General features: G+C 55.0%; 3 protein-coding genes across 4 annotated transcripts; 2 read left to right on the forward strand and 1 right to left on the reverse strand.

The window, feature by feature from the left end:
• The first annotated feature begins 5708 nt into the window (after window positions 1-5708).
• On the forward strand, window positions 5709-22365 carry MAEL (maelstrom spermatogenic transposon silencer). Its single transcript, NM_001291856.1, is given in 12 exon segments — window positions 5709-5840; window positions 6775-6858; window positions 9458-9566; window positions 10095-10250; window positions 10568-10609; window positions 14552-14679; window positions 15902-15956; window positions 16081-16222; window positions 18373-18435; window positions 19828-19960; window positions 20752-20818; window positions 21933-22365. Coding segments are annotated over 12 exon segments (1374 nt in total). The 3' UTR covers window positions 22196-22365.
• A 2979-nt stretch (window positions 22366-25344) lies between these two features.
• On the reverse strand, window positions 25345-39949 carry GPA33 (glycoprotein A33). 2 transcript variants are annotated; one of them, XM_029081374.2, is made up of 7 exons: window positions 39892-39949; window positions 32332-32486; window positions 31168-31381; window positions 30277-30432; window positions 27387-27506; window positions 26976-27096; window positions 25345-25658 (listed from the first exon to the last, which is right to left on the reverse strand). In XM_029081374.2, the coding sequence occupies exons 1-7, from the start codon at window positions 39926-39928 to the stop codon at window positions 25565-25567; spliced, it is 897 nt and encodes a 298-aa protein (XP_028937207.1). In that variant the 5' UTR covers window positions 39929-39949; the 3' UTR covers window positions 25345-25564. The 2 variants fall into 2 exon arrangements, with proteins under 2 accessions (XP_028937207.1, XP_028937206.1); XM_029081373.1 differs by lacking the exon at window positions 39892-39949 and adding an exon at window positions 38819-39344.
• Window positions 39950-40459: 510 nt separating this feature from the next.
• STYXL2 (serine/threonine/tyrosine interacting like 2) lies at window positions 40460-50739 on the forward strand. The gene is made up of 6 exons (XM_029081372.2): window positions 40460-40853; window positions 41638-41768; window positions 43470-43564; window positions 44419-44650; window positions 46016-46233; window positions 47819-50739. The coding sequence occupies exons 1-6, from the start codon at window positions 40665-40667 to the stop codon at window positions 50422-50424; spliced, it is 3471 nt and encodes a 1156-aa protein (XP_028937205.1). The 5' UTR covers window positions 40460-40664; the 3' UTR covers window positions 50425-50739.
• Window positions 50740-69434: the final 18695 nt, after the last annotated feature.

Consider the following 69434-nt stretch of genomic DNA (forward strand, 5'->3'; position numbering starts at 1 on the left):
TTATTTCTTTGTATTGATGTCTGCCTCCCCTCTAGACTGTGATCTCGTTGTGGGCAGGGAATGTCACCGTTTAGTGTTGTACTTTCCCAAGTGCTCTGCACATAGTAAGCGCTCAATAAATACAATCGAACGCATGAATACTGGGGCACGGTACATTTGCCTTTCACTCGACAAGTGTGCTAGGTGGTTTGATCTTCTAGACTGTAAACCTGGGGTGGGCAGGGATTGTCTCTTTTTTTTGCTACACTGTACTTTCCAAGCACTTAGAGCAGTGCTCTGCACACAGTAAGCGCTCAATAAATACGATTGAATGAAGGAACGAATGATCTGGGAGTACAGAAAAGGACAATCAGTGATGGTTATTAAGCACTCACTATGTGCAGAGCACTGTACTAAGCACTTGGGAGAGTATTATTATTATTACGGTATTTGTAGTATGGTATTATGAGAGAAGCAACATGCTGTAGTGGATAGAGCCCGGGCCTGGGAGTCAGAAGATCATGGGTTCTAATCCCAGCTCCTCCACTTGTCTGCTGTGTGGCCTTAGGCAGGTCACTTCACTTCTCTGGGCCTCAGTTGCCTCATCTGTAAAACGGGGATTGAGGCGTGGGACAACCTGATTACTTTGTATCTACCCCAGCATTGGCACATAGTAAGCGCTTAACAAATACCATAATAACAACAATAATAATAGAATGATAATAGTATCAGTTGAGTGCTTCCTTTGTGCCAGGCACTGTACTAAGCACTGGGGTGGATACAAGCAAATCTGGTGGAACATAGTCCCTGTCCCGTGTGGGACTTTCAGTCTCGATCCCCATTTGACAGAGGAGGTAATTGAGACCCAGAGAAGTGAAGTGACTTGCACGAGGCCACACAGCAGACAAGTGGCGGAGTCGGGATTAGAACCCATAACCTTCCGACTCCCAGGCCCGTGCTCTGTCCATTACGCCATGCCGCTTCTCCTAGAAGTTAGAGATAGGGTAAGGCCACAGAGGTGCGGGACTAGAGTTGTTAATTCAGGCCTTCCTTGAGCCCCAGGGGGGCCTGTGCACTGATCAATCAACTCATTCATTCATTCAATAGTATTTATTGAGCGCTTACTATGTGCAGAGCACTGTACTAGGCGCTTGGGTTGTACAAATCGGTAACCGATAGAGACAGTCCCTGCCCTCTGACGGGCTTACAGTCTAATCGGGGAAGGTGGACAGACGAGAACAATAGCAATAAATAGAATCAAGGGGATGAAACTCCTTAGTAATCATTTATAGACTATAAGAGATCGCTTTATTCATTCAATAATATTTATTGAGCGCTTACTATGTGCAGAGCACTGTACTAAGCGCTTGGAATGGACAAGTCGGCAACAGGTAGAGACCATCCCTGCCCGAAAAGGGACTCACAGTCTAATCCGGGGAGACAGACAACAGAGCAAAACAGAACGAAACAAAAACAAGACATCATTATTAGCCAGTGCCTGGCACAGACTAAGCGCTTAGCCAATGCCATAATAACAATAATTATTAGTATAATAATTATTATTAATCATAATAAATGTAGTAGTGTGTTCTCCCTGCTGCCACCTAGTGGCAAGACAATAGGAACTCGGATGAGTCTCGATGCTGCCACCTAGAGACCAGGATAAAAATAACAAGGATAAACAGGGAATGGGGTTTTTTCCTCTTCAATCAATCAGTAAAACAGTGGTATTTACTGAGCGCTCACTATGTGCAGGGCACTGTACTAGGCGCTTGGGAGAGTACTCTACAAGTGAAGTAGCAGACATGTTCCCGGATGTAGGGAACTTACATTCTAGAGGACACAAGCTAACGACGTTGGCCCCGGGCGGAATTCCCAGTGTCTTCCCAGCTCTGTCCCAACATCCATCACTTCGGCCACCAATGGATTCTGTGAGGAAACAGGCCTCGTAGGCATTTTTAAAAATGGTATTTGTTAAGTGCTTGCTGTGCCCTACTGAGAGCTCACCTCCTCCAGGAGGCCTTCCCAGACTGAGCCCCCTTTTCCTCTGCTCCTCCTTTGCTTCCCATCATCCCGACTTCCTCCCTCTCTCTACCCTCCTTCCCCGCCCCACAGAACTTGTGTATATATATGTACACGTTTATTACTCTTATTAATAATGTGTATATATGTATAATTCTATTTATTTACATTGATGCTATTGATGCCTGTCCACTTGCTTTGTTCTGTTGTCTGTCTCCCCCCTTCTAGACCGCGAGCCCGTTGGGGAGGGATCGTCCCTATCCGTTGCCGAACGCTTAGTACAGTGCTCTGCACACAGTAAGCGCTCAATAAATATGATTGAATAAGTGAATACGTGCCAGGCACTGTTCTAAATTCTGGGGTAAGTACAAGGCAAATCAGGTTGGACACAGTCCGTGTCCCGCTTGAGGCTCACTGTCTTACTCCCTATTTTGCAGATGAGGGGCCCGAAGCCCAGAGAAGCGAAGTGACTTGCCCACGGTCACCCAGCGGACGAGTGGAGGAGCCGGGATTAGAACCCAGGTCCTTTGACCGCCAGGCCCGTGATCTTTCCACTAGGCCATGCTGGGTGGCCGACTGCCGCACCCTTGTCCATCTAATCACTCGTTTCCCTCTGTGCCCAGCGGGAACGTGATTGGCAGAGAGGAGAGAATGTGAGTGGTGTTCTAATAAATCTCTAGTGCTATAATCAGCAATTCCTGCACACGGCTTCTCAACTCTTAAATCTCAAGACCAAGGTCAGCGTTGCCTAGCGCAGAGTACCTAGTCCCCAGAGTCAGGAGATCCCGATTCTAATCTCGGATCTGCCCCGACCTGCTGTGTGCCCTTGGGCGAATCACTTAAGCTCTCTGTGCCTCGGTTCTGGGTATGCAACATAGTACCGTATAGGGTGTCGGATGGATTTTAGGCTGCCTGTACGGAGAGCTGAGGTGAGCGAACTGCACCCGGGTGGTAATCCCATCCAGGGGACATTGTTGGGAGGCCTGGGGCAAATTGGAAAATGAGCTAGACCAAGTAGGGACAGTGAGGACAGTGAGGGAAAGAAGGTTAAGGTAAATTCTTTAGGGTAAAAACCCATTCGAAGGGTGACCCGCAGCCTAAAAACTAGTACAGTGCTCTGCACATTGTAAAAGCTTAATAAATGCGATTGATTGACCACATGAACGAATGACTGGGAGCAGCTTCTGAATGAGGCCCCTCTCCTCCAAGAGGCTTCCCTAGTGGTCCTCATTTCTTCTTCTCCCACTCCCTTCTGCATCCCCCGGGTCCTCAAATTTGCACCCGTTACTCACCCCTCCCTCAGCCCCACAGCACTTTGGTCCATTTATTAATTTTTATGAATGTCTGTCTCCCTTTCTAGATTGTAAGCTCATTGTGGGCAGGGAATATGTCTGTTTACTGTTGCATTGTACACTCCCAAGCGCTTAGTACCCTGTTCTGCACCCAGTAAGTGCTCAATAAATACGATTGACTGACATTGATATATCCATCATTTGTTTGTTTATATTTATTTATATTAATGTCAGTCTTCTAGACTGTAAACTCATTTTGGCAGGGAATGCTGTGGGCAAGGAGCGTTTAGTACAGTGCTCTACATCCAGTAAGTGCTCAATAAATATGATTGACTGACATAGCCGCCATTTATTTATTTATTTATATCAATGTCTGTCTCCCCCTCTAGACTGTAAGCTCATTTTGGCAGGGAATGTTGTGAGCAAGGAGTGTTTAGTACAGTGCTCTGCACCCAATAAGTGCTCAATAAATATGATTGACTGACATATGTGTTACTTATTTATTTATATTAATGTCTTTCTCCCTCTCTAGACTGTAAACTCATTTTGGCAGGGAAAGTTGTGGGCAGGGAGTGTTAATACAGTGCTCTGTACACGGTAAGAGCTCAATAATTACCACTGATCGATTGAATAATATATATGAGAGGCTGTCTCTACCACTTGTCTGCTCTGTGACCTTGGGCAAGTCACTTCACTTCTCTGGGCCTCAGTGACCTCATCTGTCAAATGGGGATTGAGACTGCGAGCCCCACAGTTGATCAGCCCCACAGCCAGATTACCTTGTATCTACCCAGCACTTAGAACAGTGCTTGGCACATAGTAAGTGCTTAACGAATACCATAATAGAATAATAATAATAGTCATATCATTATTATCAGACAGGGACTGTGTCTGGCCTAATTTGCCTGTATCCACCTCAGCGCTTAATCCAGTGCCTGGCACATAGTAATCACTTAACAAATACTACATTAACAATAATAATAATAGAATAATAAAAATAGTGGTATTATTATATGGGACAGGGACTGTGTCCGGCCCAATTTGCCCGTATCCACCCCAGCGCTTAGTCTGGTGCTTGGCACATAGTAAGTGCTTAACAAACACCATACTAATAATAATAGTGGTATTATTATTATGGGACAGGGACGGTGTCTGGCCTAGTTTGCCTGTATCCACCTCAGTGCTTAGGCCAGTGCCTGACTCATAGTAAGCGCTTAAGAAATAGCACAATAATAACAACAATAATAATAATAACGGTGGTGTTATCATTATGGGACAGGGACTGTGTCTGGCCTAAGTTGCCTTTATCCATCTCGGCGCTTAGGCCAGTGCCTGACACAAAGTAAGCGCTTAAGAAATAGCACAATAACAACAAAAATAATAATAATAACGGTGGTGTTATCATTATGGGACAGGGACTGTGTCCGGCCCAATTTGCCCGTATCCACCTCAGCGCTTAGGCCAGTGCCTGACATATAGTAAGCGCTTAAGAAGTAGCATAAAAACAATATTAATAACGGGGGTGTCATCATTATGGGACAGGGACTGTGTCTGGCCCAATTTGCCCGTATCCACCCCAGCGCTTTGGCCAGTGCCTGACGCATAGTAAGCATTTAAGAAATAGTATAATAACGGTAATAATAATAATAACGGTGGTGTCAGTGGAATGAGCCTGGGCTTCGGAGTCAGAGGTTATGGGTTCGACTCCCGGCTCTGCCACTTGTCAGCTGTGTGACTTTGGGCAAGTCACTTAACTTCTCTGTGCCTCAGTTCCCTCATCTGTAAAATGGGGATTAACTGTGAGCCTCACGTGGGACAACCTGATTACCCTGTATCACCCCCAGCGCTTAGAACAGTGCTCTGCACAGAGTAAGCGCTTAACAAATACCAACATCATTATTATTAAGTTGCCCAGGGAAGCAACGTGGCTCAGTGGAAAGCGCCCGGGCGTGGGAGTCAGAGGTCATGGGTTCGAATCCCGGCTCTGCCACTTGTCGGCTGTGGGACTGAGGGCGCGTCACTTCGCTTCTCTGGGCCTCAGTGACCTCATCTGTCAAATGGGGATGAAGACGGAGCCCCGTGTGGGACCACCTGATGACCCTGGATCTGCCCCAGCGTTTAGAACAGTGTTTGGTACACGGTAGGCGTTTAATAAACAGGTTGATCGTGAGGATGAAGAGGGAGTGTAGACATGAGGCGGAGGCGCCCCAAGATGGCGTCAGGGCCGGGCCCGGCCTCGGCGCACGTGTCCCCGCCCCGTGCGGGCCGCCCCTCGGCGCCCGCCGATTGGCCGAGCGCCGCCGGCCGGCGCGAGGGCGGGCGGGAATCCCGCCGTTGCTAGGCGACGGGCAGGCGGCGGGCCACGTGCGGCGGGGTCGGCGGGGCCCGAGGCGTCCCGTGGCCGTGGCCGTCGCCATGCCCAACCGCCGGCCCACCCGCAACGCCTACTACTTCTTCGTGCTGGAGAAGATGCCCGAGCTGCGGCGGCAGGGCCTGGCCGTGTCCCGCGTGGTGGACGCCATCCCGCTCTGCTCGGCCGACTGGGGGGTGAGGGCAGGGCGGGGCGGGCGCCCTGGCCCCCGGGACCGCTCCCGCCCCCGCCCCCGCCCCCGCCCCCGCCCGCCGGCCCTCAGCCCCCCTCCATCTCTCAGCCCCTGCCGTCCTTGGCCCTCTTCCTTCCCTGAGCCCCTGCCATCTCTCAGCCCCTTCCTTCCCGGAGCCCCTGCCATCCCCGTCCCTCTGCCATCCCCGTCCCTCTTCCATCCTTATTCCCCTTTCCTCCCTGTCTCTCTTCCATCCCCGTCCCTCTTCCATCCTTATCCCCCTTTCCTCCCCGTCCCCCTTTCATCCCCGTCCCTCTTCCATCCTTATCCCCCTTTCCTCCCCGTCCCCCTTTCATCCCCGTCCCTCTTCCATCCTTATCCCCCTTTCCTCCCCGTCCCCCTTTCATCCCCTCCCTCTGCCATCCTTATCCTCCTTCCATCCCTGTCCCTCTTCCATCCCTGAGTCCCCTTGAATCCCTGAGTCCCCTCCATCCCAGCACCTTCCATCCTAACCCCCTCCATCTGGCCCCTTCCATCTCAACCCCCTCCATCCGGCCCCCCTCCATCCAGCCCCCTTCCATCCCAACTCCCTCCCAACTCCCTCCATCCCACCCCTCTCCATCTCACCTCCCTCCATCCCACCTCCCTCCATAACCCCATCCTCCTAGTACTTTCCCCTTCCTCATCACCAGCGCCCCGTCCCCTCCAATCTCGAGTTCCTCCATGCCCCCACCCCGGTCCCTGTGTCCTCTATCCCGGCCTCTGGCTTTTAGGGGAGGAAAAGGAGCATCTGGGAATCGAGGCTCGTGTCTTTCCAATTTGGCCCATTTAAACATTTTTCTGTCTTCACCTTGTGTTTGGGGTTGGGTGTTTTTTTTTGTTATTTTCACCTCTCCCTTTTCTCTTCACCCCGGCCCTTGTCCTCCCCTCTCCCGAAGTTGCTAACGGAGGAGGAAAGGGAGAAATACGTGGAGATGGCTCGCGAGTGGAAGGCCAATCTGGGGAAGTCCCCTGAGAAGCAGGTAATAATAACAGTCATGTGTTTTAAGTGGTTACTCTATGCCAAGCACTGGGGTAGACACAGTACAATCAGATCAGACCACAGTTCCCGATATCCTTGGGGCCCAAAATCTAACAGGAAGGGAGGACAACTGTTTAGACGAGGAAGCCGGGGCCCAGAGATGTTGTGACACAAGCAAGATCACACAGCAGGCGAGTGGGAGTGCCGAGATTAGAATCCAGGTCCTTCCACTCCCGGACCGACGGGGTGGCTAACTGTTTTTGAACCCTAATGATCGATCCCTTCGGTGATTTCAGTGGAGTTGGAATTTTGGGCCTGGACTGCTGAAGTGTCCTCGGTTCTCCTCAGTGTTGAAAGTAAACAGAAGCCATCTGGAATTCAGCTTTGGTGTTATAAAAATAAAATAGTCCCAAGGCAGGTTTTCTGGGATGGTCTTGGCCTTACCCGCATTGGGGCCCTGCTGTCTCTGGTGACTAGTAGCCACAGCTTCGCCCCGGGGGCCCACTCCTCTGTGCCCAGTAACTTCAGTTGCTTGCTGGCCACCACATCATCGCCCCCCCAAAAATCTGCTTGCTGGCCACTGGGCAATGACTGCCAGCCTTCCCGGTAGGATTTTTTGTCTCCTTTTATCCCTGGTTCTCCCAAAATGGGGTTACATTCTTGCTAAGCCCCACGGTAAGGGCAGCTTGCGTTAAAGTAAGAACCGCTTGAGTGCAGGCGACCGTTTCATCCGGCTTCGCGTTTTCTGCCAATTGTGTGTGTTTTTGCAAGAACATTTCCTAATTCCCCGACAGCATTCTGTCCAAAATGCCTCTCGATAACACCCATTATGGAAGAGCCGAGTCTAGTTAGGTATGAATCTTGCAAAAGTAGCAGATAAGAGGGATGTCACACCCAGAAGATTTTGGAGACATTTGTGTGAGTGTGTGTGTGAGAGAGAGAATATATATGAATATATATATATGTACAGGAGATGCAGGAACCTATAGAAGAAAAATAAAACTTGTGCTCCTTCGGCTTGAATTTCATTACGCCACATTTCCTCCCACTTGTCCCTCCCCTCCAAGTAAGAAGATTCCATTCTTAGATCTTAAGGAACTGCTAAACCCAGTGCACACATCCTGCAGTACTTGGAGGGGGGGGGGGGGTGGCTACATTCTAGTCTTCTTCAGGATACTTCTTGGAAATGTTAAACTAGTTTTTTAAAAAAATGAGTCTCCAGGAGATTTTTCATTTTGCAAAGGCTTCTGGTTTAGTAAGGCAGGTGCGTTTGTGTGGCACATTATGGAAACCCTACCAAAACACCCTGATTGGAATTGATTAAAAACCGATGTGGGACAGTTGAAGGTGCAGAGGAGAGTTTGTGTTCTTCAGACCCTGTGTCTCATAGATTTATTTGTCTTTGGGGATGCCAGGATCCCACCTCTTCCATCAAGCCTTCCCTGACTAATTCCCAACCTTCCAGCTCGTACAAACCCACCCGCAATCTCCGACCCTTGTGCCTTTAGACCCCCTCCTGAGCATTTTTATGAATATGCTTAATCTGTTGTTCGCTTAGGTATTTTCTTTGCTTACTTTGGTCATCAGCCAGTCATTCAATCAAAGGTATTTATTGAGCGCATGCTGTGTGAAGAGCGCCGTACGAAGTGCTTGTGAGAGTACAGTACCCCAGAATTGGTAGACAGGTTTTACGTCCGTCTCCCCCACTGGGATGTAAGGTTGGTGTGGGTAGGGAACATGTCACTTTCTCTGTTCTGTGCAGCCGATGGGTATTCGGTAAGTGCGTGACCGCTACTGAAGCACAGTGGTTCTAAAGGCAGATGTAGAGTTGGGATTAAGAATGAGGAATAGAAATAGTCCAAGTTCTTTAAAAATTGTTTTTTTGCCAGGTTGGTTAAGTGAACTACACATCCTTTCATGAAAAATGTGTTTGCAGATTAGACTCTGACTTATATTCTGGGTCCTAAGTATCGTTCTGTGGTTGTCAACTCCCCACTGTGGTTGTCCAAGCAAAGTGGTAAATGTGGAGGCCATAACGGTGAACACTGGCTTGGCGTGCAGCAATCAGTCATATTTATTGAGCACTTACTGGGTGCAGAGCACTCTACTAAGCGCCTGGGAGAGTACAACACAATTCACTCATTCTTTCAATCATAATTATTGAGCACTTACTGTGTGCAAAGCACTCTACTAAGCGTACAGTATAAGAACAGACACATTCCCGCCCACAACGAGCTCACAGTCTTCAGGGGGAGACAGACATTAATAGAAATAAATTGACGATATCGATATATAAATATTAAAAAAATACATAACGGACACATTCCCTACCCACCACAAGTTCACAGCAGCAATCGAGAACGGGGAGGGATTCTTGAGCAAAAAGAGGCAAAAGTAAATCAATAGGCTAAATAAAGAAGGGAACTTTGAGACGTTCCAATCTTTTCTGCCCTCAGAATTCACTGGATTCCTTTTGAGCTGGGCATTAGGCACATTCCGTGTTACCGGGAGAGAGGATAAGGCAGCGGCTTATTGTAATCTCTGACAAGATTTGGTGATTAACTGTCTTTCTCTCTTTTTTTGTTTTCTCCCGGCCCTAGAAATGTGCTACAGCCTCCTCGGAGATACCTGGGCCAGCCTATCTGCCCACGTCTGCTCAGCAGAATTTGCTTCCCGATATGGACAGTCTGTCTCTGAAGACTGATGAGGGTAGAGTCACCCAAAAAGCAATTGCGTTGTTGAGTTTGAATGCTCCCGGGAACCATAGTGTGTTAAATAAAACGCTACCTGACATGTATTAAAGTGCTTGGATCAAAGGATATGAAGGAATGCAAAGATGATCTAAGTGGCAAATAGTACTTCCCAAACTCTGCAAGTTGAGAAGTGGAGGAATTAAAAGTTCGGTGACTTGCTCTGGGGGCATGAACCTCATCGGTGGTACTTACTGTGTGCAGAGCACTGTGCTTAACACTTGGGAGAGGACAGCGTAACAGTAAACACCATTGAGGGGTGGATAATCCGGTAGGGGAGACCAGAGCCCTAAGCTGACAAAGTAGTTAAACCTGAGAGAATGGAAGCTCGCCTTGAGCAGATGGCCAAAAACTCACCACGGAAATGTGGATTGTTCATAACTTTTAATTTTTTAAGTCAAAGACCCAAAAGAGGGATTCGAGGGATGGTACAGACTTAGGGAATGATCCGATTCCAGTCCTTTGACTTGCCTATTTATTCTTTCAGATGTGCTTGAAAGAACATTTTATTTCTTGAATATATTTAGCCACGGTGAGCTGCCTCCTCACTGTACAGAGCGCTTCCTCCCGTGTGAGATTGGCTGCATTAAGTATTCCCTACAGGAGGGAATTATGGAGCAGTTCCATAGCTTTATAGACCCCGGTAAGCCATCAGGAAGGGAAAGGTTTTGGAGGGGAGGGGAGGGAAGGGAAAAAGGAGAGGGAGGGCAGGGGTGTGTCGGGCTGGCTTCCAGGCATGCGCCTCAGTTCCCACACCTGTAAAATGGGGGTTAAGACTGTGAACCCCACGTGGGACATGGATCGTGTCCGACCTGATCATCTTGTATCTACCCCAGCGCATAGTACAGTGCCTGGCACAGAGTAAGCGCTTAACAGATACCATAAAAAAGCAGTGGGTTTGGGAGTGGGAGACGGAGTGCTTCTGGCATAGTAATCCTGCCCGTGTTTGGTTTATTCTAGGAGAGGTTCCCCGAGGCTTCCGATTCCATTGCCAGGCGGCAAGTGAGTATGAAAGACCGGGTGGGTCTTAAAGCCCAGGTGATGCTGCTGGTCATTAAAGCTGCCCCTTAGTAGACCCAGGTTCAACAGACTGAGCAGCGGGACCTATGCGTCAGCGAAGACGGACGTTTCAGCACGTTTCAGCCCGCAAAAACTCCCAAGAATTTACTAGGGTTTCCTCACATAAGAAGCCACACGGTGTCTGGTTTCAGTATAGCCCGTGACGTCTTCCCGGACTCCCAAAGCAACATCTCCCCTTGCCTTCCCACCACCACTCCATGCACAAGTCTCCCAACAAGCCTAACCAGTGGAGGCCTCATCATGTGGGCAAATGAGCATCCTAAAGGAGCCAAGGGGGTTCCAGCTTATCGAAACGCAGGGTAGGGAGGTGGGAGAGCCTTCCGTGGATTGGAAGTCTGGTGGAAAAAGCAGGCCTGGAGCTTCATAAACAAACGAGAAGTTAGAGCCCCACTCTTCCTGGGAAAAACATGCTTGGGGGATAGAAAGCAGGGGGTTAAAACTCGGCAAGAGGGGAGAGGGAGGTTAGAGTGGCTTATAATTTGGTCGGGGCCAAAGTGATTTTCTTAGCAGTGATGATTCACTAAGACTGGCGAAACTCGCCGTTACAGTCTTTTGCAGTTCATCGTTTCTTGTAGAGTCTTTTTAATGATAAAATCCTGTTTTCAGTCCCAAGTGAAAAAGTAAAACCTTGTTACAACAAAATTAGTTAATTCCCAATGGTGTCTTAATTTAAAGTAAGTGCTCTCCTCTGGCTGGTGGGCTTCGCTCTGCTGGATTTGGGGGTTAGATGACGTTCAGATGCTGCTCTGGTAGGGGGGGGACTGTCCCTAAGCCAGGCCCCCTTCCCATTGGGGGTGCAGAATAATCACAATTATGGTACCTGTTAAGTGCTTTCTATGTGCCAAGCACTGGTCTAAGCGCTGGGTAGATACCAGGTAACCGGTTTGGACACAGTCCCTGTCCCATGGGGGCTCACAGTCTTAATCCCCATTTTACAGATGAGGTAATTTAGGCACAGAGAAGTGAAGTGACTTGACCGTGGTCCCACAGCAGGTGTTTGACAGAGTTGAGATTAGAACCCAGGCCTCTGACTCCCAGGCCCGTGCTCTTTCCACCAGGCCAGGCTGCTTCGGTCACTGCTGGCCCGTGGCAGAGAGATAGCCACCAAGCGTCTGCGGTGACCACGGGGTCTTTGCTACTGAAAATTCGCTCACCCAAAGACTTTGTGTTCACCAGTCAGTTGGTCAGTCTGAGTCAGTCCTCAGCCAACTAAAGAATTTGGCTGTGAACGCTGTGAGCTCAGTTGTGTTCTATAAGACCCTTTGATGCAATAAATTAGGCCTTGATTTTGCAGCCGTATCTTACTTTTAAGGAGCCCTGACAATTGCTCATTTGACCCACCTTTCCCCATCCGACAAGGTGGCGGCCTGGTGGTCCGGATGGGGCTGGTGAAGTCCAAAGGCCGCCTGGGGGGATCCATTCTGGGTCAAGGGGATCTTCAGCCAGGGGAGTCACCGAGGATCAGGGTAGGTACCGGGGCCGCGGAACAGGTGGCCGGCCGCCTGAAACGGGAGGGTTTACCCGGCCCACGGTGGATCGGAATGGCTGTGGCCCAGAGCGGGTCGCCCCGGGGCAGGATCTCGTACCCCGAAACTGCCCCAGGGTGACCCGGCAGCCTGCGCCTTCCAGCAGTGCAGCGATATACCGTGCCCTGTGTCCTGTCCGTCTCTGCTCACCCCTTTGAGTGGATACGTAAATCGCCCCACAGCACTAAGGTCCATTTCCGTAATTTATTGTAATGTCTGTCTCCCCCTAGACCGTATGCTCACTGTGGGCGGGGAATGTGTCTGTTATATTGTGTTGTCCTCTCCCAATCGCTTGGTACAGGGCTCTGCACAAAGTGAGCGTTCCAAGACGATTGAGTGTCCCAAGTGCTCAGTAAATACGATCGATCCACAAGTTGGTGCTCAATAAATACGATCGATCCAGTCAGCAAAAGACAGAGGAAAGGGAGATCAGAGAAGTAATAAAAGAGACGGGGAAGGGAGTCGTGAATTAATCCATTAATCACTTGATCGATTTGGGGAGGGGTTTGGTCAGATCAGCTCCTGCCCCTCGGAGTGAAATGACTGAAAACATGTCTAAATTGGTGTAATAGGCTAGAATGATTACTATCCATTCTCTCTGACCTCTATTATTTAGTTCCTTTTTATTGTGAAATTAACCCTATGTCTTCTTATGGAGGGGGAAAAACGACTTCAATTCTTTGAATTAGGATTTACGGAAACTGCTTCACTGTCTTAAAAATTAAAAGACAATTAAGACTTTCTTATTTTAAAAGATTGGAAATCTCTAGAATATGCCACGGAGGGCACATGCTATTAAAAACTGTCAATTTGTGTTGTCACACTGGGGAAACGTACCACCCAAGTAGGTGAAGGGAATGAACTCGAATATCGTCTGTCTTCATGGCAACCGAAATCCTGTCCAATCCAGGATCCCCCCCCCCCCCCCCCCGGTTTGATTAGCAGAGGAAGTTTCAGATATTTCTAGCACGTTGGGCAAATTAGCATTTGGATGAGCGATAAAAGACTTGTACTTGAGTAGTTAGTTGAATTACTTTACTTCTGGGAGGGCCTGCCAAGCGCTGCGAGGATGCCATCTGACCTACCTCCGCGTTTTGGAACGCGTGTGCTTCCTAGAAATACCCATGAGGTACGTCACTCCCGCGCGCTCTCGCAGCGCGGGACCCGCAACCAGATCTTTTTGTGGCGCTGTCAGCTAAGGAACGGAAAAGCCTACGGCTTTTCCGTAGGCTTGGGGTCCTGCTGGATTTACAGCTGAAATGAAAAGCCCAGGAGGAGGTTTTGCTAGCCGTTATAAAACTCCTCTTTCTCGCAGGCCGCCTCACAAGGACAAAATTCGCACAATTCAGTCCATCGATCGGTGGTTTTTATTGAGCCCTAACTGGACAGAGCACTGTACTAAATCCTTGGCAGAGTCCAATACATCAGAGTTGGTAGACTCATTGGTAAAAAAATGAATCGTGTAGCTGGGACGTTAACTCATTTTTATTCAGTCGCATTTATTGAGCGCTTACTGTGTGCAGAGCACTGTACTAAGCACTTGGGAGAGTACAAGTGGAAAGAGCACGGGCTTGAGAGTCAGAGGACGTGGCTTCTAATCCCCCCTGCGCCACTTGCTTGCTGTGTGACCTGGGGCAAGTCACTTAACTTCTCTGGGCCTCAGTTACCTCATCTGTAAAATGGGGGAAAAATGTGAACCCCACGTGGGACAACCCGATTACCCTATATCTACCCCGGTGCGTAGAACAGTGATTAACACGCAGTAAGTGCTTAATAAATACTGTAATTATTATTATTACAATATAAACAACAAACAGGCATATTCCCTGCCCACAATGAGCTTACAGCCTAGAGAGGGAGAAGATTCTAAAAGAGTCTTCGAGTCAAACGGTACTTAGCCTCACGGCCATTTTGTTTACCACTAATGGGGGTTATAACTATGTATTTTCAGTGGTCATCTGTGAGAAAAAGGTAGCCTTCCTTTTATGAAAGTGCTCTGGAATTTCCCAAGTGCATATGTTAATGGAGACCCTAACTGGTTGTTTGAGGAGAAGGCTGTTAAACATTTTTCAGAATTAGAGGTGGTGCAGAGGGAGTGAAACCTATGATTTGAAAAAGTCAGTTTGGGGCATTCTGGAAAGAGGTGGAGAGTTTTGGTGGAGAATTCATCTGTGAATTCAATCAATGGCATTTTTTTTTTCCTGACCATGTAAATATCTCTGAAAAACGACAGAGCCCGCTCGTGCGGTAGCCGAACCTAAAACAAAACACCGAATCGCAATGTTTGCTCTTTCGGCATGATTGAGATTCTTTCCCATTGTCTCTTTCTTCCCACAAGGTGATACTACTCATAAGATTCCCATTTCTAACTTTCATCTGTCCGGAGGTGACTTCAGAACCGTGATACGCAACTTTTATCAGTTCATTCACCCAAATCAAGGCGACTGGCCACTTATCTATTGCAAGGTAAACTTAAGCAGTTACAAAACGGCCCTCTTGAAGACGAACGAGAAACACCACACCCATAAAAATCGATCAGTGGTATTTATTGATGTGTGCAGAGCACTGTACTTAGAACTTGGGAGAGGACAGTATAACAGAGTTGGTAGGCATGTTCCCTGCCCGTAAGAAGCTTACAGTCTAGAGGGGGAGACTCGGTGTCAAAGGCAGCTGAGGGGTCGAGGCGGATCAGGATGGAGTAGAGGTCACTGGATGGATTTGTCAAGAAAAGGAGATAATTGGTGACCTTGGGCGGTTTCGGTGGAGTGAAGGGGACGGAGGCCAGATTGGAGGGGGTCAAGGAGAGAATCGGAGGAGAGGAAGTGGAGGCAGCGGGTGAAGCCAACACCTCACTTAAGTTTGGAGAGAAATAGGAGAGAGATGAGGCTAAACTAGAGAGAGCCATAGGCTCTAGGAAGCTCACGTTGTTTCTTTCCTTGCAATTATTTCATTCCTAACGTTAATGGAGGTAGGTGTAAAGTCTCTTTCCAAATCCATCTGGTCTCTAGAGGGAGACTGAGGCACAGGGAGATAACTACATCAAGCACTTAGTACAGTGCTTTGCCCATTGTGAGCGCTCAATAGATATCATTGTTCGATTACATCATCTCCTTGTTGGTCTCTTTCTTCCCGCCCAGCAGGCCAGACATTTGCCTACTGGCCTTCGCTTTCTCTGGCTTTGCACCAAGGCCCAGGGTGGCATTTGTTTGGCATGGCCTGGATTGTGTTCTATTTTTTTTATGGTATATGTTAAGAGCTTACTGTGGGCCAGGCACTGTACTAAGCGGTGGGGTCCCTGCCCCAAATGAGGCTCACAGACTTAATCCCCATTTTTACAGCAGAGGGAACTGAAGCCCAGAAAAGTGAAGTGACTTGCCCACGGTCACACAGCGGACAAGTGGGAGAGCTGGGATTAGAACCCAGTTCTTCCTGACCCCGGGCCTGTGCTCTACAGACCTTCATCTGTGTAGAATTTGGAGACCTGAAAAAGGAGGCCTGTCCGCCGAAATGGAGCGCTCTCCCAACAACCCTCATTTTTAATTTCTACCGGCCATTCCCTCTGCAAATCCCGGAAGGCTAGCTCCGAGATCTCGAGGATCTTGAGATCTTGAGCAGCAGGACCGTCAGAGAAAGAGTGCAGCCAATGCCCGGGAGCGAAATTAACCTTTCTCTCTTCCCCCTCCTACAGTCTGACGATTGGTTTAGAGTCAACTGGTGTCTGAAGCGCATGGGAGAGGAAGCAGGTGAGAAATCCTAACAATCCCGTCGGTCTGCCGGTTGCTCTCGCTCCCTCCCCAGCTCCTGCCAGGTGATGATGGGTTTTTGGAGCCCGCCCCACCGGTGCTGCTTGCTCTTTTCCCACTGTAGAATCCACACCCCCGCTGGAGCTTCTTCTCGTTGAGGATTTGGTACTGATGATATATCAGAAAAAGCTTCAGAAGGAAGCCTCCAAGACCTGGGTGCAGAATCTTCTGGAGGTGTCCCTGTGGGATTATTCCAGCAACACGAGGTACTGTCTGGCTTTCCTGCCCCTTCTTGCCTGCTGGGGGAAAGAGGGTGGGTGTCTCTGCTCTTCCTGTGACTCTTCCTCCTCTCCGTTCCTGTAATTAGTCCCCGGAGGAAGTGACGGCATTTCTCGAGCCGACTGAAACTTTCTGCCGGGCTCAAAGGGGAAAATTGTGATATCACAGCCGCAACAGGAAGAGAGGAAAGAACCGCCAACGCGGTGAAATTCCATTTTTTCCGGGAGGAGGGGCTTTAGGACAGTACCTTCTCAGTGGTTTAGGTGTTACTCCCGTTTTGCTTCTCAAGCTACATGTTAAATGGTGTGACAGTATAGGGAATTTAAGCACGTTAGGTATAATAATAATAACGATGGTATTTATTAAAGGCTTGCTATGTTCAGAGCGCTGGGGTAGATACAAGTGAATCAGGTCAGACGCAGTCCCTGTCCCACAGGAGATTCATGGTCTAAATAGGAAGAAGAACAAATAGGGAATTCCCATTTTTCCTTTGAAGAAACTGTGGCACAGACAAGTGAAGTGAATTGCCCAAGGTCAATTGCCCAGCAGGTGAGTGGCCGAGTCAGGATTAGAACCCAGGTCCTCTGACTCCCAGGCCCGAAATCTTTTTGTTAGGCCGTGCTGTACCTAGGAAAAACATGGGTCATAAGCTTTGAATGCCCTGGGATCTGCCCAGTACTGCCATATTTCCACGGGTCAGTGGAGTTGTGTAAAATGGCTTCGGACCCTTATGTTTTTAAAAGTACCAAACAAATTTAGGTCACAAGAGGAAACAGGAACAAATGTTCCCTGGAATTAGTGTATACATTACTATCTTCGGAGGGCAGTTAGACAATAGAAAGTATTATACAAGTTTTTGGTTTCAAGTTAAGATAAGAAATAGGCTACACCTCTGGAGAGTTGCCAAAATCCTCTACATTTGGCTTTGATTTTTAAAATATTTGAAGTTGAGTTTCTGCAGTGATGTGATATATTAGCCTGGTTCTGAAATGGGCAGATGTGCAGATTGGATCAACTCCGAGGTCCGAACTTGGCCTTCCTTATTGCCTATTAGGGTCAGTCAATCAGTGGCATTTGTTGAGCACTTACTGTGTGCAGAGCACTGAGCACTTGGGAGAGGACAACATAACAGAGTTGGTAGGCTCGTTGCCTGCCTATAAGAGCCTGAAGTCTAGAGATTTGGGTCATCATTCCTCGTCGAACAGATGCGCCGCACTAAACTCGTTCAGGTCAACTCGCTTATCTTTCGTTGAATTTTGAATCCACCCAGACAAATTGGGACACTTGAAGAAAGTAGTTCAGTCAATTGGTGCCTTAGTCAAGATTTTCTCCCAAAGGTGTGCTACCGAGCTGTGTTTTAACACTTGATGTTGTTTGTATTTTCATTAACCATCTACCTCTTTTCCTTTGGAAATAACCTTTTTCTACCAATAAAATGAAGGGTTTTTATTTTAGTTTTATGTTGTAGGATAAATCCCACCTAAACCCGGGGTCATACGGTCTTCTCTCATAGCAGCACAAAGATGCAGTCAAACAGAAGATAAGCCAATGAGTGTGTCAAAGCTTAATTTATCCAGTCAAAACAAATATTTTGGCACCAAACATCTTGCTTGTGGTAGCCCAGTCGTAAAGCTATCCGAGCTCCCCCAGAATCTCTCCTTTCTCCTCTGCCCTTATCCCTTCTTTCCATCTAAACTCTTGGGCCCACTCTTCTTCCCTTTCCAACTGCCATCTTCAACTGCTCACACCTTTCCCCCTCAAATTACAGACCACAGCTCTCCTTATTGTCAAAACCCTTCTGAAATCACACTTCCTCCAGGAGGGCGTCCCTGATTAATTTTGAACCTCACTGGCTTTTATCCCTCCGCTGCCTGTTCGGCACTTCTATGCCGCCTGTAGCATTTTTGAACATAAACACCCTGTTTCTTAAGCACTAACTCACATATTTAATCACTTTTTCCTCCTTTCTCCTATCTGAAATTCCCCCACCCGGCAGTTCGTAAGACAGGGGGAATGTTAGCTAATTCTTTTGTACTCTCCCAACCTCTTAGGGTAGTGCTCTGTAGACAGACGCTCGATAAATACTATTGTCTCCAGTTTCAGAGATGTTCTAAAGTACAAGGTATTTCATTTACAGGTGTAAGTGGCATGAAGAAAACGATATCCTATTCTGTGCTCTAGCAGTTTGCAAGAAGACTGCGTAAGTTTGAAGGGAAGAGGAAATACATCTGTATGGGGAGCACAAGAGTTTTCTACGTTGTCCACTGGATTCATAGGGTTTTTTTTTTCCCCCCGATCCTTTTTTTTTAATGGTATTTGTTAAGCAGTTACTATGTGTCAGGCATTGTACTAAGCACTGGGATAGATACAAGCCAATCAAGTCAGCTCACAGTCTTAATCCCCGTTTTAAAGATGAGGTAACTGAGGCCCAGTGAAGTGACGTGCCCGCGGTCCCACAGCGGATAAGTGGCAGAGGCGGGATTAGGACCCACAACCTTGTGACTCCCAGGCTTGGTCTCTTTCCACTAGGCCATGCTGTTTTCTGATTTCATTTTTTTAGACCTATTGTTTATTTTGGCAATTCCCTGTTTTTGCTCTGTTTTTTTTCAATACTCATGCTGTGGGTTTACATTTTACAGAAACATTGTTCTGGGTGGGATTCAAATCCTTCCAGGCACTTTTTTTAATTTATGGAGGCTCCTAGTATCTAAATGTTTTCTTAAGCCTCGTTGGCTTTTTCTTTCTGGGCAAAAATGGAGCAAAGGCAGTTTATGATTGGTTGCCTTTTTTTCTGCAATATATTCTTCTAATTTTGGTAAATCACAAGGATAATTATGGTATTTGCTATGCACTTACTACGTGTCAAGCACTGTCCTAAATGCTGGGGTACGTACAGATTAATCCTGTCAGCCCCTTGTCTCACAGGGACTCACGGTCTACATACGAGGAAGGACAGGTATTGAATCCCCGTTTTAAAATTGAGAAAACGGAGCCACAGAGAAGTGAAGTAACTTGCCCAAGGTCCCACAACAGCCAAGTGGCAGAGCCGGGATTAGAACCCAGGCCCGAAGTATTTTCACTAGGTCATGCTGAACCTAGAAAGGACATTATATCTGCCTCAGCCTAATAGTGTATATTTTATCTTTTCACTATCTAGCAAACCAGTCTGGCCACCTGAACTCCACTGTCTCGAAGTGGCGTGGGCCTTAGTTCCCTCATATGACAAATGGGGATTGAGACTGTGAGCCCCACGTGGGACAGGAACTGTGGCCAACCCTATTTCTTGTGACTGCCCCAGTGCTCGGTACGGTGCTTGTCACATAGTAAGTGATTAACAAATACCACAATTGTCATTCATTCATTCATATTATTAAGCGCTTACTGTGTGCAGAGCACTGTCTTAAGCGCTTGGGAGAGTAAAATATAACAGTAAACAGGCACATTCCCTGTCCGCCATGAGCTTACAGTCTAGAGGGGAGACAGACATTGATAGAAATGATAGAGTAAATAAATTGCAGATGTGGACAGAATTACAGGTATGAGGGAAGACCCGGTGGAAGTAATCTTGTGTCGGGTCTCTGGCCGTCCCCAGGTACTGCATCAGCAACTCTCTGGCCACGCTGTTCGGCATCACCCTGACCCAAGCCCACGTGCCGCTCCAAGATTACGAGCCGAGCGGGCACCTCAATCCCAAGACGGTGGTGGTGGATGCCGGACGTTTCCAGGTGAGCCCTCGGGGGTGGGTGCTGCGGGCCGGCGGGTGCGGGAGTCTCGCGTTCCGCCAGCTGCCCCGGAGGAGGGTCCCCGGCGGCCGGGCGGCCCGTGTCCTCCGGGATCTCTCGCCGCCGAGCGCAGCCGAGGCGGCCGGGAGCCAGCGATCCATCACTTATCCATTCGGCCGTATTTATTGATCATCTGTCTTGTGGAGAGCAGTGTACTAAGCACTTGGGAGAGGACAGTCGAACAGTATAACGGACACAGTCTCGATCTTTCCATCCGTCCATCAGTGGGATCTATCTGCTGCGGGCAGAGCACTGTAGGAAGCACTCGGGAGGGGACAGCGCCACAGAATTAGCAAGCCCGTCCTCTGCCCGTCATGAGCCGACAATCTAGAGGATCCACGGGAGGGAGGGAGTGACCCGAGTGGTCTGGACGCGTGGGGGTCACTCCGGAATCTCTCAACGAAAGCCCCCGCCGGCCTCCGCGCGGAGGACTGGCCTCTTCTCCCCTTTCGGTCTGAATTTGGGCACCCGAAGGGGAGGACGAACAGGTAGATTGGTTTCCCCTGGCCTCAGGCCTCCTGCCGGCTGCCACGTGTCGCTGGCTGGGCAGGCAGCCAGCCAAGGAGAAGATGGACCTCTAAGGAGGGACCCGAGGCGGGAATGTGTGGCATAGGGAGAGACGGGTCCTACCGGTAAGAAGAAGTGAGAGCCACCCCAAGGCGTCTCCTGAAGACGAGAGCTCTCCACCCCGAAACGGCAAGGCGATGCTGAATTTGTACCCCGTCTCTTTATAGAAACAGAGAGCCAAGAGTCCCGGTTTTCACAACTCTGCTCAAGAGCAGGCTGGGTCCACCTCCACTGGTAAGTCACACCCACATGTGGGAGTGAGGCCGTGGCGTCACCCGTGATAGCCCTCAGCCGGCCTCCTTCCTGAAGGGCAGTTCCTCAGCACCATTGCCCGTCTGGCTCCTGTTGGCCTGTACGGTCCCTCTGGGTGTCCGCTACCTTCCTTTTTCATCCCAGAGCCCTGGCCCGCTGTCAGTCGATCTAACTGTGGTACTTATCGAGTGCTTACTATGTGCCGAAAGCTACAGTGGCCCTGGGGAGACCGGAAGACCGGGGTTCTGATCCTGACTCCGCCAGGTACCTGCTCTGTGACCTTGGACGAGTCACTTCCCTTCTCTGGGCCTGGGATTCAGTCCCCGTCCTCCCTCCCGGTTGGACTGTGAGCCCCATGTGGGACCTGTTGCTCTGGTCTGTGAAGGTAGGGGTAGATCTAATCCCTGCCCTCGAGGAGCTGACAGTTTACCCTGTTCAAAGTACTGTATCGAGCACTTGGCAGAAGACGGTGTGATCGAGGTGATGGAGACGATCCCTGCCCTCAAAAAGCTTCCAGTCTAGTTCTAGACATTCTGTGTCAAGACTGTGCCCCCTAAGCATCTTGTATAGCGACTGCACCGGCCTCCCCTCTCTGGCCGTCCCTGGGAGGGGGGGAGACTCCGGCCAATTAGTCCAGCCAATTAGCAACTAATCAATCGCAGCACCCACTGTCTGCAGAGCATCCTACTAAGCACATGGGAGAGTCCGGTGTAACACATTCCCTGCTCACCAGCCCAGGCGCCGTGGGGCTTTCTGGATTCAAATCTGGATTCCACCGGGAGCCGGGGGATGGGTCTCGGTCTCCTGACCTCTCCCAGTCATCCCGTCACCTTTCCCTCTTCGCTTTATGTAGAATTCCTCAAAATAGGGGTGACTTATTAGGAGTTCAACCCAGTGGAAAGCTAAATGAGTGGGGCATGACGGGCGCTCTGAAGTGGTGCCTCTCCCCCCCGGCCCCCAGCGCTTTCCAAACGAGACATGCGGGGCTTTCGTCCCCGTCCCCTCGGCTCCGGATCCGCCCGAGGTCACCGACCGGTCGGTCCGCCGGCGCTCCCACCCTGGGGCAGATTGTGACCGTCTCTGCCGTTGGTGTCAGCCTTCCCAGGGGACGCTCCGTCGACGAAACCGAAGACCAAGCTGGGCAGAGGGAGAGGACGGGGCATCACCCGCCTGATGGAAAGCAGGCCCGGCTTCTCTCTGTCCAGCTTCTCCAAGCCCTCTGGCGACCAGGCCTCCTCGCTCTCCAGGGAGGCAGACCGAGGCAAGCAGCCCCCGACGCCACCGTCAGCTGCTCGTAAAACCGAGCAGACCGGCCTCGGGACCCCCGGCCTCCCCGCCGCCACCGGGGAGACCGTTTAATTGAGGAGGAAATCCCGTTTCAAAGACGAAGATGTTATTGGGTAGTTCCCGAAAGAACTTGAAAGGGGTATTTGGGTGTGGGTGGCGGTTGGTTTTTTTTCAAGGAGTCGCTTTTTCATCCTGGCTGTGGGACGGGGGTCGGGAGAGGAATAAAGAAATCGGAGAAGGCCCCCGAGAAAAGGAGATGTGGTCTTTTCAAGGGACTGCAAGATGAGGGCTCTGTAAGGTGACTTCCTAGAGCACTGAAATAGCCCATTTCTGTTGCATGGGCTGGTCTGGGGTCAGTGAGGGTCTGCCACTCTCCCCCTTCCCTCCCCCCCACCTGCCCCAAAGCCTGGGCGTCCTTTCGACGCTGCCGGTGGCTAATCAGTCAATCACTCGTATTTACTGAGCTCTTACCCTGTGCAGAGCACTATTCTAACCGCTTGGGAGAGTGCGGTATTAACGGAGTTGATAAACACATTCCCTGCCCACAAGGAGCCGACAGTCTCGATGGGGAGAAAGACATTAATATAAATCGATATATTACAGATACGTAGGTAAGTGCCGTGGGGCTGAGGGAGGGGTGAATAGAGGGCGCAAGGGTGACGTAGAAGGGAATGGGAGAAGGGGAAATGAGGGCTTTGTCGGGGAAGCCTTCTTGGAGGGGGTTCTTAATGAGGCTCTGAAGGTGGGGAGAGATGGTCCGTCGGATATGAAGAGGGAGGGCGTCCCAGGCCAGAGGCAGGACGTGGGCAAAGGGGTTGGTGGCGAGATAGAGATGGAGGGATATGATGAGAAGGTTAACATCAGGGTTGTGGGCAAGTACCACTACCAGACTGCAAGGTGGTACCGAAGACTAGCTGGTTTGGGCGGTTGAACGTTAATGGAAGAGAACACCTTGCTCATTTTTTTCCCTCCCCCCCCAAAAAAGTTTTACAAAATGACTGCAAAAATCGTCCTAAGTTCCGACTACCCGATGAATTACAGGTCTTAGTCTTATGATCCGCAAGCTGCTTCGGGGACATTTTCTGATTTTCACAGATTTCAATCAGAAATCCAGTATAATGCTAAAGGTCACCAATTGAATTTGCCATCAATATTTAGGTTGTAAGCTCGTCTTCAGGCTGTGTGCACAACGCCAGCCTAAGCTCTTGCGAGGGTACAATACAAAAATACGCAGACACGTTCCCTGCCCGTAACGAGCTTATAGTCTGGGGGCGGGGGACCTACATTAATAGAAATCAATAAATGACAGATATGGACATAAATGCTGTGGGGCTGGGAGGGGAGAAGAATAAGGGGAACAAGTCAGGGTGACAGATGAGAGCGGGAGAAGTGACAGAGCCGGGATGGGAACCCAAGCGCTGTGACGCCAAGGTCTGTGCTCTTTCCACTAGGCCGCACTGCTTGTTTTCCCCGTTGGCCCCGGGGCATCCTTCCTCTCCCGGGCCACGTCGCTTCTCGCGGCACCGGGCGCTGCCGTGGCCGGTCCTTGGCGGCCAACCTCCCTGCCCCTCGGGCATCCCGCCTGCTTAGCCGCGGGGGAAATCGGTTCTGCCGCTGAGATCGGTCTAGAGACTCGGGCGAACCTCCTCCCCGCCGCCCCATCCCGCTTGACGTCCCCCGGGGCCCTCGGGGTGACTCGGATCAGGGTCACCCGTGCAGGAAGGGGCGGCGGGCCCGTTTGGACCCGCCGCGGTCAGCTGGCTGCGCGCCCGGGGCCCAGCGGGAGCGTCCCGCTGGGCGGCCGAAAGGGCTCGAGGCACCTGCAGGAAGTTTGGCGACGTTGTGGTTTGGGCCCCAAACACAATGGAGAGCAGGCGGAGGAAAAGCGCCAACTTTCCCGGAGCGAAGGAAGGCCTGCGCTCGGCTGATAACCCGAAAGGATTGTCCCTAAGAAGGTGAAAATCCCGCAGGGGGAAAGGGAGGAGAAGGATACGTTCAAACAGCGTGTGTCTTTGTTCCTTCTCGTCGGCTTCCCGACGTTTTGCCACCCAGGCCTGCAGGTCGACCCTAGCCTGAGCCGCAGCGGCGCGGTGATGGGGGGCACCGGTCCGGGTTTAAGACACGGGAGAGGAGTAGGCGGTGCCAGAGGGCCCGGGACGGCTGAGGTAGAGGCTCCCTAAAAAACAAGCCACCTCCGGTGCCAGAGCGAGATGAGACGGACGTTCTTTGCCCACCTCGCCGGACCCTCTCCCATCCACACGAGCAGCCGAGGCCGGAGCCGTTTCTAGAAGGATGTGAGAGAGAACCGCCCAGGGGCACGGCGTTTGGGGGACAAACAAGAAATCCGAAGGGCATCTCTGGACTCGTTGGCCGCGTGCGGTAGAAAGGGAAAAAAGCGCCAGGGATCCGTCCGGGTGTCTGGACTCTGCAACAGACTTCCGGGAGGGGAGGTCGAGGGTGGGAGGGCCGCGGACGTCCCCTCTCACCCCACGTGCCTAGGGGACGTGAGGCTCGAGCTGGCTGAGAGTAGAGGATACCTGGGTTCTGATCCCAGCCGCCGCTCATCTGCTGTATGACCCTGGGCGAGTCATTTTGTTTTTCTGAGTCTCAGTTCCCTCAGCTATAAAATCAATCGATGGTATTGACTGAGCACTCACCGTGGTATTTATTGAGCACTGCCTCCTTTTTAGGCACATCGGATTAGCTTCTACCTAGCCTGGTGTTCAGCACAGTGCTCGGCACACGGCGAGCACCTAAGGAATAGCGTTAGTATCACGATTCCCCCGTGCGGGAGAATACGTAGGCCTGCGTCCGCACGACGTAGCGGATAGAACACGGGCCCGGGAGTCAGGTCCCGGGCTCTAATCCCGGCTCCGCCACTTGTCTGCTGTGTGTCCTCGGGCAGGTCACTTAACTTCTCTGGGCCTCAGCGACCTCATCTGGAAAATGGGGATCGAGACCGGGAGCCCCGCGTGGGACCGGGACTGTATCCAACCTGATTTGCTCGTCTCCACCCCAGCGCTTAGAACAGTGCCCGGCACGTAGTCAAGGGCTTAACAAATACCATAATCATCATTATTATCGGCCAAAGACCTACCCTGTTGGTGAGCGAGCCGGTCTCCGGGATCCAAGCCGAGACCGCCCGGCCCAACCACCGCACGGCCCCGGTGCGAAAGGACGCCGTGGCCGCGAAGCCAGGTCGACTCGAAGAGGGAACGAGACAGTGGGTAGAAACCTTTAATGCCTCCCGGCAGACATTAATGCCTCGAGGAAGCAGAGAACCGGGCGGGTTTTACAAAAATACCTCTCGTTAAAAAAAAACCACGCCCTTCGTCCTTGGCTCCCGGCCGCCGCGGGCCGCCAGCCCACCTCACCTCAACTCGTATCCCCCCGCGGCTGCCCTTCCGAAGCCGGGGAGCGGGGGGTGGGGATGGCGTGTGGTCAGTTCCACCTCTGGTCGTCGTCGTCTCTGGACCCTTCATCCCTCCGCATTTGCTCGAACCGCTGCGGGGGCTCCCGGTAGCCATCTCGACTTCTGGAAGTGAGCGAGGGATGGAAGGGGGGGAGGTCACCCTGGCTTCCCGCTCTCCCCCTCCCTCCACTCTTGCCGCCTCTGCCATTGCCCTCCATCCGTTCATTCATTCGATCCTATTTATTGAGTGCTTACGGTGTGCAGGGCACTGTACTGTAGGCTTGGGAAAGTACGATAGGACAATAAACAGACACATTCCCCGCCCACAACTGGCGGAGGGGCCCGGACCGAAGCTAGGCTCCTCCCGGCTCTCACAGAGCGGACCCGGGGACGTGGCACCTCTGCTTCTCAACAGACCCCCTTGTTAATAATAATAATAATGAATAATAATAATAGTGATGGTATTCGTTAAGCGCTTACTATGTGCCATGCACTGTTCTAAGCACTGGGGTAGATACAAGGGAATCGGGTTGCCCCACGTGGGGCTCACGGTCTTAATCCCCATTTTCCAGATGAGGTCACTGAGGCCCAGAGAAGTGAAGTGACTCGCCCAAAGTCACACAGCTGACAAGCGGCGGAGCCGGGATTAGAATCCCATGACCTCCGACTCCCAAGCCCGGGCTCTTTCCACTTCGTTCCCGGACGGGGCCTCGTCGTGGGCTTGGGGACGAGCCCGGAGGCTCTGGAGGGAGATGGCCGGCCAGGGAGAGGGGCAGGCCGGCCGGGGAAGGGTCTGGCCGATGGCCACTTGCTGGACTCCACCTCCCCGCCTAGGCCCCGGTTGCTGGTCCCAGACAGAACGGCTGTAATTTAGAGGCAGTGTGGCCTAGTGTCAAGAACACAAGCCTGTGAGTCAGAGGACAGGGGTTCTAATCCCAGCTCCGTCGCTTGTCTGCCCTGTGACCTCGGGGCAAGCCACTTAACCTCTCTGTGCCTCAGTTCCCTCATCTGGAAAATGGCCATGGAGACTGTGAGCCCCATATGGGACAACCTGATTACCTTGGATCTACCCCAGCGCTTAGAACAGTGCTTGGCAGATAGTAAGGGCTTAACAAATGCCGTCGTGATTATCATCATCTATTAACGTCTGTCTCCCCCTCTAAGCCATAAGTTCAGCGCGGGCAGGGAATGTGTCTGTTCATTGTATTGGACTCTCCCGAGTGCATAGTACAGCGCTCCGCACAGAGTAAGTGCTCAATAAATACGATTGAATGAATGAATGAATGAATGAATGAGCAGCTGGCCAGACCCTTTATCATCCCCCGACCCACAGAGCGCAGAGACCATCCAGGAAGGGGGCAAGGGGAGCTCTCCTAAGTAGGTCTTCCCATCCCCTCCGGCTCATCCCGCCCCGGCCTTGCCAGGGAAGAGGGTACTCACGGCCTCTGGTCCTCCTCCTTGCCGCCCCGGCAGCAGCAGCAGTAGATGATGACGCCCAAGACGATCAGGGCCGCCACCATGCCCCCCGCGATGCCCGCGTACAAGGCGATGTTCATGGAGGCTGCGGGAGGGCAAAGCCAGCTCAGGCCCGGGGTCCGGTTCGCCCCCCCCCCCCGGGGCCCGCTCTCCACCCCTTCCCGGGCCCCCCCAGCTCGGACGCCCTGCCTCCCCCCGGACTCGTTCCCGGAAGTAGCCGACCGGACGAGCCTGCCCAGGGCCCGGCCGGGACGGGGGAGCGAGAACCAACGGCGGGGGTGACCTTTCGCCGCCAAGCCTCCCCCCCACCCGGGATCTGGCCCGGCCCCGAGGGAGGGGGAGCGGCCCCCGGCCCCCCGCTCCCCGGACGCTTACGAGGGCGGACGGCGAGGGTGATGTTGCAGAACTCGTCCCCCACCTCGTTGGTGGCCGTGCAGATGAAGTAGCCGGAGGTTTCGGTGGAGATGTTCTTCAGGGAGATGCTCTGGCCCGTGGCTGCGCGGGGAGACAAGGAACTCAGGACACCCAGCGGGGCGCTCCTTCAGGAGTACCGACCGCAGAGCACCGTACCGAGCGCTCGGGAGCACCGACGGTGGAGGTTAGGAGACGTCGGGCCCGGCCCCGCGGGACTGGCGCTTAGGCAGGGGAGGCAGCTTCCCCCTCGGAGATTAGAACCCGTGACCTTCTGGCTCCCAGGCCAGCGTTCTATCCACTCCCCCGTGCCGCTTGGCGCGTAGTAAGTGCTTAACAAACACCACAGTCATTATCGTTAGCCCCCAGCCTGAGGTCACGGCAGAGCCACGGCCACGGCCGGTTCCCCGGCCCGGGGGTCACCCCGGCTCCGCGGACGCGGCGGGTCCCCCGGGGCCCGGGTTCACCCCGTCCCCACGGCCAGGGCGGGGGCCCGGAGGGCGGCCCTGAGTGGGTCCAGGCTTCTGGCTATTTGCGGGCCGGTCTTCGGGGTCTCCTCCCTGAATGGGGCACGTGGAGGCGAAACCCGCCTTTTCTATGGCCGTGGTGACATCTGGTGGGCCCTGTCGGGAACGATCCTTCCCGGCCTCCTTCCCGCCTACCGATCCTTCCCCTTCCACAGGGACGAAATCTCCAACTTCTTCCCTCAGGGCACCGCCCCAAGACACCCGGGAAGACCCCCCCCCCCAAGAGAAGTCCGGTCACCGCTAGGCCCCGGGGCCAGCGACTCGAGGCCGACGAGACGGCCCCCGCCCACCCCCCGAGGCGTCGTTATCTTCGAGTGCCGTCGAGCCCTTTCCCGCTCGTCGCGACTCTGTGGATCTACTTTCCCCGGAGCGTCCCGTCTCCGGCCGTAATCCGTGACCTTTCTAACGGTTCTTCCGTTCTCGTGGTTACGGCCTCCGTCCGTCTAGCTGCCGGTCTGCCTCTTCCGCCTCGCCCCCGGACTTTTCCCGGCGTTAGCGTCTTCTCCGGAGAATTTGTCCTCCCGAGACGTGTCCGAAATATGCCACTCTAAGTCGAGTCCTTATCGGGTCATCACCTCGGTACTTTTTTTAAAAAAAGCGGCATTGAATAACGACGGTATTTCTTAATAACGATGGTGTTTCTTGAGCACCTACTCTGTGCCAAGCACTTTTCTCGGCGTTGGGGTTGATAGGAGGTAATCAGGTTGGGCACAGTCCCCGCCCCACGTGGGGCTCCCGGTCTCGATCCCCATTTTACGGATGAGGTAACGGAGGCGCGGAGAAGTTAAATGACTCGCCCGAGGTCACACAGCGGACGAGTGGCGGGGCCGGGATTAGAACGTATTACCTCTGACTCCCGAGCCTATGCTCGTGCCACTAGGCCGTGCTGCTTCCCCTTGAGCACTTTACTCTGTGCCAGACACTGTGCCGGGTTGGATCCGAGCTAATCAGATCGGACACGGTCCACGTCCCACGTGGGCTCACAGTCTTAAATCCCCATTTTACAGATGAGGCAACTGAGACTCAGAGATATGAAGTGACTTGCCCAAGGGCTCCCAGCACTCAAGCGGAGGAGCTGGGGTTAGCACCCAGGTCCTTCTGACTCCCGAACCCCTGCTCTATCCACTAGACCACACTGCCTCTCACTTCCGCTCTCAGTCACTTTCCTGAAGATCTCCTTTCTTAATAATAATAATAATAATAACGTCGGTATTTGTTAAGCGCTTACTATGTGCCGACCACTGTTCTAAGCGCTGGGGGAGATACAGGGTAATGAGGTTGTCCCACGCGAGGCTCACAGTAAATCCCCATTTGACAGATGAGGTCACTGAGGCACAGAGAAGTGAAGTGACTCGCCCACAGTCACACAGCTGACAAGTGGCAGAGCCGGGACTCGAACCCATGACCTCTGATTCCCAAGTCTGGGCTCCTTCCATTGAGCCACGCTGCTTCTTCTCACGTGCACGTCCTGCGACCTAAGCCATCATCGACGGACTGAGCCACCTTTCCATCTTCCTTCTTCGTGTCTCCTTCCCCATCTAGACCGTAGACTCCTCGAGGGGAGCGATCGTGTCTTCCGACTCTTATTTTACTCTCCGAGCTCTCGGTTCAGTGCTCTGCACGCAGGAGACCGGAAGCTCCTCGAGGGTACGGTCCAGAGGGTGACCGCCGCCGCCCCGGCCGGCGGGGCCGGACCGTGGAGGCCTCTAGCTCGTCGTGGACAGGGAATGTGTCCGTCGATTATTATCGTGGTCTTTCTTAAGCGCCACTCCGCGCCGGACGCTGTACCGGACGCCGGGGCGGATACGGTTCGGATCGGATTGGACGCCGTCCCCGTCCCACGAGGGCCTCGCGGTCTCGGTCCCCATTTTACAGACGAGGGAACCGAGGCCCAGGGAAGTGAAGCGGCTTGCCCGAAGTCCCCCGGCAGACAAGTGGCGGAGGCGGGGTTAGAACCCATGACCTTCCGACTCCCAGGCCCGTACTCTATCCACTCCACCGTGCCGTTTGTTGTTCTGGTGTCCTCTCCCAAGTGCTTAGTACAGTGCTCTCCGCAGAGTAAGCGCTCGGTGGATATGAATGAATGGAGGGACGGTGGCCGACGGGTTGCTGGGGAAGAGGAAGAAGAGGGGGCCGGGCCGGTCCACCTTCCTCCGCCAGCAGCCGGAAGCGGGCCCCGACCTCCCCGTTGGGCTCCCGGCTGTCAGCGGGGATGGCCCCACCCGCGGGGCGTGGGACGGAGCCCCGCTATCTCCCCCGAGACGGGGCGACGTCCCCGAGGCCCCGCCGTCCCCCCGGCCGCCCTCCCTCTCCCTGGGGTTGGTTACTTGGGCCGGTGATGGGGCGGGGCTCGTTCAGGATGTTGAAACTCTTCCAGGTGTACTTGGGGGCCGGAGAGCCCTCCCTGGAGTGGCACGTCAGCTCCACGTCGTTTCCGAGCACCGCCTCCCCCTGGATGGCACAGTCCGGCTTGGAGGGCGGCACTGGGGGAGGAGGGGGCGCAGGTGAACCGGGCCGCGCGGGCCCCGCCCGCGACCCTCCCCCCGCTCCCGGGTGGCGGGGGGCTCGCTCTCCACCCGGCGAGCTTCCACCCCGTTGGTTACAACCACCTCACCTCGCGCCTCTCCTACTCCAACCCGGCCCGCACACTTCACCCCTCTAACGCCGACCCCTCTCGCGGCGCCTCCGTCCCGTCTCTCTCGCCGCCGACCTCTCGCCCGCGTCCCGCCTCTGGCCCGGAACGCCCTCCCTCCTCAGTCCGACGGACGATGGCTGTCCCCCCCGTTCGAAGCCCTATCGAAGGCCCGGCTCCTCCGAGAGGCCTTCCCCGAGTCCTCCTTTCCCCTCCTCTCCCTCCCTTCTGCGTCCCCCTGACTCGTTCCCTTTATTCATCCCCCCCTCCCGGCCCTACGGCACCTATGTCATGAATGTCATTTATTTATTTATATGAATATTATAAATTATCATTAATACTACATCGGCCCGATTCTGCGCATTTCTGCCAGGGACCTCTCCGTGGGACGTTAGATCCGTGGTTCCCGGATCGGCCCCGGAGGGTCGGGGATCGTCCGGGACCATCGGCGGGCGTCACCGACCCCTCGGAGGGCGCGGGGTTGGCCACCCCGCCCCCCGGCCCCCTCCGCCGGCCTGGGCGGGGGCGGAGGCGAGAGGTCAACCCTAGCCCCGGCCCCTGACCCCCGGCCCCTGGGCATCCTCACCCAGGACGATCAGCTCCATCTTGGCCTGATCCTGCCCATCTAAGTCTCCGAACAAGCTCAGGGAACACTCGTAAGTGCCGTTGTCCTCCATGTTGAGGGGGCCGATGCGGATGGACGCCTCGTTCTTCGAGTTGCCGGTGAAGTTGACGCGGTTGAGGAACTTGGGGCCGAAGTTGCTCGACTCCGGGTGGAAGGTCCAGATGATCACCTTCTCCTGGAGGGGGCAGGGAGGCGGAATGGCGCTCAGCGGCCCAGCCGCCCCCCGCCCCCAACTTCCCGCCGCCGCGATTCCCCTGCCGTCGGCGGGACGACAGCACGGGCCCGGGCCGGGACCGGACGCCCCTACTCCGAAAACCCCGAAAACCCCGTCTCCCTCCCGCCGGGAGAGCTCCACCCCCGGTGCCCGGCCCCCCAGCCCCGCTGCTCAGATGCCAGCGGAGCTTCTTCCTGGGGCAGGTCACTCAGCCACTCTGGGCCTCAGTTTCCCCCTATACAAAATGGAGTTGATCTCATTATCTCGTATCCACCCCCTCACTGGCCAGCGTGGCCCAGTGGCGAGAGCCCGGGCCCGGGAGTCAGAGGACGTGGGTTCTAGTCCCGGCTCCGCCACTTGTCTGCTGTGTGACCTTGGGCGGGTCACTTCACTTCTCCGGGCCTGAGTGACCTCATCTGCAAAATGGGGATTAAGACTGCGAGCCCCACGTGGGACAGGGGCTGTGCCCAACCTGATTACCTGGTATCTACCCCAGCTCTCAGAGGAGTGCTCGGGACATAGTAAGCGCTTAGCAGATACCATAAGTAGGTATCAGTAGCACGGCACTCGACGTATCGGAAGACCTCCATCGTCACAAAAATTACGGCATTTGTAATTAAGCAGCCCGAATCTCCAGAGCTAGGAAGGGTCCCGAGACCCCCCAACTCTCTCCGGAAATGATAGAGAGAGGCTCCCCGGACTTCAGCGAGGTCAAGCCCTCCCGGCTTCCACACACACGCGCACCCCCACCCCCCACCCCCGATCGGGGCTGGGGGCGATCGCCGTTGTCCCGCCCCGACCCTCCGCGGGAGCTCCCCGACCTGCCCCGTCCGGAGCACGACATCCCCTCCCCCTCCTCCCCACAAGCCCCCCCGCCTCTTGCCCCATCCTGCCGGTCTGTTGTCCCTCACCGAGGGGTTTTCCAGGGGCTTGTCCCACTTGATGAATCCGTACAGCTTGTCGGCGCTGGTCTGGAAGGTGCACGGGAGATCGGCGCTGCCCCCGCGGGCGGCCTTGACCAGCTTGACGGGGGTGTCCACGTGGATGGCCCGGGCGGATCTGCAGGCTGCCGCGGACAGGCAGACGCGGCGATGGGGAGAGGAGAATGAGGCGCGGCCCCCGGCCCCCGCTCCTCCCCGCCTGGCCCCCTCTCCCGTCCCGGTGTCGGCGCCGGGGGGCCGGCCGCCGGGGGACATTTACCTTCTCGGTGCCTCGGTTTCCTCAACTGCAAAAAATGGGGATTCGATGCCTACTTGGACCGTCGCGGGCAGGGACCGTCCGATCCGACCTGACTTGTATCTACCTCGGTGCTTAGAACAGTGCTTGCCACCTAGTAAGCGCTTAACCGAATAACCCAAAAACAACTAGCCCCGGTGACGCCGGTCCCCCTGCAGGAAGCCTCCCCGGATTTCACACGCATCCAGACACCGCCGCACCCATCTACGGCGCTGAGATGCGCGCGTGGCTCTCAAACGCCCTGCCTCCGGTGTTTCTCTCCATTGCTTGGTTTCGTACTTTGATGTCCGCTTGGCTCCTCCTCCTTAGCGGCGTGGCCTAGTGGCAAGAGTGACTCCCGGGCCCGGGAGTCAGAGGTCGTGGCTTCCAGTCCCGGCTCTGCCACTTGTCTGCCGTGTGACCTTGGGCAAGTCACTCCTTTAAGCCTCAGTTCCCTCATCTGTAAAACGGGGATGGAGACCGTGAGCCCCATGTGGGTCGGGGCCTCTGTCCAACCTGATTGTCTTACGTCTACCCCAGTGCTTAGAACAGTGCCTGGCACATAGTAAGCGCTTAACAAATATCGTCATTATTACCATCATCATTAATAACTGCGAACTCTCCAGGCCTTAGCAACCCACCGGCCGTCTTCAGCTCTGACGTTTTTATACTCATCTCTGCATTTAAATGCACATGGGTATTCCTATGTCCCCCCCGGCTATTTATTGGCCTAGTTCATCCTGCCCCTCAAATCCTCATTCTTCCTCCTCTTCCCACAGCGAGGACTTTGGGGCCGCCAGTTCTCCTCATTAGAGGGGAAGCCCCTTGCGGGCAGTGGCGGTGCTTCGACGGCTCTCGGAGCCCATTCATTCATTCATTCGATCGTATTTATTGAGCGCTGACTGTGTACAGAGCGCTGTGCTAAGCGCTTGGGAGAGGACGAAAGAACAATAAACAGACACATTCCCTTCCCGGAATGAGCTCTCACTCTAGACGGGGGCGCTGAACGTGTGAAGCAGTAGATTTGGCAGATGCCGGCCCGTTCCGGGAAGAAGACTATTAATGATTACGGTACTTGTTAAGCGCTTACTATGTGCCGAGCACTATTCTAAGCGCTGGGGTGGTTACAGGTTAATCGGGTTGGACACATGAAGCTTATGCTCTCAGTCCCCATTTTACAGACGAGGGAACCGAGGCCCAGGGGGTGACTATCACTGGCACCCTCTTTGGACCTCTCTGAGGAAACCGCGGGGCGGGAGGTGGAGGCCGGGGTCGGCGTTTGGGGATGGGCAGAGCCCCCGCACTCGCAGCGGGACGGGGGAGGGGGCTACGTCGGAGCTCCCCAATCCCCCTTCTTCCCCACGCGCCCTTGACCTGGAGGGGACGACCCCTTTCTGAACGACCGCGGGGGGACGGACGGACGCGGAGACCTGGACTGCCTACCCCTCCTCACATCCTGGCAGAAGGTAAGACCCACGCGCTCCACCCCGCGTCCGGTTGGCCCTGGGGTGGGGGGCAGAGCGCACCCTCAAGCCTAACGTGCAAGTGTTTCCAGAGTGACCGAGGGATTGGCCCACGGGGACACTCGGTGACCCTCCAGGGCTTCCCCGTCACAGAGCCCTTCAGAGCGGACCCGATAATCACCGTGGTAATAATTGCGATGGTTTGTTAAGCACCTACTAGACGCCTAGTACTGTACTAGGCGCTGGGGGAGATACAGGCTATTCAGGTTGGACGCGGTCCCATCCCGTGTGGGACTCCCGGTCTTCACTCCATTTTACAGGGAACTGAGGGCCAGAGAAGTGGGTCACACGCGGGCGAGCGGCGGAGCCGGGATTAGAACCCAGTTGCCCGAAGCCCAGGCCCAAACTCGATCCACTAAGCCGCCCTGCTTCTCTGATATCCTCCGCTCCCCACACCGAGAAAGAACTGCAGCTCTCCCCTCCCTCTCTTTCCCATCCAAAGCCCGATCCCTTCTCACGGTATCCTGGAAATTCCCTACCACGTAGGTCATACGCCCAGGATCCTATTCGGAATGTCTAGCGGGGGGGTGGATGGGGCAGGATTCTCCCAGAAAACAGAGTTCCCAGGTTGCCGTCCTCTATCGACCGATAGTATCCGCTGGTCACCTACCGGGTGGAGGGCACGGACGAGTTCGACAGAGTTAGCGGACGCGATCTCTGCCCTCAAGGAGCTTATAGAAAACTAAAATAATTTTCAGACGGGGAAGAAAGAAAAGCGGCAAAGTAAGTACTTGATTATATTAATGGTCTTTCTCCCCCTCTAGACCTTAAGCTCGTTATGGGCAGGGATTGTTGGTATTTGTTAAGCGCTTACTACGTGCAGAGCACTGTTCTAAGCGCTGGGGTAGGTACAGGGTAATCAGGTGGTCCCACGTGAGGCTCACGGTCTTAATCCCCATTTTCCAGATGAGGGAACTGAGGCCCAGAGAAGTGAAGTGACTCGCCCACAGTCCCACAGCTGACAAGTGGCAGAGCCGGGATCCGAACTCATGACCTCTGACTCCAAAGCCCGTGCTCTTCGTATCTGTTTATTGTTTTACTGCGCTCGCCCAAGCGCTTAGTATAGTGCTCTGCACAATAGTAAGCGCTCGATCGATACCGTTGAATGAACGAAGAGTAAGCGCTCAATAAATACAGCTGACTGACTACAGGGATATAGCTGCAGGTGGCCGTGCGTGATCAGAGATGTGGTTGGCACAGAATCCCCAGAGTTGGGGAACGTTACTTGGGAAGGAGAGGAAATTAATCAGGAAAGGCCCCTGAGAGGAGATGGGATTTCAGGAGGACTTTGAAGCCCGGGCTGAGCTGGGGTCTGGCCCACGAGAGAGAGGGGAGGCACATTTCCAGGCAGGAGGAAGGGCCTGAGCGAAGGGCCGCCCGTGGGCGAGGGGAGAATAGCTTGAGGGAAAACCAAGAGCGGGAGCTGGGGTGTGGCGGGAGGAGCGAGTGGATCGGTAGGAGGGAGAGACCCGATGGACGGCCCTAAAGCTTCGGCCCTCACGCTTTCAGCCTGTGGGGTCTGCGGGTCAAGGCGAGAGGCAGCATGGCCTACTGGCTAGAGCCCAGGCCTGGGAGTCGGAAGGACACGGAGTCTAATCGCAGCCCCGCCGCTTGTTTGGACCTTAGGCGAGTCGCTTCATTTCTCCGGGCCTCAGTCTCCTCATCTGCAAAACGGGGATTAAGTCCGCGAGCCCCATGTGGGACGGCGACCGTGTCCAGCCCGATTTGCTTGAATCTCCCCCGGTGCTTAATACGGTACCTGGCACATAGTAAGCGCTTAACGAATACCACAGTGATCATTATTAAGAACGCCGAGGGAGAGCGAGGAGGCTTCCAGAGCCCTGGTGGATTCCCCAGCCGCGCCCCCAGCCCGCCTGCGGGACAGGAACGCCTTCCATTAGACCGCACTGCCCACCTCCAGCCGGCCGCGGGGTGGGCGTGTGGTACGGCCCCGTCCCCTGGCTCGGGGCCGGAAGTCAGGCCGGTGGCGGGGTGAGCTCAGGCTTTCAGCGCCTTATGGGCAGGGAACGTGTCGGTTTATTGTTAGGGCTTGCTCCCCCAAGTGAATACTACAGTGCTGTGCCCACAGTGAGCGCTCAGTAAATATAACTGAGTGCACGAATGAACAGAAGGAGGAAGTGAAGGCCCTCCCCTCCTCCACCCGCTCATTTCCCTGTCACGCAGAGAAGGGTCGGGAGGACAAGCGCTCACCGTCACCCCACCCTATCCGCCTACATCTCCCAGCAACCTTCGACCCGGCCCGTGGGTCCACCCTTACCCCTCCCCTGCAGTCCCTGCCCTACCTTTCGTTCGTTCATTCAGCCGGTCCTAGCGGCTAGAGCCCGGGCCCGTGAGGCAGAAAGACCTGGGTTCTAATCCCGGCCCTGCCGCATGTCCGCCCTGTGACTTTGGGAAAGTCACTTAACCTATCTGGGCCTCGGTTCCCTCATTTGTAAAATGCGGATTAAGACTGCGGGCCCCCCGCGGGACAGGGACCGTGTCCAACCTGATTACCTCGTATCTACTCCAGCGCTTAGAACGGTGCTTGTCACGTAGTAAGCGCTGAACGAGCACCGTTATTATTCATTTATTCATTCAGTCATCTTTACTGAGCGCTGTATTAAGCGCTTGGAAAGCACAATTCAGCCTCAAAGAGAGACAATCCCTGCCCGCAACGGGCCCGCAGGGAGACGGACCTCAAAACAAGTAAACAGGCGCGTGTGACCCTTGGGCGAATCGCTTCGCTTTTCTGTGCCTCAGTTCCCCTGTTCTCCCTCCTCCTTAGAGCGTAAGCCCCAGGAGGGAGAGGGACCGTGTCCAACCTAATTAAGCTGAATCTATCCCCGGGCTTCGAACGGCGTTGGACCCACGGTAAGCGCTTAACAAATACAAGGAAAGAAATAATTAGAAATAAATAAACGATACGACAAACACGGCCACTGCTCACGATGAGTATACGGTCTAGAGGGCGGGGAAACTGATATTGATAGAAATCAATAAATGACAAATCTGGATATGTCATCCCGGCCCAGTTGACTCACTGGATATGACTGATCCGGCCCCAGAGCGGAGCACGGGGCTCAGCGTGGCGTAGTGGATGGAGCACAGAGAGGCACGGGTCTTAATCCCGGCCCTGCCACTTGTCTGCTGTGTGACCTTGGGCAAGTCACTTCCCTTCTCCGGGCCTCGGTTACCCCATTGACGAAATGGGACCGGAAGGAAACAGCTAAATAATAATAACAAAAATTGCGGTGTTGGTTGGGTACTTACTAGGTGCCAAGCGCTGCACTAGGCACTGGGGTGGATACAAGCCAGTCACATCCCACAGACTAAGTAGGAGGGAGAACAGGCATTGGATCCTCATTTTGCAGATGAGGGAACTGAGGCCCAGAGACGTGAAGTGACCTGCCCAAGGCCACACAGCAGGTAAGTGGCGGAGTTGGGATTAGAACCCAGGTCCTCTGACTGCTTGGCCCGTCCTCTTTCCACCAGGCACGCTGCTTCTCATAACTGACTATCCGAATAAAACTAAATAATCCAAATAAGGCCTCCGTGGTATTCATCATCTATACATCTTGCCGCTCGTAGACATACTAGAAGCAGCGCGGTCTAGTGGAAAGAGCACAGTCCTGGGAGACGGGAGACCTGGGTTCTAATCGTGGCTCCGTCACTTGCCTCGTCTGTGAGCTCGGGCAAGTCCCTCGACTGCCCTGTGCCTCAGTTTCCTCATCTGTAAACTGGGGATTCCATAGCCTTTAGACTGTGAGCCCCCTGTGGGACAGAGACTGTGTCTGAAGTCACTTGAGTTCTCTGTGCCTCAGTTCCCTCATCCCTAAAATGGGGATTAAGAGTGTGATCCCCATGCGGGACAGGGACTGTGTCCATCCTGATTAGCTCGTTTCTCCTCCAGTGCTTAAAACAGTGCTTGGCACATAGTAAGCGCTTAACAGTGACCATCATCATCATCATCAATTATTATAGGCACCTGAGTTCCGAAGGCAAGGGGAAGCACGTCACTGGTAGGGGGATGCGGGTTGATTAAACTTGGGGTTTTGCGGTTAAGCAGGGAAGGCATCCCGGAGCATAGGAAGCTCTCAGGCCTCTTCCCGTTTATCTTACCCAGCACGCAGGGGGCACAGAACTGGGGGGGGGGGGGGAGGCGGGGAATGAGGCGGTCAGAGGGGTCCAGCCCCCCTCTCCACCCCCCTCTGCCGGACAGGGCAGGTCTCGTGAGTGCCCCCGTCGGCGACATCGCCCGGAACGGGTCCGACCCCGGGCCTCGGCCTACCTCCTCCCTGGCCCTTCCCAGTTCCCCGCGTCGGCGGGCCCCTCTTCACCCCACCCCACCGCACCTGCCTCGCCAGGAAGTCGTGACAATCAGCGAGCCGGGTCCTTCACCCCGACTTCATTCCCCCAGCACAGGGGCGGGGGGCCGGGGGCGGAGGCTGGAGAGGGCCACTAGCCCTCAGAGACACCTTCCAAGCCGGGTCCCCCTGCGGGGAGTTGGGCGGGAGTCTCCCCCGCCCCCGTCCTCCGTTGCCCCCGAGGTCCCTTGGGCCTGCCCGCCTTGGTCCCAGCGTCCCCGGCCCCCTGGGTGGGTGCACCTCCGCCCCCCGCCCTGGCCCCTGCCCCCTCCCCAGCCCCAGAAACCCCCTCATACCCGCAGTGAGCACCATCAGCAGGCACCACCACACGGCTCCTGTGTCCTCCGACCCGGGTCTCGCCCGGCCGCGGAGATGCCGGGCGAAGACCCTTCTCGGTGCCGCCGCCGACCCCATCGGTATCCCTCCCCGAGGCTACCTCCGGCCGGGCCGACAGGTGAGGTGACCCCTACCCCCCACCTCCACCCCACCCCTAGGGGGAGGCTCCGGCACCTCCCCCGCCGGCCCCAGCTCCACGACGGATTGGAGCGTTTTGCAGTAGCACACGGTGATTGGGCGAAACGCTCGGGAACGATCCGATGATCGGACGGTTGCCGTGGGCTCCCGGTCTGTAGTCTAAATGACGAGGTCGCCCGATCTTCCGACTCCAGGGAGGAGGAAGGTGGGGCCTTTCGGGGAAGCCCTGTGGGAGGAAGGGGCCCGGACCGACCGGAGGCTCCCACACGGGGAAGGCCTGTGAAGGGGATGTGGACTACGGGTAGATTTCGGACTGGTAGATTTCTCAGGAGTCCCGGCTCCGTAATAGAACGGGACACCTCTTACGCTCGTTGCCCCGCTTGGTCTCCTTTCCTCCCTCTCGGTGGGGCCTCTGCTGATTAGCTGGATGCCCAAAGGTCACTCCTGGAGCGCCAAGGAAGACAGAGGCTCAGGGAGCTGGGAAATGGAAGGGGAAATGGGTGTGTGAATGAAGACGTTCATGGAGACGGAGAGTGTGTGTGTGTGTGTGTGTATTTGTGTGAGTGGACGGCGGGGTTGGGGCCGGGGCCGGGGGGGGTGTCAGGTGTTCTGAGACACCAGACTTCAGTGTCTCATTAAGCCACCACTTCCCCCCAAAACTCGGGAGACCACAGGGTCCCGTCTAGGGCCAAGCAAGGAAAGAGGAATAGATTCTTCCCCGCCCCCACCTGCCTTTAGGGTTGTTGAAACCGGGCCCGGCTCTCTCCTCCGCCACTTCCTTTTTTCCCGCAGACGGTGGCCCCGGAATCTCCCCGTGACCCTCTGGGATCCCCGACGCTTCTCGGGCTGAAGGTCATCGAAGGCACCCGTGCTAGCTTTTTTCCGGCATCCTTACCGGGCTGCCTTGGTTCCGGAATGTTTTTGGAAGACATAAGTCCGGGCGGGGTTATTAGAGTCTGAGGGGTGGATGGATGTAAGGAGAGGCGGGGGGGGGGGGGGGGGGGGGGGGGGATACAGAGGGAGGTGGCCGGGGAGACGGAGAGAGGAGGAGAGAGAGGGAGGGACGGAGGAGGGAGGAGAGAGAGAGAGAGGAGAGGGAGGGAGAGGAAGAGAGAGGGAAGGGGGAAAGAAAGGGAAAGTGATTGATCGTCCCACCATCGACGGGCCGGTGTCCGACTTGATTAACGTATATATCTATCCCAGCACTTAGAACAGTGCTTAACCCATAGTAAGCACTTAACCGGTACCGTAATTAAATGCCATAGTCGCTCCTAATAAAAGAGAAAGGGAGGTGGGGGGACACAGAGCGAGAAAGGGAGGGAGGGATGGAGAAAGAGAGAGAGAGGGAGAGCCAGAAAGCGCGACCAGGCCGGCCTCCCCCGGGTTTGCCTCAGAGCTCTCTTCCCCCCCAATCACTCATTCATTCAGTCGCACTTATTGAGCGCTTAATGTGGGCAGAGCACTGTACTAAGCGTTTGGAAAGTACCATTCACTCCTCCGACCTCACCCCCACTCCTCCCCTACTTCTCCGACCCCCCGAGGAACCTAATACAGATGGCGGGAGGGTCCTCCGGCAGGGAGAGGGTTAAGGTCGCTGGCGCCCAGAATTCCTTCCCCGGGGTGGTGGTGGGCCACCAGCTAAATTTAGAGAGTTGCTAAGACCTGCTGATGACAGCTGTCCCGCCTGTGACAGAAGAGGGCCGGAGAGGGAGGGGACGGGACGGGATCGGCCCCCCTCTCCCCCTGCCCGGTCCCCCCCGAGCGTCTCCCCAGCGGTCTCCCTGGGCCTCTCCCCGTCCGCCTGCCCGCCGGTCCGTCCGAGAGCTTTGCGGCAGGGAGGCCTCGGCCGAGCAGGAGGTGAGTGGAGCGGGTTCTTCCCTGACGGCTCCAACCCCCCGAGGAAGGAAGAGTGTAGCGGCAGGGCAGAGGTTTCATCTCCGGGGGTCGGGATGGCCCACCGCACACCCCCAGTGTCCAAGACTGGTGGTCCTGGGATTTCAGACCCTCCCGTGGCTGGGGGGAGGGAAAGGGACCAGCGGGGCGCCAGACCCTCTCGCTCCCCGGGACGACTCAGCCCTGCGCCGGCGGGTTGAGGTTCGGTGGGACGGAGTTGGGACCTTCAGGGGGCTTCTGGGCCCGATCGGATGCCCACTTCCAGAAGAGGTGGAGGTGGGAGGCCCAGGGAAGACGCAGAGATCTCCTGGAATCCCCTCTGAGAGGGTCCCCGGGGCTCTGCCCCTCCACCGGGGAAGAGGGCCGGACTCCGGGGTCATGGATTCTTCCGGCCCCCTGGGGTCCGAGGGACCAGAGGAGGGGCAGGAGAGGGGCGGGGGAGGAACCGAGGGCTTCCCCTGGTGTCCAGAGCCCTCCTTCATCATGGCCTCCGGGCTCCACGACGCGGGCGGCCCCCACACCCGGGCTCCGGTGCCCTCTCTCTCGGCGGCGCCCTTCCCAGATTGCGGGTGTGACCCCTGACACGATTTGGAGGCCGCACTGGGACCCGCTCGAGGGGCAGCCCGCGGCCCCGGCCCCCGGACTGCTCGGGCCTGGGCGAGGTCGAGATGGCCGGGATGGAGGCCCGTTTGCCGACCGCTGCTCTGCGCCCGCCCCCACCCGGCCCCCTCGTCCCTCCCCCGGGCAGGTTGTCATGGCGACCAACGGAGACCCGGAGGAGGAGGAGGAGGAGGAGGAGCAGGTGGTCCCCGGAGCAGAGGACGCGGCCGACGTGAAGGCTGTGCAGGCCCGGTATCTACGGAGCCCCACCCCCAGCCAGTAAGTGGACACTGGCTCCCGCGCGGGCCGGCCCACGCCAGCCAGCGGGGTGGGAGGAAACCATTTCTCTCGGGCGGTGGCGAGGAGGGGTCGGCAAAGGAGCGTCCAGTGCTCACTCTGGCCACACGGTGCCCGAAGGGTCTTTTCTCAGCTCAGTATTTATTTATTGAGGTTTTTTTATGGTATTTGTTAAGCGCTTACTAAGTGCCAGACACCGTACTAAGCTTTGGGGAACATACAAGCTAATTAAATTGGACACATTCCCTGTCCCACATGGGGCTCAGATTTCACAGATGGGGGAACTGAGGCACAGAGAAGTTAAGTGGCTTGTTATGAGACCTGAGGCAAGTCAGTTAACTTCTCCGTGCCTCAGTTACCTCAACTATAAAATGGGGATTAACGACTGTGAGCTATTGACAATTAACCATGAAGATTGCTAAGTGCTTATGATGTGCCAGGCATTGTAATTATAATAATAATACTAATGATGATGGTATCTGTTAAATGCTTACCACGTGTCGGGCACTGTACTAAGCACTGGTATTGTACCACTGTAGAACTGTACATCGTACGAGCTAATCATGATGAACACAGTCCTTGGCCCACATGGGGCTCGCAGCCCGAATCCCCATTTTACAGATGAAGTGACCGAGGTCCACGGAAACGAAGCAACCCACCCAAAGTCACACAGCAGGCTACTGGAGGAGACAGGATTAGAAACCGGATCCTCTGGCTCCCGGGCCCAGGCTTCATCCACCAGGCCAAACCGCTTCCGAGCGGCCAACGGCGGCGGCCCCCCGAGCCGACCGAGGGGAGCGGGACGGGGCCGGGAGTCCCCGCGGGGCCGCCCCCGCCCTCCCGGCCCCTCCCGGGGTCGGGACTCACCTCTCGGCGATGTAGATGTTGGGCCAGACCTCGTCCACCTCAGTACAGCTGAGAAGCAGCCTGGCTCAGTGGAAAGAGCATGGGCTTTGGAGTCAGAGGTCATGGGTTCGAATCCCGGCTCGGCCACTTGTCAGCTGTGTGACTTTGGGCGAGTCACTTCACTTCTCGGTGCCTCAGTTACCTCATCTGTAAAATGGGGTTTAAGAGTGTGAGCCCCAAGTGGGACAACCTGATTCCCCTATGTCTACCCCAGCGCTTAGAACAGTGCTTGGCACATAGTAAGCGCTTAACAAATACCAAAAGTAGTACAGCTCAGTAATAATGATAATAATAATAATGAAGGTATTTGTTAAGCGCTTACTGTGTGCCCAGCACTGTTCTAAGCACTGGGGTAGATACAGAGTAAACAGGTTGTCCCACGTGAGGCTCACAGTCAATCCCCATTTTACAGGTGAGGTAACTGAGGCACAGAGAAGTTAAGTGATTTGCCCAAAGTCACAGAGCAGACAAGTGACGGAGCCGGGATTAGAACCCGTGACTTCTGACTCCCAAGCCCGGCCTCTTTCCACTAAACCACGCTGCTCCTCTAAGCTCCTTCAAGGATAAATATGGCAACTTCAACTGGCGTCTCTCCTCCCGTCCTCTCTCCACGGTCTTCATTCATTCATTCATTCATTCAATAGTATTTATTGAGCGCTTACTATGTGCGGAGCACTGTACTAAGCGCTTGGAACGTACAATTCGGCAACGGATAGAGACAATCCCCGCCCAACGACGGGCTTACGGTCTAGTCTTCCCTCCCCCCGTCCCCCGCAGGTACTCCACAGTCTCGGACGCGGAGACAGAGAGCATCTTCATGGACCCCATCCACCTCTCGTCCTCCGTGGCCGCCAAGCAGATCATCAACGAAGGTAACGGGGTCCGGGTTCGAGGCCGGGGCGGGGGGGACGGTGGGGGCCTCTGGGGGACCCCACGCCGCGTCGGAGGGGCCGCTGAAGGGAAGGGAGGGTCCCGCGAGGGTCCCACGGTACTTCGGACCTACCCCTAATTTATGTATTTCCACTATCGTCGGTCTCCCCCTCTAGACCGTAAGCTCGCTGCGGGCTGGAAATGTGTCTCCTTACTGTAAGTGCTCGGAGAAGCGGCACGGTTTAGTGGATAGAGCACGACGACCCTGAGAGTCAGGAGGTCTTGGGTTCTCATTCCGGCTCTGCCGTATGTCTGCTGCGTGACCTTGGGTGAGCGACTTCACCTCTCTGGGCCTCGGTCCCCTCATCTGTAAAGCGGGGATTAAAAGCGTGAGCCCCAGATGGGACAGAGACTGCGTCCAACCTGACCACCTTGAATCTACCCCGGCGCTTAGAACCGTGCTTGGCACATAGTAAGCGCTTAAAAATAATAATAACAATCATAATTATGGTATTTGTTAGGTGCTTACTACGTGCCAGGCAACACTACGAAGTGCCAGGGTGGATACAAGCGGCTCGGTTGGACACAGTCCCTGTCCCACACGGGGGGGTCGCAGTCTCAATCCCCATTTTACAGATGAGGGAACTGAGGCCCAGAGAAGTGAAGCGATTGGCCCAAGGTCACACAACAGACAAGTGGCGGGGCCGGGATTAGAACTCACGACCTTCTGACTTCCAGGCCCGGGCCGCACCCACTGGGCCATGCTGTTTCGATTAACAAGTATAATAATGATAATACTGATGAATACGATCGAATGAGTGACTGACTGGGCCGGTGGCCCGCGGGATCGTCCCAGAGCTGAAGACGCGGGAGTTGCGGGTGGAAGGTCCCGGCGCGGGGATGCTGGAGTCGGCGGAGCAGCTGCTGGTGGAGGACCTGTACAACAGGGTCAAGGACAAGATGGACGACACCAGCCCCTACAACACGCCCTGCGTCCTGGACCTGCAGCGCGCCCTCCTTCGGGACCGCCTGCGGGCCCCCCGCAACGAGGTGGACGAGGTCTGGCCCAACGTCTACATCGCCGAGAAGTGAGTCCCGACCCCGGGAGGGCCGCGGGGGGCGGCCCCGCGGGGACTCTCGGCCCCCGGCCCCGCTCCCCCGGGTCGGCCCGCAAGCCTCGCCGCCGCTGGCCACTGGAAAGCGGTGTGGCCTGCTGGATAGAGCCTGGGCCTGGGAGTCAGAAGGACCTGGGTTCTAATCCTTGTCAGCTGTGTGACCGTGGGTAAGTCATTCGATTCCTCTGTGCCTCAGTTCCCTCATCTGTAAAATGGGAATGAAGACCGTGAGCCCCACTGTGGGACAGGGACGGTGCCCGGTCTGATTAGCCTCTATCTACCCCAGCACTTAGAACAGGCTTGACACATAATAAGTGCTTAATAAATACAATGATATTAATAATATTAATTGTAGTATTTATGAAGACATTTATTAAGTGCCTCCCAGGTGCCAGGGACTCTACTAAGCGCTGGGGTTCGTACAAGATAATTCGGTTGGACACAGTTCTTGCCCCACGTGGGGCTCGCGGTCTTTATCCCCTTTTTCCAGATGAGGTCACTGAGGCCTAGAGAAGCGAATTGACTTGCCCACGGTCGCCCGGCAGACAAATGGTGGATCGGGGATTAGAACCCAGGTCCTTCTGACTCCCCGGCCCATGCGCTGTCCGTTAAGCCACGCTGCTCCTTCTCCCGCTTGTCTGCCGTGTGACTTTAGGCATGTCATTTTGCTTTCTGGGCCTCAGTGACCTCATCTGCAAAATGGGAATCAAGCCCGGATAGCCCACATGGGACACGGACTGCGTCCGACCCGATCGGCTCGTATTTCCCCCCAGTGCTTGTCGGGCGCCTGGCACAGAGTAAGAGCTGAGAGGACTACCACAAAAGAGAAAAGACCCATCTGCGCAGGGGCAGTTGCCAATTGCACCAGCTGTTAGCCGAGCTTCAAGAAATCCCCCTCGCCCCTGCCGAGGATCGTTGGGGTGCCAGAAGGCAGCCCCGGCCTGGCCGGGGGAGGAGACGGGGGTGGAAGGAGGCCTTCGGCTTCCCTGGCACACACACACCCTCCCCACCCCTCAGGGCCACGGGGGCATCGCCGCCTCCTCACCCCAGGGCTGGCCAAGCCAGAGGGAGGGCGAGGAGGGCGCTGGGCCCCCAAACGACTACCAGACGACACTCAGCTCGCCCGCCCCTCTCTGCCAGCGGCCCCCTGGGCGGCCTGGCATGCGAGACTACGGCCTGGACACGCCCGAGCGCCCAGATCGAAAGTCCCCAGCCGAGAGGGGTCCGCCCCAGCCCCCACCCCAGAAAGGCACCGGGCCCTCCACGTCAGCCCCGACCGCAGGTCCTCCTGCCCCGCGGGGCCCCGCCCGACGCCTCCCCCACTCTCTTCCCCCTCAGGAGCGTAGCCGTGAACAAGAGCCGGCTGAAGAGGCTGGGGATCACCCACATCCTCAACGCCGCGCACGGAGCCGGCGTCTACACGGGGCCCGAGTTCTACGCGGGCCTGGAAGTCCAGTACCTGGGGATCGAGGTGGACGACTTCCCCGAGGTGGACGTCGCCCAGCACTTCCGCAGGGCCGCGGAGTTCCTGGATGAAGCCCTGCTGACGTACCGAGGTGAGGCCCAGCCCGGGCGGGCCGGAGGGGAGACGCCCGGACCCCTGGACGGTCGATCGGTTCCCGCTCTGTTTGAGCGACTCACGTTCAGAGCGTCCATTACCAATCCGTCGGTGATATCTGCCGAGCGCCTGCTGTGGGCTGAGTGCTGGACTAAGGACCTGGGAGAGGACGACCCGTTGTCAGGCAGGGATTGTCTCTGTTGCTGAACTGTACTTTCCGAGCGCTTAGTACGGCGCTCTCCACACCGTAAGCGCTCAGTGAATTCGATTGAATGGGTGACAGCAAAGGTAAATGTCTGGTCAGTCAATCAGTTGTATTTATTGAGCGATTACTGTGTACAGGGAAATGTACTAAGGACTTGGGACAGTACAATATAATAACAGACGCATTCCCTGCCCACAACGAGCTTATGGTCTAGAGGACGAGCTGAGAGTCAGGGTACCCAGGTTTTTGGCCCATTTCCACCCACAGGCCTGCTGGGTGGCCCTAACAAGTCACTTCACTTCTCTGGGCCTCAGTTTCCTCATCTGAAATCTGTCCTCCCTCCCCCTTGGACTTGGGGGGGGGGGTCAGGGACTGCGTCCGACCTGACGATCTTGTATCTACCCCAGCGCTCGGTACGGTGCCTGGCCCCGACTAAGCGCTTAAGGCACTGGAAGCAATGAGGCCTGGCGGATTAAATCTTGGGCCCGGGAGCCACGGGACCTGGGTTCTAATCCTGGCTCCTCCATTTGCTTCCTGTGGGGCTGGGGCTCCATATGGCGGTAACCAGCCTGCTTAATTTGTACCCACCCCAGCGCTTGTAACAGCGCTTGCCACATAGCGCTAAACCAACACCATAAAAAACACAAAAACAACAAAAAGACAAATATCACACAATAGTGAGTTCACTATTAGTATCCCGTGCTTCATAATCCAGGGAAAATTAAAGAAATGCCGTAAAAAAGCACGATGACAGCAGAGACACAACCTCCACAAGGGAAGCAGCGTGGCTTAGTGGACAGAGCCCGGGCCCGGGAGTCAGAAGGTCATGGGTTCTAATTCCGGCTCTGCCCCTTGTCTGCTCTGTGATCTTGAGCCAGTCACCTCACTTCTCGGTGCCTCAGTTCCCTCATCTGTCAAATGGGGATTAAGGTTGTGAACCTTATGTTGGACAGGGACCGTGTCCCAACCATTTACCTTGTATCTACCCCAGCGCTTAGAACGGTGTCTGGCACGTAGTAAGTGCTTAACAAATACCACGATTATTATTATTGTTATCATTTCAATAATCAGTTCATCATCGCGATCCCTCTCTCCTCGTTCCTGGTCACCAGTGCCTAACACATAGCATTTAAAAAATTACCACCACTGCATGAAAAAGAAACAAGACACGACGACCACGGCGATAATCAGTTCGTTATTAACATTCCTCTGTCCGGGTTCCCGGTCAGCCGGGAGACGGGGATCAGCCGGTCGTTTAATACGCAGTCTGGCGCTTAACAGAGACCAAGGATAAAAACAAAAGGCACGAAAACGAGGAAGAGACGAGTACCGTGAGGATAACGGGTTCCCAACTGGTGTCCCGTGCTCCGTCTTCCAGGGAAAGTCCTGGTGAGCAGCGAGATGGGGGTGAGCCGTTCGGCGGTGCTGGTGGTGGCCTACCTGATGATCTTTCACCACCTGGCGGTCCTGGACGCCCTGCTGACGGTGCGCAGGAAGCGGGCCGTCTACCCCAACGACGGCTTCCTGAAGCAGCTGCGGGAGCTCAACGAGAAGCTGATGGAGGAGCGGGACGAGGAGACGCCCGGGGAGGAGGGCGAGGACCGGGAGCCGGACGCCGCGGCCGAGGCCGGCGAGGACACAGGGAGCCTGCTGGGGGCCAGGGTCCACTCCATCACCGTGGAGGAGGAGGAGGAGGACGGTGCCAGCCCCTTGGGCAGCGAGCCGGGCGGCCGGCGCCGGGACCGCCCCGAAGAGGAGCCGCTGGACGCGGATGGGGCGTGGGGGCGGAGGGGCCGGGCGGGCAGGAGGGAGCAGAGGATGCCAGCGCAAGGGGGCACGGAGGACGAGGAGGAGCCCGGGGAGGATGTCCACAGGATCGTCCGGGAGTGGCAGAGCAGGAACGAGGAGTACCAGGCGGAGGGGTCCTGGGGGTGGTCCCGGGAGGAGGAAGAGGAGGAGGGGGAGGAAGGGACCTCCCCGGTGCCAGGGGTCGGCAGAAGGCGCGCTTCCAGCGTGGGCAGCTCCTCGCAGGGCACGGCCAGCAGCTGGGGCCTGTGGAGCCAGCGGCTGAGGGAGATCGAGCGGGAGGCGGCACGAGGGTACCGTGCCCGGGGCCGGGGTGGGGAGGCCGGCCCGGGCCCGGAGGGCGACCGGGGCGACGACGACGACGACGACAAGGAGAGCGTGACCTCGGACACCAGCTCCTTCTTCAACTTCTGCAAGCGGAACAAGGACAAGCTGACGGCCCTGGAGAGGTGGAAGGTCAAGAGGATCCAGTTCGGCTTCCACGGGCGGGACTCGGAGGCCGAGGAGGGCGGCGAGGCGGAGGCGGAGGCCCGGCCGGCCGCCGGGGGCCCCCCGGACGTCGACCTCACGGCCTACCAGGCCTGGAAGCTCCGGCGCCTGAAGAAGGTGGGCGGCGACGAGAACGAGGACGAGGTGGTGGAGCTGGGCAAGGGCGAGAGCGAGGCCTCGGCCAAAAAGAAGCAGCGGAGGCTGGAGTTGCTGGAGAGGACCCGCCAGACCCTGGAGGAGAGTCAGGCCCTGGGCCGAGGCGGGGTGGAGGGCTCGGACGCCGGCGGGAGCCTCCCCTTCCCCCTCTCCGCCTTCTGGGCCGCGGCCGCCCACCGGGCCGAGGACGCGGGCTCCGAGCTGAGCGGGCTGAGCGGGCCGAGCGGGCCGAGCGCCCGCTCGCTGACGGCCCCCAGCGAGGCCGCCTCCCTGGCCAGCCTCCAGAGCTGGATCGCCGGCGTGGTCAGCGAGACCCTGGCCCAGAAGCAGCACGAGTTGCTGCTGCTGGCGCAGCCCCCGGCCTCTCCGGGCGCCCGGCCCGCGGGCCCCGGCCACCGCCCGGACGGGGGCGGCGGCGCAGGCCCCGAGGCCGACGCGCGCTCCGCGCTGTCCAGCTCTTCGACGGCGGGCGGCGGGGCCGGGGAGTCCGGGACGAGCAAGCCCGTGTACGGCCTGTTCGCGGACACCGTGGACCTGCGGGAACTTAGACGGAAGGAAGAGGAGCAGCAGAGGGGCCTGCGGGACAAGATGGCCGAGTGTCACGCCCAGAAGGTCGCCTCAGATCACAAGCGCAGCTCCCTGTTCAGGAGGAAGAAGGCGGCCGCAGCGGGAGAGGACGACGAGGGCGGCGGAGCGGGAGGCCGGGGGGACGAGGAGGCCGACAGCGCCATCGGCAGCTTCCGGGTCTCCTCCCGTGGGGGCTCCCGGCCGGCCGGCTCGGCCGCCCCCTCCTCCTCGGCCGCCTCCTCCTCCGCCTCCGGCCGCGGGGGCCGGCCCGCGTCGTCCCGTGCGGACGCGCGCCGGGCCGTAGACCGGTGGCTGCGGGGTCTGGACGGGGGAGAGGAGGCTGGCCCCGGGTACCCCGGGGAGAGGGTCAGCCGGTCGTCCACCGTCAGGGAGGCCGAGACCCTCAGCTTCCGGGCCTCCGGGGCCCGGTGCGAGGAGCGGGGCAGCTCCTCCCAGTGGGACTCCCGGGGCCGCTCCACTTCACGCTTCTCCGCCACGACCAGCCGAGAGGACGCCGAGATGTTCCGGTTCTCCCGGTCCAGCTACAGCCAGAGGACCGGTTCGGGGGGCGGGGGCCCCTCCTTCCGGCGGACCCCGCAGCCCGGGACCCCCGAGTCCCAGCGCCGCACCTGGGAAGACAAGGGGGCCCACGGGGAGGAGGAAGATGAGCACGGGGAGGAAGAAGAGGCCAGCAGTTCGGACTTCTCCGAGTTCGGGGCCAAGAGGAAGTTCACGCAGAGTTTCATGAGGTGCGAAGAGGAGGATGAGGAGGAGGAGGAAGAAGAGGAGCGAGCGGAGCGCAGCGAGGAGGTTCGGATGTCCTGGAGGCGACGCTCCCAGCACCGGCGCGGTGGCGGGGAGGAGGAGGAGGAAGAGGAGCGGGTGGACGACGAGGCCGTCATCGCGGCCTGGAGGCGCCGGCAGGAGGAGACCAGGACCAAGCTGCAGAGGCGGAGAGAGGAGTGAGGGGAGGACATCCCCCCCGGAGAGACCCACTGGCCCGCCGGCCGCCTGACGGGCCCTCTCCCTCCTGCACCCCGATGCCCCGGGAGCTGAGGCAGTAGACGCTAGGGCTGGAAGCGAGCATTGCGGGGAGCCATGGCGGGAAAGCGTCTTAGAGTGAGGGAGGGAGAGAGGGAGACAGAGACAGAGACACAGGCAGAGAGACAGAGACAGAGGCAGAGAGACAGGGAGAGTCGTTGTCCCTCTAACCGCACTGGGTGCTGAGTGTGTTTCATTCAAGAGTTATTGGTCTTCATTAAAGGGTCATTTCCAAACTCCTCTCAGCTTGGCTTTTACTTTCACCCCCCGTTCACTCCTAGGGGAGAGAGGGTGAGTCCTGAAAATTATTTTTTTTATGACGTTTGTTGAGCACTTGCTATATACCGGGCTCTGTACTAAGGTAGGTACAAGTTCATCAGGTTGGACACAGTCCCTGTCCCGCATAGAGCTCACAGTCTTCATCCCCACTTTATGGAGACGAGGTAACCGAGGCCCGGCGAAACGAAATGGCTCGCCCAAGGTCACGTAGCAGACGAGTGGCGGAGCCAGGATTAGACGTTTAGGACGGTACCAGACATATAAAAAGCGCTTAACAAAATACCGTAAAATAAAAAAAAGCCTCTCAGTGAAGCCGGGGCGGAGTCTCCCAGCAAGGACAGGACTTCCCGTGGGCTAGGTTTCCAGGGGACCAGATGTAGGCATGGCCGTACTTTGTGCTCTTTCACCTGCTCTGGAATTAGACGCTCCCTGGACCTTCAGTCCGGACAATCCAGGAGGGATTGAAACCACATAAGGATGCGAGCTGAGCCACAATCAATAAAGGTCATTCATTCATTCGTATTTATCGAACGCTTCCTGAGTGCAGAGCATAATAATAAGCGTTTGGGAAAGGACAACACAACGATAAACGGTGACATTCCCCGCCCGCAACGAGCTCACAGTCTAGAGGCGGGGAGAGGGACGTCAATACGAACAAATAAAATGACGGGTATATACGTAAATGCTGAGGGGCTGGGGGTCGGGGAGAGCAAAGGGGGCAAGCCAGGGTGACGCCGAAGGGAGTGGGAGGTGAGGAAAAGTGGGGCTTAGTCTGGGAAGGCCTCTTGGAGGAGATGGGCCTTCAAGAAGGGTTGGTGCTTCAAGTGCCGGTTGACAACACCTTGTGACTCTCTATGTCAAAAACCCGGCACCAGATCCCCGCCCTGCCGGACCCCGGAAGGGATTTGTTTATTTATGTATCTATTTATTTATTCACTGCCCCATTTATTAGTTTGTTTATTCATATTTATGGTTGCCTCCCCCTCTAGATGATACGCTTGCTGTGGGCAGGTGACCCGTCAACCAAATCTGTTCTTTTGTCCTCTCCCAAGCGGTTAGTACAGTGCCCTGCGCACAGTAAGCATTCAATGAATCCCACCGACAGATTGATTGAAGGGGTCGACTCAACCCAGGCCTCGAGACGCCCTCCCCGGCTCTGCTCCTCAAGCAGAGAATTCTAGGACATCTCTCCTCGGCCTCGGGGGTTTCTCTGCCAAATCCCCCGGCCCCTAATTTCCTCCACGATCTCGTCGCCCTCTCTTGGGAAATTTATCTCTTTTCCTGACCTGTGTCTCCCTCCATCCTCTCCCCCTTCCTATCCTCCCCGCCCCTTCAAACACAAGAGGCGGGGGGAAAAGAAATCCATTTCATTTTTTTTTTCCAGAAGGGTCTGCCTCATCTATCAATAAATTACCCTTGGCCATCTTAAGAAGAATGGAGCATTCCACCTTATTCTGGCTAGGCGGGGTGGACGAGGACATTTTTTTTCCTTTTTAATTTTATTTTAAGAGCGGCTGCGATATCCCCAGGCTGTCCATGTTTGAAGGACAGCTCTCTCCCCTGCCTGCATATTAAAGCGGCGGAGGCAGAGGGGCCCAGGAAGCCTCGAGTCCCGCGGCTAATTTTCTTGCTCTCGGCTGGTGCGTGTAAGGGGCAACTTCCTGTCATTTTCAGAGGGGAGCAGGGCAATTCCTGGTTCTTGCAGGATGGGACTTGGGCAGGGCCAGAGCCTCGGAGCCAGGTTGAGCTAATGGGAATGGGATTTATTGGTCACCCTCTGGATGGAAGGCACTGTATTAAGCCCTTGGGAAAGTCCAGTACAAAGATGAGACTAAGGCTCCGTCCCCAGAGAAACTCCCTCACTGATGGGGGAAGGCGGAGCACATGTGAAAATTCAGGATGCTGGTAGCCCCGACACCATTCCTGTCACAAGGCCATGTAATAATAATGATGATGATAATAATAATAACAGTAATAAACTGTGGTACTTCTTAAGCACTTACTATGCGCCAACCACTGTACCAAGCCGTGGGGTAGATACAAGATAGTTCGGACACAGTCCTGTCCCACACAGGGCTCACTGTCTTAATCCCCATTTTACAGATGAGGAAACTGAGGCCCAGAGAAGTGAAGTGACTTGCCTAAGGTCACACAGCAGACAGGTGGTGGAGCCGGGTTTAAAGCCCAGGCCTTCTGACTCCCAGACCCAGGCTCTCCTAGAGGAGAGGGTGCAGAGCTGAGTTCTAATCATGCTTCTGCCACTTGCTCGCCGTGGGACCTTGGGCAAGTCACCTCACTTCTCCGGGCCTCAGTTACCACATCCGCAAAATGAGGATTAAATCCTCAGTCTCCGGCTAGACTCTGAGCCCCAAGGGGGACAGGGACTGGGTTCAACCTAATTACCTCGTATTTACCCCAGCTTTTGGAACCAGCGCTTGACGCATAGTAAGGGCTTGACAAATAGCACCATCATCATCGTCACAGTGCTGGGCCACGTGGTAAGCACCACCCCCTTTCCTGTCCTCCCCCGTCCTCAGGTTACCGCCTTCCGATGGTTCGCTTGGCTGCCTCGAGGTCCTTCCGAAGTGAGGGAGAGAAGGGATTGTGTCAGATGAGCTGGAGGAAGGCGAGCCCGCCGAGCCTCGTTGCATGGGCGGCGGGTGAAAACAGAGGGACGATAAAACCGCTCGGAGCCACTCGGAAAGAGAACGCCCGATAAATGGAGGGCGGGGGCTGATATTATCGTTGTTGCCGTTAATAAAAACAGGTGTTTCGAAGTGTTGCCCCAGCCGGGGACGACCTTGAAAATTACCGGGGCTTTATTGGCTGCCGAAGCCAAATAAAAATCCAATTAAAGTTTAATTCACCTCGTAATTTTCTTTGCCGCAGCTCAGCACTTCCTGCCTCGAGGGCGGCTCTGGCTTTCTCTCCGCGGGCGGGCGGGTGGTCCTGCAGTGTCTCTGCCCCCCCCCCCCGTCCCTGCCCCGGTCCCCAAGGGCCGGGGACTCTGTCACGAGCCATTTGGGAGCTGGGCCAAGGATCACCTCTGACACAGCTGGGCAAAAGGTGGTGGTAATCGCGGGCAAAAGGGTGCCGGGAGCCTTGGACACGGACAGTCCAAGTTGAGCCCCTGGGACACAGGGACTGGATCCGATCCGATTCTTTCGTATCTCGTAGGGAAGCAGCATGGCCTAGTGGATAACAGAGCAGGGGCCTGGGAATCAGAGGGACTTGGGTTCTAATTCCGGCTCCTCCACTTGTCTGCTGGGTGACCCTGAGCAAGTCACTTTACTCCTCTGGGCCTCAGTTCCCTCGTTTGTAAAATGGGGATTAAGACGGTGTGCGCTATATTGGATAGGGACTGTGTCCAACTCGATTAGCAGCATGGCTCAGTGGAAAGAGCCCGGGCTTGGGAGTCAGAGGTCATGGGTTCTAATCGCGGCTCCGCCACTTGTCAGCTGTGTGACTTTGGGCAAGTCGCTTCACTTCTCTGGGACTCAGTGACCTCATCTGTAAAATGGGGATTATGACCGTGAGCACCATGTGGGACAACCTGATTACCTTGTATCTACCCCAGTGCTTAGAACAGTGCTTGGCACATAGTAAGCCCTTAGCAAATACCACCATTATTATTATTATTATTAGCATGTGTCTCCCCCAGTGTTTAGAACAGTGCTTGACAAATAGGAACCACAAATGCCATTATTATTATTATTATTATTATTAATACATCTCCTTTTGCCCTGTCCTCTCTCTCCACCCCATCCAACAGCAACCCAAGGACCCCAGATCCTTGACCCCGAGAGACTCCACGCAAGGTGAGCCCTGAAATCTTTAACTCGCTTCAGTTGAATTTGTCTGGCCTGGGGCGGGGAGATGGGCAGAGAGGCGAGGATGTCATTCAGAACTGTGTATTGAGCGCCAACGTTTTCCTAGGCACCAAAGAGAACCGCTGTTAGCTCAGGGAGCTCATAATCCCCATCAGCCCGAAAGAGGGAAAGGAAAAATGGGAGAGGGAGGAAGAGAAGGGAGAGGAGACTCAGTGAGAAAGCGAAGGGGAGAGGAAGACACTCAAAGAGAGACAAAAATAGGAGACGGAGATAGAGGCAGAAAAAGAGAGGGGCAGGGAGGACAGAGAGAGAGGGACAGAAAGGGACGAGAAGGCAGAGCGGTCAGGGAGAGACTATTCTGGGTTCGAATCCAGATTCACACATTCTTCACGTCAATACAATCCAATTCAGCTTGACATCCCTCACGGAAAGCGTGGCTCCCGTCCCAAAACAACAGAAGGTGTGGTGAGAGCCTCAACACCAACAAGCAACCGTTTCCGTGGGAAGGAGAAGATGGGGCTGGTTGCGGGGGGGCTGGAGGGAAGGAACCGGTGGGGGCGGAGGGCTGGGGAAGAGGAACAGGGTCAGAGCAGGGGGGTGTTGGGGAGAGGCCGCTGAGGTCAGAGAAGAGGGTGGGGATGACTTGCCAACAATCTGGACAAAAATCAACCCTTCCCAGGCCCCTGGCCCGTCACTGAGGGTGCCACACCCATCTCTTTGGACTGGAAGTTCCTGGAGGGCGGGGAGAGTGTCTTTTATCTCTCTTGTGTTTGCCCAAGCTTTTGACACCGTCCTCTACACGCCAGGGGCATTCAGTAAATACCACTGACTGATTGATGGATGCACAGATTTAGAGTTTGAATCGAGCAATCTCTCTCCAATGCCTACCTATTAGATTGTAAGCTCCTCGAAGGCGGGGAATGTCTGCCCTTTTGTTTTTTTAAAAAAGGGAAAGGTTAAGTGTTTACCGGGTTCACTGTTCTAAGCACTGGTGTAGATACCATGTTATCAGTTTCAGTGCAGTGCCCATCCCGCATTGTGAGCAGGATTCCTGCCATCAACTCCCAAAGCTGAAATTCTAACTAAACTACCTTCTGTGTACTTTTACCTTAAAAGGGTTTGCTACCATTCTATGTACATCGTGCATTCATAATAATAATAATAATGTTGGTATTTGTTAAGTGCTTACTATGTGCCGAGCACTGTTCTAAGAGCTGGGGGAGACATAGGGGAATCAGGTTGTCCCACGTGGGGCTCACAGTCTTCATCCCCATTTTACAGATGAGGGAACTGAGGCACAGAGAAGTTAAGTGACTCGCCCACAGTCACACAGCCGACAAGTGGCAGAGCTGGGATTCGAACTCGTGAGCCCTGACTCCAAAGCCCGTGCTCTTTCCACTGAGCCACGCTGCTTCTCCAATCTTATATCCACATATATTATGATGCACGTACTAAATATGATTAATATTACATATATATAATGCGAGTACATTACATGTATATAGTTCATGAATTGCATGTCCACATGAATATTAAGAATAATTATAATATTAATGACAGCAAGACATTATATTAAACATCACCATACTATGCTATTACGTACGAGAAATTAGGCCGATCTTACAAAGAAGCCTCCTACTTAAAAAATGATTATATCTTAATTTGCTACCTTACCCTTAACAATCCCAGATAAGGAATCCTATTAAGGCGACAGAGAGCGGTAATTGTGTAAAACTTAAGCTTTTCTAGTCACAGGTTTAAATCCCCCTCGAGGGACAGTGCTTTGCACAAAGTAAGCCCCGATTATTATTATTAACGATGGTATTTGTTAAACGCTTACTATGTGCCAAGCGCTGTTCTAAGCACGGGGGTGGATACAAGCTAATCAGGTTGTCCCACGAGAGGCTCACAGTCTTCATCTCCATTTGACAGATGAGGTAACTGACGCCCAGAGAAGTGAAGTGATTTGCCCAAAGTCACCCAGCTGATAAGTGGCGGAGCTGGGATTGGAACCCAGGACCTCTGACTCCTGAGCCCGGGTTCTTTCCACTAAGCCACGCTGCTTCTTTTATTAAATACTATTACACTCACATTCATTCAATCATATTTATTGAGCGCTTACTGGGCAGAGCACTGTACTAAGCACTTGGGAGAGTGTAGTACAACAGAATTGGCAGGCGCATTCCCTCCCAACCTGGAAATTCTTGTAAACGCCATAAATTCATTCATTCATTCATATTTATTAATCGCTGAGTCCAGAGCTCTGCGTAAATGCTTGGGAAAGTACAGATTAACAATAAACGTCGACATTCCCTGCCCACAAGGAGCTCACCGTCTAGAAGGGGCGGGAGACAGACATGAGTACAGATAAATAAAATGACAGGTATATACATAAATGCTGTGGGGCTGGGAGGGTTCGGGGGGAAGAGGGCAAGTCAAGGTGACGCGGAAGGGAGTGGGAGATGAGGAAAAGTGGGGTTTAGTTAGGGAAGGCCTCTTGGAGGAGATGGGCCTTCAATCAGGCTTTGAAGAGGAGAGGAATTGTCGGTGGGATTTGAGGAGGGAGGGCTTTCCAGGCCAGAGGCGGGTCGTGGGCCATTTTTTTAGTTATTAGCGGAAACCAGATTGGGCCGTCTTGTTGTTCAGAGAGCGGGGAAGGATGGAGTGAAACAGCCTCGGGTCCTCCCCTTTGGAAGGCGGCCACTTCTGGGGTGCTGCTGGAGGGGGAGACCAGACCCGGCTCATTAATCCCCCACGGCAGCCCCGTGTGAACAGGGCGAGAAGGAAAACCACATCCGGCCGGAGACCCTGGCCCCGCTCAGGGAGGCCTAATGCAATTACCCATTTGGAATTTCGCCTGGGAAATGAAAAGGAAAATGTCAAGGATGAAGAGTGAGAAAATGCTATTTCCAATCGGCCTCCGGCCTGGGGCGTGGGGTGGGGAGGAAGTAGAAAGAGAAAATATGAGGTTGGGTGGGGGGAGAGAGAGAGAGAGAGAGACCCAGAGGGAGGGAGAGGGTAGAGAGAGAGGATGAAAATGTGTGAGGGAAAAAGAAGATATTTCTGAGAAAGAGAAATTGAGTGTGAGAAGAAATAAAGGGAGCTTGAGAGAGAGAAAAAGAGAAATCAATCTTATTTGTTGAGCGCTTACTGGGTGAGGAGCACTGTACTACGTGCTTGGGAGAGTACACTGTAACAGAGTTGGCAGATGTGATCTCTGCCCCCTAGGAACTTACAGTCTAGGGGGAAGACAGATATTAAAATAAATTACGGCTATGTATCTAAGTGTTGTGGGGCTGAGGGTGGGATGAATATCGTATTTAAAAGGGGACAGATTCATTCATTCATTCAATAGTATTTATTGAGCGCTTACTATGTGCAGAGCACTGTACTAAGCGCTTGGAATGGACAATTCGGCAACAGATAGAGACAGTCCCTGCCGTTTGACGGGCTTACAGTCTAATCGGGGGAGACAGACGGACAAAAACAAGACAGCTTAATCACGATAAATAGAATCGAGGGGATGGACACCTCATTAAACAAAATAAATAGGGTCATAAAAAGTGCATAGGGGATGCAGACGACGGAAGGATTAGGGAAAATGAGGGCTTAGTCAAGGAAGGCCTCTTGGAGGAGATGGAATTTTTAGGAAGGTTTTGAAAGGGGGGAGATTGGTGCTCTGTCGGATATGAAAGGGGAAGGAGTTCCGGGCCAGAGGCGGGACGTGAGCACTTACCGTGTGCAGAGCCCTGTACTGAGCGTTCGGGGGAGTATAATAAAACTGACATATTCCCTGCTCATAGAGAGCTTACAGTCTAGCCGGGGAGACGGGTGTGAATAGAAATAAATAAATGAGGGATAGGGGCATAAATGCTGGGAGGCTGGGATGAATAAAAGGAGCAAGTCGGGGTGACGCAGAAGGCCGTGGGGGAAGAGGAAAGGACGGCTTAGTCAGGGAAGGCCTTTTGGAGTGGCTTTGGAGTGGGGGAGAGTACTTCTGGAGGAATTCTTCCCCGGGGCCACATCTGAGGAAGAACTTCTGGGTTCCAAAGGTTGTGAGGCCCTCGGGGGTGGAGGCTAGAATTTTTTTCCGGGGATAAAGACCCGAAGCGAAGTCAGAGGAGGGCCCCGGGAAATGGTTGCACCAAACCCCATCCTTTTCCCCCCACTCAAAACCCAATTAAAACATACCTCTTACATGAAGCCCTCCTGGATTTAGCATTCCCCACTACCTTAGGCTACCAGATACGCTTTAATCTCTCCAAACCTTTGATTTTTTTCTCTGTCCATCACTGATATTCTGTGTCATCTCAGTCAGTCGATCGTATCGATTGAGCGCTTACTGTGTACAGAGGACTGGACTGAGCCCTCGGAAGAGTAAAATATAATAACGGACACATTCCCTACCCATAACGAGCTTATAGACTCAAGGGGGAGACAGACATTAATATAAAATAAATAAATTAGAGGAGAGGAAAGGTCTCCTCTAACTCTGCTAATTCTGTTGTATTTTCCTCTCCCAAGCGCTTAGGACAGTGCTCTGCACATAGTAAGAGCTCAATAAATACCAGGGATTGATCGATTGATTGAGTGTTATGTGCGGAGCACTGAAATAAACGTTTGGAGGAGTACAATACAACAGAGTTGGTTGACTCAATCCCCACCCGCAAGGAGTTTACAGTCTACAAGGGAGGCAGACATTCAAATAAATTACAGATGGAGGAAATTGTCGTTTTCAGTGTCGTGTCTCCGGCTGTTGCTTTTCGCTGTCATCTACTTGTAAGTTTTAAGTCTGTCTCCCCACCTCCATTAGACTGGAAGCCCTCGAAGGGCGGGGCCCTGCTTTCATTCTTGCCGTGTCACTTCCCACCAAGTCCAGAGCTCTGCGCTCCATGGAATTTCTGTCGAAATAGATGATGAGGAGAGGGGAAAGGCAGACCGACAGAAGGAGAGGAGTCAGGAAAGTGAAGTGACCAAAGCAGGAGGAATGAAAAAGGGAGTCATCGGTTTAAAATAACTCCGCAGACGCGCGAGGGCAACTCGGTAGAGGAATGTATCTAACGCAGTGATGGAGAGATAAATTAGGTCAGTGGGGAAAAAGACACGAATAGGCAAATGTCAGGATTTTCACCATAAATCCGGGGTTTAATAGGCCAAGATATCTCTGTGCTTCCGAATCTAACGTTTCCCAGTTAGTGGTGCAAAGGATCCCCAAGGGCCGGCTCAGGGGAGGGCTCCAGGAAATGATTGAGCCAAACTCCAACCTCTGGAGCTGGAGACCCTCTAGTCACCCCGTGCGTAAAGAGGAATTGTTGTCTCCCTAACCAGAGTATAAAGCTCCTTCTATGCTCTTCTCTAACTCTGTTGTACTTTCCCAAGTGCTCAGTACAGTGCCCTGTTTATAAAAATAGGAGACAGACATAAAACTGTTTGTTACCGAAACAACCCCGATTAAAAATACGACGTATGATTGAACCGTCAGGTCCTATTCCCTCCTCCTCCTTCAGAGCTCTTTTAAAAAGCCACCTCCTCCACGAAGCATTCCCCGATTAACCCTCCACCATCTTGTTCATACCATTCCTTCAGCCCCCTGAGCACTCTTGGCTGACCCACCTATTTTTATCAGTTTTTTCAGCTGGAAAAGATTTATTCATCCGCTTGTGTTTATCGGGGTTTTTTCTGCCGTCACAATCTTTTATCGATTCTTCCCTTCCCACTTTCTGGCTGTTTGCTTCTCCTTAGGTGGAAAGCCTCTGGAGGGCAGGGATGGAATCTTACCTTTCCCCTTTCTTTATGTTTGCTAAGGATGGAGTATAGGGCTCTGCACCCGAGTGAGCGCTCAGTCAATGCTATTGATGATTGGGTGATGGAAGTGAGGATTTAAGCGTCTGGAGCTAAAACTGATTTGGGGGGGGGGGGGAGGTGGTCATTCAAGTGAGGAGATGAATCTCATTTTCTGCTTCCAACCTCTTGGAAGCTCGTGTCCTGTTGATCCAGAATAGTTGGTTTCAGAATTCCCCACCATCTACCTTCTGCTTCGCCTCTGCATTTGGATCTCTACCCTTTAAGCACTTGATATTCACCCCACCTTCGGCCCCACGACCCTTTCGTACATATCTGTCATTCATTTTCATTCATTCATGCTTTCAATCGGACTTATTGAGCGCCGTACTAAGCGCTTGGGAAATACAATTCAGCAATAGATAAGAGACCATCCATTCATTCGATCGTATTTATTGAGCACTGTACTAAGCGCTTGGGAAGTACAATTCAGCAATAAATAAGAGACAATTCATTCATTCATTCAATTGTATTTATTGAGCGCTGACTGTGTGCAGAGCACTGTAGTAAGCGCTTGGGAAGTACAAGTCAGCAATAAATAGAGACAATTCCTTCATTCAGTCGTATTTATTGAGCACTTACTGTGTACGGAGCACTGCATTAAGCGCTTAGGAAGTACAATTCAGCAACAAAGAGAGACAATCCCTGCCCACAGCGGGCTCACAGCCTAGGAGGGGGGAGACAGACATCAAAACAAGTAAACGGGCACCAGTAGCATCATTATAAATAAATAGAATTATAGATGTATGCACGCCATTAATGAAAATAAATAGAATTATAATTATAAATAAGTACATCTATACCTAAGTGCCGTGGGGTGGGGACCGGGGGTAGAGCAAAGGGAGCGAGTCGGGGGGATGGGGAGGGGAGGGGGAGGGGAGGAAAAGGGAGGATTTTCTTATTTTATTGTCTTATTTTAGTGTCAGTCTCTCCCTCTGGACTGTGAGCTCCTTGTGAGCAGGGAGTGCGTCGACTGACTTGGATATATCGGACTCTCCCCAGTGTGTAGTACAGCGTTTCGCCCTCTGATTGATCTAGGACTCGAAGATCATCCAAAAGGGGACCGTTTACACTCTTGGAAGACGTAATATTGAAATTCCCAGCTTAGGCTCCAGCTTATTAAATGTAAACTCACTGTGGGCAGGGAACGTGTCGATCAACTCGTGGCTTAGTGGCCGGGCTTGGGAGTCGGAGGAAGCGGGTTCTAATCCCGGCTCCGCCACTTGTCTGCTACGTGACCTTGGGCAAGTCACTTCACTTCTCTGGGCCTCAGTTACCTCATCTGTAAAATGGGGACGAAGAAAGTGAGCCCCACGTGGGACAACCTGATTACCTCGTAACTACCCCAGGTCCTTCTGACTCCCAGGCCCGGGCTCTAACCAGTAGGTCTCACTTCAAATCCCGGCTCCACGACTTACCCGCGGTGTGACCTCGGGTAAGCGTGGCTTAATGGAAAGAGCCCGGGCTTGGGAGTCAGAGGTCGTGGGTTCCAATCCCAACTCCGCCACTTGTCAGCTGTGTGACTTTGGGCAAGTTGTTTCACATCTCTGGACCTCAGTTCCCTCGTCTGTAAAATGGGGATTAAGACTGTGAGCCCTGTGTGGGACAACCTGATTACCCTGTATCTACCCCAGTGCTTAGAACAGTGTTTGGCACATAGTAAGCGCTTAACAAATACCAGCATTATTATTATTATTATTTCACTTCTCTGGGCCTCCATTTCCTCATCTGTAAAGGGATTCAATATCCTTTCTCCTTCCTACATAGAGGGTGAGTCCTGTGTGGGTCATCTCTATCAACTCTGTTATATTGCCTTCTCCCAAGCGTTTAGTATAGTGCTCTGCAGACAGAAAGCGCTCAATAAATACCGTTGATTTACTAATTGATCGATGCACGTGCCCCTTCCTGCTGCCCAAAATGGGCTGGAAGTTGCCAGTAGCAGCAGGTGGAGGAAACAGAAAGAGGGACAAGATGAGCTCTGAGGCTGTGGGGAGTGGGAGCGGGAAGCAGAGAAGCATCATGGTTTCGTGGCTAGAGCCCAGACCTGGGAGTCAGAAGGTCATGGGTTCTAAACCCGGCTCCACGACGTCTGCTGTGTGGCCTTGGGCAAGTCACTTCACTTCTCTGGGCCTCAGTGACCTCATCTGTTAAATGGGGATTGAGACTGTGAGCTCCACATGGGACAGGGACTGTGTCCAACCCGATCTGTAACCATCCCAAGGTTTGGTACATTGCCTGGCACGTAGTAAGGGCTTAACAAATATCACCATGATTATTTTTATTATTATTATTACCTGCCGGGTGGCCCTGGCCCCTCTCAGGACGGCACCTGGAGAGTTCCCGGTGCTCTACCAGTCTCGGCTGCGGGAGGGAGAGCGAAGCAGGGGCCCGTCCGTTCCGTTCCTAGCTCGGGCAGTGGCTAGCGAGTGGACGGCCACCTGCTACAAGCCGAAACTCCCCCGTGCTGGGCAGCGGCGGCCCGGGACTTGAGGGTGAAGACTCATATTGACCGCGCGGAAGGAGACGATAGTCAACCGCTTCCGGATTTTTACCCAGATCCACTACGGGAACGACTGCAGATGGAGGCGGGCCCGTCTGGGAGAGATGGGTCCGTGGAGTCGCTGTGGATCGGAGCCGACTCGACGGCGTAAGACAAGGCAAGAGGGGCTTGGCTGGGAGATGGGAGGGAGTCCATTGGAGGCTGGGAATCCAGAGGCAGACTGGGCCTGGGGCCCCGGGGCGTCCGCCTACAAAAACAGTTAATAGTTCACCAGAATCGTCTGAACAAAGCTGCAGCAGAGAGAGGCAAGCCCTAGTGTGAAAACACAGCGGAGAAAGTGATTGATTTAAGACTCGGGGCTCTTGGCTATTGAGCTGAGTCAACTCATCTCCAAGGTGTAATTTAAAACTCCACATTTATATGACCCCAAACGATATTCACAAAGCAAACACACACCCTGGACGCCTACACCAGGCCATCACTCCATCTGCCCAACCCGCAGGGCAACTGATCCCCCGAGCCGAGACTTTCATCTTCTCGCCAATCCGCCGGACCACGGAGCCTCCCCCTTCATAACACTAATAAGAATGGTATTTGGTAAGCGCTCACTATGTCATAAGCACCGTTCTCAGCGCTGGGGTAGTTACAAGGTAATTAGGTTGTCCCACGTGAGGCTCAGTCTTCATCCCCATTTTACAGATGGGGGAACGGAGGCACAGAGAAGTTAAGTGACTCGCCCGAGGTCACACACAGCAGGCAAGTGGCGGAGCGGGGATTAGAACCCAGATCCTCTGACTCCCAAGCCCGTGCCGTTTCCATTAAGCCAAAGCTCTCCACGTCCTTGGGAAAGCCTTCCCCTCCTATGAGTTGGAAAGCAGGCTGGCCCGGCGGATAGAGCACAGACCTGGGAGTCAGAGGACGTGGGTTCTAATCCCAGCTCCGCCACTCGTCTGCCGTGGGACCTTGGGCAAGTCGCTTCACTTCTCCGAGCCTCAGTTACCTCATCTGTAAAATGGGGATTAAGACTGTGAGCCCTATTAAGACTGTGAGACTGACTTGTATCTACCCCAGTGCTTAGAACAGTGCTTGGCACATAGTAAGCGCTTATCAAGTCCCATAATTTTTTTTGAGAGGCCAGTAGACAACTCCGAGAAAGTCCAATGAGGGCGTTCAGACACCAAATTTGAAAGTTTCACAATCAAAATAATGTTTTTCTCTCAACCTGGATTGATTTTTCCCTGCTCCTTCAATGTGGACTGTAAGCCTGCCAAGTTTGAACATTCTGGTTTTGACCACATTCGTCTTCATGAGAACATAATAAGGTTGAAATTAATTTTTTTTGTATGTGTGCAGCAAAATGCACCCCCCCCCCCACTCTTACACAATCTAGAAACGTCTGAAAGACTTTGCTCCGACTTTCTAAAATAATTAAACCTTTGGGCTGAGGCCAAGGACGGTTTCAGCCACAAAAGGAAAAAAAAAATTAACAAAATTACAAGCAATGGAAAAAGGAGTTTTATAAATAACTCCGCATCTTTCTCAAACGTAAACTAGCCTTTGCTCCAAAAGCCGTATTTATTGGCCCGAAGATGGAACTGCCTCGCTATTGGGTTACCTTGGATTTAGATAGTGTTTACATTTATGAGTCCATCAATTTCCAATTTATCAAACATTCTGGAGGATATTTTTTTTGTTTATTGAGGTCTCCCGGTCCTCTTGGTGGATGAGAAGCAGTATGGCCTAGTAATAATAATGTTGGTATTTGTTAAGCGCTTACTATGTGCCCAGCACCGTTCTAAGCACTGGGGGAGATACAGGGTCATCGGGTTGTCCCACGTGGGGCTCACAGTCTTCATCCCCATTTGATAGATGAGGGAACTGAGGCCAGGGAAGTGACGTGACTTGCCCAAAGTCACCCAGTTGACAGGTGGAGGAGCTGGAATTAGAACACACGACCCCTGACTTCTAAGCCCGGGCTCTTAATAATAATGGTGGTATTTGTTAAGCGCTACGTGCCAAGCACTGTTCTAAGCACTGGGGTAGATAGAGGGTCGTCAGGTTGTCCCACGTGGGGCTCACAGTCTTCATCCCCATTTGACAGATGAGGGAACTGAGGCCAGCGAAGTGACCTGCCCACAGTCACACAGCTGACAGGTGGAGGAGCCGGGATTAGAACCCATAACCTCTGACTCTTAAGCCCGTAGGGAAGCAGTGTGGCTCGGTGGAAAGAGCCCGGGCTTGGGAATCAGAGGTCATGGGTTCAAATCCTAACTCTGCCACCTGTCATCTGGGTGACTGTGGGCAAGGCACTTCACTGGGCCTCAGTTCCCTCATCTGCAAAATGGGGATGAAGACCACGACCCCCACAGGGGACCACCTGATGACCTTGTATCTCCCCCAGCGCTTAGAACGGTGCTTGGCACAAAGTAAGGGTTTAACATATATTATTATTAATAGTATTAGTATTATAATTTCCCCTTGGGGGTTTGTCTAGTTTGGCCATTTCATCGGTGTTGAGGCGACGCTGAGGGGCGCGGGGCCGGTCCTTCTCTAAAACCATCTGTTTTCCCCCAAAAGCCGGCCTTGTGTTGCAGATGAATGGGGCGGAAGGATCTGAAAATCAAAATCTTCCCCCCCAGACGGGCAAGTTTCCTGGGCCTTCCTTGAGGGGCGGGGAAACCGAGGCTACGGCGGGATGGCGAGCGGCCCGCCCGGCCCCAGGTGCCCGGGGGCACGAGGCCCCGCGGCGCGCGCACGAGCCGGCGGCCTCCTGGCGAGAGCGCATGCGCGCGCGCGCGCGGCCTCCCGCAGGGAGCGCGCGGCCTCCTGGCGAGAGCGCATGCGCGGCGTCCTGAAGCGAGCGCACGCGGGGGGAGCTCCTGACGAGAACGCATGCGCGCGCGTCCCCCTAAAGGGAGCGCGCGGGCTCCTGACGAGCGCGCATGCGCCCCGACGGGGTGGCGCGGGCTCCTAAGGAGGGTGCCCGCGGCGTCCCAGGCGGGAAAAAGGGGCGCCGGCGGGGTGGGGGGTTCGCCCGTTCCCGGCTCCCCGCCCCCCGTTTTATCCCTGAAGCCGATCAGCCGTTCCCCCCGTCACCTCCCCCCTCAGCCACCACCCCGCCGGCTCCGGGGGAGGGAACGCGCCCCCTCCCGGGTAGCGGCGACCACCCGGCCCGTCGCCGCCCCCTCCTCCCACCGCGCAGGCGCGGCCGCTCGGCCCGCCCGCCCGAGGGCGTGAGGAGCGGCCGCACGCGCTTCGGCGAGCGAGGGCGCAGGCGCGGGAGGCCCGGGGGGGCGGCGGGGGGGGGGAGGAGGGAGCGGCGCGCGGGCAGGTGGCGCGCGGAAGGGGAAGGGGGGGGAAACGGCCGCGGCGGGGCGCGCAGGCGCGGGCGGCGGCGGGGGGAAGGGAGCGCCCCCTGGCGTTCGCCGGGAGGGGCGGCGCTGGGGGAGGAGGAGGAGGAGGAGGAGGAGGCATGGAGGGGGAGGGGGAGGGTTTATCGACCGGCCGATTTTGGTTAAAATATTCAAAATGGCGGACGGAGGAGCAGCGAGTCAAGATGAGAGTTCAGCGGCGGCGGCGGCAGCAGCAGCAGGTAATCATTACGGCATTTTACATATTCATATTCATACTCAACCCCGGCTCCCGCCGCCGGTCCCCCCCCCACCTCCCCCACCCCCCACCTCCCCTCCCCCCCCGATTTAGCATAATTTATTAGTAGTCGGGATTATTCTAATTAACGACCGGCGGGGAGCCGGGGGGCCCGGGGAGCCCCCGCCGGGAGCGGGGGAAAAAGGGGGCTTCGAAGGCCTCCTCCTCCTCCTCCGGGAGGAGACACAATAAAGACGTTTTCCAGCTTCCTAACGGGCCCGGGGGCGACGCCCCCCCGCCCCCCCAGGACCGGCCGGGGGAGGGGGGCGACCCCAGCCCCACCCCGGCTGCGTCCAAACAGCTCCCCAGGATGGGGGCGGCACCCCCACCCTGCCCCCCCCCAAAACCCCCCCCCCAAACAGACCCACCAACCGAAGAGGAGGAGGAGGAGGCCTCCAAGGCCCCGGAGCGTAGAGGCCGCCAGTGGCACACACACACCTCCCCCATCCCCCCCCGGTGGGGGAGGGGTACGGGGGTGTCCCCCCCCCCAAAAAAAGGGTCTCCTTCCCCTCCCGGGGCTCCCCCGGCTCTCAGCCCCGGCCGCCACCTCTCATTTGAATAATGTCTAATTCGGGGAGGTTTATATTATTGAAATGGCCGCCCGCCTCTCCCCGCCTCTCATGTTTAGTAATTCAGACCTTTAATAACAGCCACTCACAGCCCAACGCTCTGTTTATATTTTACATTCGCCCCATGTGCTTTTGTGGTTCAATATGATTCTTTTTTTTTTTTTTTTTTTCCCTTCCCTCCTCCTTCCCTTCTTATTTTCTTGGCAGCCCACGGGGCCCCGAGATCAAACCCAGGCCCGGCCCGGGAAGCGAAGGAAAAAACAAAAAAAAGAAGGTGGGGAGGGGAAAAGAGGCCGAAGGCCTCGGCTTCTCCCGCAGAAGCCCAGGCCCCTCCACCGACTCTCCGCCGCTTGATTTATTTACTAATAACGAAAATGACTCCCCCTTCTCCCGCCCCCCTAACACCACCGCACACGGACACGCGCAGGGACGCACACAGACAGTTAGACACACACACAGGCAGACACACACACAACCCCCCCCCCCCCCCCCGGCCGAAAACAAAACCCCGAGGGCCCCGTCGGCATCCAGCACCCCGCAAGGCCCCCGCTTTTGCTTTCCTCCCCGCAAAAAGGCCCTCTTCACAGTTCACGGCACCATAATTCATTCATTCATTCACCCAGTGGTGCTTCCTGGGTGCAGAGCACTGTACTAAGCGCTTGGAAGGTCCGGTTCGTACGACTTCCCCTCCCCGCCTCGGGTCCTTCGGAAGGGCATCCTTTAAATTCGTTCCGTCGTCTTTAGTGAGCTGGGTGCACGGCACTGGGCCCAACGCTCGGTCCCGAGGCCCACCCGAGGTGAGTCCTTTGGGAGGCGAGCCCCGGCGAATTCAAACCCAACGATCCCCCCGGGACCGGGGGGGGGAAGATTCCCGGATTTCCAAAGCGTCGCCCTTTAGCGAGAGCCGAACGGGTCGGGGAATCGCTGGGTCTCCCCTCCCTCTTCCCCCTCCCCGCCCCCAGACTTCACAAGGGTCCCGCTTCCAGCAGATCTGGACCGGCGAAGGTTGGCCGGATTAGCCGCCTCGGCCTTCCGTCGGAGCGGCCCCGCACCGCGCGCTGAAAAGGACCGGGCGGAAAAATAGGAACGGGGATGTTTTTCCCAGTGTGTTTGGAATCACATGGTTGAATGAGTGTTTTCAACAAACATGGTTGAGTGAATGAAAATTGAAATAGAAACACACGTGCTGTCCCCACTGGTTTCCTCCCCTCCCTCTTTATTCTTTCGACCCCCCCCCCCCAGCGCTTAAAGTTGTCAAAATTGATTATATGTTGGAGCCGGTGGCGAAAAGGCAGCTCGACTCTTGGCCTTCGGGGGAGAGCGGGGTTCGGGGGTCGTTGCGGTTTTTCCTTTTTACTCTGTCGCAGGTTAGCGCGGGGCTCGAACGGCGGGGCTGGCCGGCGGTCACCGTTCACCTTTGTCGGCGGAGAAAAGAGCGAGGCAACGGGCAACTCTGCCATTATCGATGCCTTAAAACACCTTGGAAAACACCTCGAGAGCTTTCCTCTAAGGCTCCCGGCACCATATTTTGCGGAGCGGGGTCTCCCGCTCAATCTCTAACGAGAACCTCGAATCGAATAAAGGCGGTTCGGTTCTCAAAGGACCCGTTTGGCTATTCCCCCCCCCCCCCTCCTGGTAGAGTCAGGGCCCGGATACTCACGAGGAGGGGGGAACAGTATATAAATCTCTAGCTTTAATGAGAACGTTCAGGTGGATGGCCGTATCGGAGGCCGGCGGCGTGAGGTCGGGCCGCACAGAAAGCCGTAATACGATTTCGTGCCTTAAACAGCGTATGTTTTTGCGCCCCCGCTCCCCGAGATGTGGTCAACCTGATGATGTCATCAGACAGAGGACAAGGTGCAGTTAATTTGATTTATTGGCCCGAGGTGAAGTGTAGCAGCGAAACCTCCTCGTAGGGAAACCATTTATCTCGGGACAATTTCCTTTATAGCTGCGATTTAACCACTGCCGAGGCCGAAGATATTTTATCCCGGCGGATAAAAGCGAGTGGACGTCACCGCCCGCGGACCCCGGCTCCCGCTCGCGGACCGTTCCGCTAATCCCCACAAAGGAGGGGATTGCCGGACTCCGGCCTCGCCCCCGTAAGACGGCAGGAGCGGGGTCGAGCCCGCTGGGCTTCCCCGGTGCGGCAGAAGCCGGCCCTGGGCCCGGTCCTCCGGAGGGCTGCCGGTTTGTTTTTTTTTTGCCCAGTGCCGTAGCAGTAGGTGACCCAAAAACCAGTCAGAGGGCGGTCACGTCGGCCAGCCT

This window comes from Ornithorhynchus anatinus, chromosome 16 (genome assembly GCF_004115215.2).
Source record: "Ornithorhynchus anatinus isolate Pmale09 chromosome 16, mOrnAna1.pri.v4, whole genome shotgun sequence".
In the NCBI taxonomy this organism is placed as follows: domain Eukaryota; kingdom Metazoa; phylum Chordata; class Mammalia; order Monotremata; family Ornithorhynchidae; genus Ornithorhynchus; species Ornithorhynchus anatinus.

Excerpts from the sequence above, each read along its gene's own strand:
- GPA33 (XM_029081373.1), bottom strand. The coding sequence starts at position 38,936 with ATGGGGTCGGCGGCGGCACCGAGAAGGGTCTTCGCCCGGCATCTCCGC. Across the intron at positions 31,382-32,331 it reads AGCCCCTGGAAAACCCCTCG|GAGAAGGTGATCATCTGGAC; the intron begins GTGAGGGACAAC and ends TGCCCCCTCCAG. Across the intron at positions 27,507-30,276 it reads CCGCCCCATCACCGGCCCAA|CCACGGGCCAGAGCATCTCC; the intron begins GTAACCAACCCC and ends CTCCCCGCGCAG.
- STYXL2 (XM_029081372.2), top strand. The coding sequence starts at position 40,665 with ATGACAGCTGTCCCGCCTGTGACAGAAGAGGGCCGGAGAGGGAGGGGA. Across the intron at positions 43,565-44,418 it reads CAAGCAGATCATCAACGAAG|AGCTGAAGACGCGGGAGTTG; the intron begins GTAACGGGGTCC and ends GGATCGTCCCAG. Across the intron at positions 44,651-46,015 it reads AACGTCTACATCGCCGAGAA|GAGCGTAGCCGTGAACAAGA; the intron begins GTGAGTCCCGAC and ends CTTCCCCCTCAG.